This window comes from Pseudophryne corroboree, chromosome 7 (genome assembly GCF_028390025.1).
Source record: "Pseudophryne corroboree isolate aPseCor3 chromosome 7, aPseCor3.hap2, whole genome shotgun sequence".
Classification (NCBI taxonomy): Eukaryota; Metazoa; Chordata; class Amphibia; order Anura; family Myobatrachidae; genus Pseudophryne; species Pseudophryne corroboree.
The window spans coordinates 221,306,043-221,378,131 of record NC_086450.1 but is presented as its reverse complement, the minus strand read 5'-3'; positions in this window follow the sequence as shown (position 1 = coordinate 221,378,131).

The window sequence follows — 72,089 nt, the reverse complement described above, 5'->3', positions numbered from 1 at the left end:
AGTGAAGGGAAATGGGGAGAGCTCCAAACGCGTCTCCAGAGAGGAGCTGTGTAGTGACGTCAGGGCGGCAGCTGTGACCCATTGCTTAGCAATGCCTGGTCACCATTACAGCACTAGAATAGGACATCTAGACGGGAAACATAAAGATCATGTACTCACTGGTGACTGCAGAACACCAGACACACCAGCCCCATAATAATACACTAAAGAAATGCACATAAATATATATGTAAAAAAAGTGTTTAAACGGCATGCATTAATGGCAGGGAGAGGAAGCGAAGTGAAACAGAGCAGAGTCCACAGACCCAGAGAAAGAAGGCAGAGCTAAAAGATAAAGATAGCATATTGCAACAAGCGGTGCATCCCATAGATGCAAGTTCCAAAAAGGTTATGCAATTGAAAACATATAATAATATTTAATGGATCCAGCTCTGAAAATATGGCTCTGATGTTGGGATAAGAATAAACTAAGCAAAGCAGTATGGTACTGTAACTTAGAATGAATTAGTGTTGTTGGGTCAATGTATCCGATGGAATTAAATTCCAATGTCCACACAGTTGTCGATGAACGTGTAGAAAAGGGTATATTGCAGGACCTTTAGAGGTGATTATGAGTCATCCAAAGATACTCTATGAGATCCTCTAATTGAGGCCTGCTGGGTGGATGTGTTCAGATGGTAGATCCATTGAGCCTTCTGAAGTGACAGCTGTCCAACCCTATCCCCTCCCCCAGTGATTTGGGGATATGGTCTATAATGATATGCCTGAGGCTAGATAGGGGATGTTTGGCTTCATTCAAGTGTCTGGCTACAGGTTGATCAGAGGGAATGCCAACAAGGATGGATATAATCGCAGAGCAGTGTAATGCCATCCTCTCACTTAGGGTCCTGTTGGTCTTTCCAATGTGGCTTAGTCCACAGGGGCACACAATCACGTAGATTATAAAAGTTGACGTACAAGTCAAAATGTGTTGTATTCCCAGAGGACGAAGATTTAAAATGTGAACCTGTGATCATGTGCCTACACTTAGAGGGTCATTCTGAGTTGATCGCTTGCTAGCAACTTTTTGCAGCACTGTGATCAGGTTAAATCTCAGCAAAACTGTGCATGCGTATGCACCGCAATATGCAGGTACGTCGAACGCGTATAAAGAGGATCGGTGCTGGGCGATGGATTTAACGAAGAATCCATTTGCACAGCCAATCGCAAGGTGATTGACAGAAAGAGGGCATTAGTGGGTGTCAACTGACCATTTTCTGGGAGTGTAGGGAAAAATGCAGTCATGTCTAAGAGTTTTTTCCCACGCACTCTGCTGGCTGTTAGTAAGAAGAACTATATACTATGTAATAATAGAAAATGTAGAGCTCTTCGTTACATATGTTTTGCAAAAGATATGATAAGCCTCCAGGCCACTTCACGGCTGCTCTATTACTGGAGGTCCCTAACTAAGCATAAGTCCAGATCTTGGACCCCACAAAGTCGGCTCAGGCCCGACCACCCTAGGGCAGGACACCATTGAAATACTAAAGTGTTAATGTGTTAAGAAAGAAGCAGAAGCTATGGGTTAGAAAGTGCTACAGAAATAAGGGTGTTAATAAAATACTCAAAAGAGTAATATTAGTGAAAAAATAGGAGTGTTACATAAGTGCTAAATAAATAATATGGCGTGCTACCCCAAGGTAGCCCAGTCACACCAGACCCGGGGGGTACCACTCCCCGAACCCATACACAGCATAATAATAATAATAATAATAATAATAATAATAATCACTATGGGTCATACAATTGCTTAATGTATGGCCACATGATAATGGCACATACAAAACATATCCAGATTGAGAGCTAGCTTACCTGGAGGCACCCCTGTATCCTCCAAATGGCACCACAGGACCCAGCATGCCCTCCTAATGCTGGCTCCATCTATGCCTCCTGAACTGCAATAAATGGTGGCAAACTGCTCTAATCAAGCTGGTAACAATCCTCAGGTGCTGCGGGAGCACCTGAGGATTGTTACCAGCTTGATTAGAGCAGTTTGGGGAGTGGTACCCCTCAGGTCTGGTGTGACTGGGCTACCTTGGGGTAGCATGCCATATTATTTATTTAGCACTTATGTAACACTCCTATTTTTTCACTAATATTACTCTTTTGAGTATTTTATTAACACCCTTATTTCTGTAGCACTTTCTAACCCATAGCTTCTGCTTCTTTCTTAACACATATTAACACTTTAGTATTTCAATGGTGTGCTGCCCTAGGGTGGTCGGGCCTGAGCCGACTTTGTGGGGTCCAAGCCCTGGACTTATGCTTAGTTAGGGTCCTCCAGTAATAGAGCAGCCGTGAAGTGGCCTGGAGGCTTATCATATCTTTTGCAAAACATATGTAACGAAGAGCTCTACATTTTCTATTATTACATAGTATATAGTTCTTCTTACTAACAGCCAGCAGAGTGCGTGGGAAAAATCCCTAGAGTAACCCCCTCCCGCAGCACCTGAGGATTGTTACCAGCTTGATTAGAGCAGTTTGCTACCATTTATTGCATGTCCAAGAGTTTGCAGGGTGGGTGTCTGACGTCAATTCCAGGACCGGACAGGCTGAAGTGATCACAGCGGCTAAGTAAGTCCAGAGCTACTCAGAAACTGCAAAAAACTTTTTTGTGCCGTCGGCTGCAAAAGCGTTCGCACACTTGCAAAGCGAGAATAAACTCCCCCATAGGTGGCGACTATCTGATCGCAGCACAGCAAAAAGTTGCTAGCAAGCGATCAACTCGGAATAACCACCTTAGTGTCGGCAAGGCACTTATAACACCCTGGTTTCTTGGACAGGAATGAACTGATGTTTAACTTTGATTTAGCAGCAAAATTTGTAAAATTGGTAATTTCTGTGTGGACCACTAGGTCCTTGATGTTATGACTAGAGATGTGCACTTCAAATTTTTCGGGTTTTGTGTTTTGGTTTTGGGTTCGGTTCCGCGGCCGTGTTTTGGGTTCGACCGCGTTTTGGCAAAACCTCACCGAATTTTTTTTGTCGGATTCGGGTGTGTTTTGGATTCGGGTGTTTTTTTCAAAAAACACTAAAAAACAGCTTAAATCATAGAATTTGGGGGTCATTTTGATCCCAAAGTATTATTAACCTCAAAAACCATAATTTCCACTCATTTTCAGTCTATTCTGAATACCTCACACCTCACAATATTATTTTTAGTCCTAAAATTTGCACCGAGGTCGCTGAATGACTAAGCTAAGCGACCCTAGTGGCCGACACAAACACCTGGCCCATCTAGGAGTGGCACTGCAGTGTCACGCAGGATGGCCCTTCCAAAAAACACTCCCCAAACAGCACATGACGCAAAGAAGAAAAAAAGAGGCGCAATGAGGTAGCTGTGTGAGTAAGATAAGCGACCCTAGTGGCCGACACAAACACCTGGCCCATCTAGGAGTGGCACTGCAGTGTCATGCAGGATGGCCCTTCCAAAAAACACTCCCCAAACAGCACATGACGCAAAGAAGAAAAAAAGAGGCGCAATGAGGTAGCTGTTTGAGTAAGCTAAGCGACCCTAGTGGCCGACACAAACACCTGGCCCATCTAGGAGTGGCACTGCAGTGTCACGCAGGATGGCCCTTCCAAAAAACACTCCCCAAACAGCACATGACGCAAAGAAGAAAAAAAGAGGCGCAATGAGGTAGCTGTGTGAGTAAGATAAGCGACCCTAGTGGCCGACACAAACACCTGGCCCATCTAGGAGTGGCACTGCAGTGTCACGCAGGATGGCCCTTCCAAAAAACACTCCCCAAACAGCACATGACGCAAAGAAGAAAAAAAGAGGCGCAATGAGGTAGCTGTGTGAGTAAGATCAGCGACCCTAGTGGCCGACACAAACACCTGGCCCATCTAGGAGTGGCACTGCAGTGTCACGCAGGATGGCCCTTCCAAAAACCACTCCCCAAACAGCACATGACGCAAATAAAAATGAAAGAAAAAAGAGGTGCAAGATGGAATTGTCCTTGGGCCCTCCCACCCACCCTTATGTTGTATAAACAGGACATGCACACTTTAACCAACCCATCATTTCAGTGACAGGGTCTGCCACACGACTGTGACTGAAATGACGGGTTGGTTTGGACCCCCACCGAAAAAGAAGCAATTAATCTCTCCTTGCACAAACTGGCTCTACAGAGGCAAGATGTCCACCTCATCATCATCCTCCGATATATCACCGTGTACATCCCGCTCCTCACAGATTATCAATTCGTCCCCACTGGAATCCACCATCTCAGCTCCCTGTGTACTTTGTGGAGGCAATTGCTGCTGGTCAATGTCTCCACGGAGGAATTGATTATAATTCATTTTAATGAACATCATCTTCTCCACATTTTCTGGAAGTAACCTCGTACGCCGATTGCTGACAAGGTGAGCGGCGGCACTAAACACTCTTTCGGAGTACACACTTGTGGGAGGGCAACTTAGGTAGAATAAAGCCAGTTTGTGCAAGGGCCTCCAAATTGCCTCTTTTTCCTGCCAGTATAAGTACGGACTGTCTGACGTGCCTACTTGGATGCGGTCACTCATATAATCCTCCACCATTCTTTCAATGGTGACAGAATCATATGCAGTGACAGTAGACGACATGTCCGTAATCGTTGTCAGGTCCTTCAGTCCGGACCAGATGTCCGCATCAGCAGTCGCTCCAGACTGCCCTGCATCACCGCCAGCGGGTGGGCTCGGAATTCTGAGCCTTTTCCTCGCACCCCCAGTTGCGGGAGAATGTGAAGGAGGAGATGTTGACAGGTCGCGTTTCGCTTGACTTGACAATTTTGTCACCAGCAGGTCTTTGAACCCCAGCAGACTTGTGTCTGCCGGAAAGAGAGATCCAAGGTAGGTTTTAAATCTAGGATCGAGCACGGTGGCCAAAATGTAGTGCTCTGATTTCAACAGATTGACCACCCGTGAATCCTTGTTAAGCGAATTAAGGGCTCCATCCACAAGTCCCACATGCCTAGCGGAATCGCTCCCTTTTAGCTCCTCCTTCAATGCCTCCAGCTTCTTCTGCAAAAGCCTGATGAGGGGAATGACCTGACTCAGGCTGGCAGTGTCTGAACTGACTTTACGTGTGGCAAGTTCAAAAGGTTGCAGAACCTTGCACAACGTTGAAATCATTCTCCACTGCGCTTGAGACAGGTACATTCCACCTCCTATATCGTGCTCAATTGTATAGGCTTGAATGGCCTTTTGCTGCTCCTCCAACCTCTGAAGCATATATAGGGTTGAATTCCACCTCCTTACCACTTCTTGCTTCAGATGATGGCAGGGCAGGTTCAGGCGTTTTTGGTGGTGCTCCAGTCTTCTGTACGTGGTGCCTGTACGCCGAAAGTGTCCCGCAATTCTTCTGGCCACCGACAGCATCTCTTGCACGCCCCTGTCGTTTTTTTAAAAATTCTGCACCACCAAATTCAAGGTATGTGCAAAACATGGGACGTGCTGGAATTTGCCCATATTTAATGCACACACAATATTGCTGGCATTGTCCGATGCCACAAATCCACAGGAGAGTCCAATTGGGGTAAGCCATTCCGCGATGATCTTCCTCAGTTGCCGTAAGAGGTTTTCAGCTGTGTGCGTATTCTGGAAACCGGTGATACAAAGCGTAGCCTGCCTAGGAAAGAGTTGGCGTTTGCGAGATGCTGCTACTGGTGCCGCCGCTGCTGTTCTTGCGGCGGGAGTCCATACATCTACCCAGTGGGCTGTCACAGTCATATAGTCCTGACCCTGCCCTGCTCCACTTGTCCACATGTCCGTGGTTAAGTGGACATTGGGTACAACTGCATTTTTTAGGACACTGGTGAGTCTTTTTTTGACGTCCGTGTACATTCTCGGTATCGCCTGCCTAGAGAAGTGGAACCTAGATGGTATTTGGTAACGGGGGCACACTACCTCAAGAAATTGTCTAGTTCCCTGTGAACTAACGGCGGATACCGGACGCACGTCTAACACCAACATAGTTGTCAAGGCCTCAGTTATCCGCTTTGCAACAGGATGACTGCTGTGATATTTCATCTTCCTCACAAAGGACTGTTGGACAGTCAATTGCTTGGTGGAAGTAGTAAAAGTGGGCTTACGACTTCCCCTCTGGGATGACCATCGACTCCCAGCAGCAACAACAGCAGCGCCAGCAGCAGTAGGCGTTACACGCAAGGATGCATCGGAGGAATCCCAGGCAGGAGAGGACTCGTCAGAATTGCCAGTGACATGGCCTGCAGGACTATTGGCATTCCTGGGGAAGGAGGAAATTGACACTGAGGGAGTTGGTGGGGTGGTTTGCGTGAGCTTGGTTACAAGAGGAAGGGATTTACTGGTCAGTGGACTGCTTCCGCTGTCGCCCAAAGTTTTTGAACTTGTCACTGACTTATTATGAATGCGCTGCAGGTGACGTATAAGGGAGGATGTTCCGAGGTGGTTAACGTCCTTACCCCTACTTATTACAGCTTGACAAAGGCAACACACGGCTTGACAAATGTTGTCCGCATTTCTGTTGAAATACTTCCACACCGAAGAGCTGATTTTTTTGGTATTTTCACCAGGCATGTCAACGGCCCTATTCCTCCCACGGACAACAGGTGTCTCCCCGGGTGCCTGACTTAAACAAACCACCTCACCATCAGAATCCTCCTTGTCAATTTCCTCCCCAGCGCCAGCAACACCCATATCCTCCTCATTCTGGTGTACTTCAACACTGACATCTTCAATCTGACTATCAGGAACTGGACTGCGGGTGCTCCTTCCAGCACTTGCAGGGGGCGTGCAAAAGGTGGAAGGCGCATGCTCTTCACGTCCAGTGTTGGGAAGGTCAGGCATCGCAACCGACACAATTGGACTCTCCTTGTGGATTTGGGATTTGGAAGAACGCACCGTTCTTTGCGGTGCTTTTGCCAGCTTGAGTCTTTTCATTTTTCTAGCGAGAGGCTGAGTGCTTCCATCCTCATGTGAAGCTGAACCACTAGCCATGAACATAGGCCAGGGCCTCAGCCGTTCCTTGCCACTCCGTGTGGTAAATGGCATATTGGCAAGTTTACGCTTCTCCACCGACAATTTTATTTTAGATTTTGGAGTCCTTTTTTTACTGATATTTGGTGTTTTGGATTTTACATGCTCTGTACTATGACATTGGGCATCGGCCTTGGCAGACGACGTTGCTGGCATTTCATCGTCTCGGCCATGACTAGTGGCAGCAGCTTCAGCACGAGGTGGAAGTGGATCTTGATCTTTCCCTAATTTTGGAACCTCAACATTTTTGTTCTCCATATTTTAATAGGCACAACTAAAAGGCACCTCAGGTAAACAATGGAGATGGATGGATACTAGTATACTTATGGATGGACCAGCGACTGCCGACACAGAGGTAGCTACAGCCGTGGACTACCGTACTGTGTCTGCTGCTAATATAGACTGGATGATAATGAGATGAAATTAATATATATATATATATATATATATATATATATATATATAATATCACTAGTACTGCAGCCGGACAGGTATATATATTTATTATGTAATGACTGATGACGGACCTGCTGGACACTGTCAGCTCAGCAGCACCGCAGACTGCTACAGTAAGCTACTATAGTAGTATGTATCAAGAAGAAAGAAAAAAAAAACACGGGTAGGTGGTATACATATACAATTATATATATATTATATACAATTATATATATATATATATATATATATTAAACTGGTGGTGATTAATTAAACTGGTGGTCAGGTCACTGGTCACACTATCAGCAACTTGCAAGTAGTACTCCTAAGCAGACAATCACAATATATACTGGTGGTCAGTGTGGTCACAATGGCAGTGTGGCACTCTGGCAGCAGAGTGCCAGCAAAAGTGTGCACTGTACGTTAAAATATGTACTCCTGCTCTCAGACTCTAACTGCTCCCCACTGTCTCCCCCACAAGTCAGATATACAGTCACACTATCACTTCAGCAAGTAGTAGTACTCCTCCTAATGCTCCCCAAAATTACTAAAGTAAATAATACTGTGTCTCTCTCTACTCTAGTAGTCTCACTCTCTATAAACGGAGAGGACGACAGCCACGTCCTCTCCCTATCAATCTCAATGCACGTGTGAAAATGGCGGCGACGCGCGGCTCCTTATATAGAATCCGAGTCTCGCGATAGAATCCGAGCCTCGCGAGAATCCGACAGCGGGATGATGACGTTCGGGCGCGCTCGGGTTAACCGAGCAAGGCGGGAAGATCCGAGTCGCTCGGACCCGTGTAAAAAAAACTGAAGTTCGGGCGGGTTCGGTTTCCGAGGAACCGAACCCGCTCATCTCTAGTTATGACCTCTCCTGTAGCAAGTCATGGGGGTCTTGTTCTTGAAACACTGAAGGCTGGAGTCTGTGGAAACTATAGGACACAAATCCTTGGGCCCAAGAGCATGTGCAAATTACCCTGGCCCTGGTCTCTGTAGGGCCCTGGGAATTCAGGCTAGAGATGACCATCAGTAGACCAATGGTTGGAAATCATCAATGTTCCCTATCTGAAGGTTAGGGTTTTTCTAAAAGATTCCATGCCAATGATTGCTTATTTCCTCCCAATGACAGATTCCCGATGTATTATGATGTCACTTTGTACACTGGGTCTGTAGCAGATCTACTTTGAACATGGACCACTATTTATGTCCTTTGAGCATGCACATGAGCATAACATGGTATGGTGAACAATTAGTGGCTATATGCTATCGCATGGCATGTAATAATGGTGGAATTATGCATCAAAATGATACCATTTTTCTAATGGCCATCCCTAGTGAAGGAGAAGCAAAACCATTTCCATGCTGTGTTGCAACCATGAGCCCCATTAACCACTCAAAATACCATATATGTGACCCCACTCTTGGCCATTCCTTGCAGTACCTGGGCCCACCCGATATCTCTGCAACCATGACTTTTGCTTTCAGGTGGCCATGCACATGGGAGTTAAAAATGCAACAATCTACAATATTGTTCTGATCACTGACAGAAAAGTCAAAGCCAGCATCATGAGGTTGAGCTCTATTTAGCCTACAGTAGAGACAAGAAAGTCTTCTGATCATACAATCATTTATGGATCTCGGTCAAACAATATGTTAGTGATGAAGAGCAATCTTGTTCAAATTCAATGAAGGCAGAGCTAAAAGATAAAGATAGTATATTGCAACATGCAGTGCATCCCATAGATGCAAGTTCCAAAAAGGTTATGCAAATGAAAACATATATTCAATGGATCCAGCTCTGAAAATATGAGGAATTTAATAGCAGTTACTAGCAGTGAGACGATGGCAGCTGTTGTTCTTTGACTATTTACAATGTCACATGGGAGAGTGGGACAGTGTGATACTGGTGAGAAAATGATAATATTAGTTAAAAGTGTGGCTTTACAAAAAAACAAGTTTCTCAAAGGTCCCTGCAGGGTGTAGTATGGGTGACCGGCGGTCTGCTGACCGCCGGTCACCTTACCGACGCCGGGATCCCGGCAGCATACCGACGCCGGGATCCCGGCGGGGAAGGGCGAGTGCAGCAAGCCCCTTGCGGGCTCGCTGCGCTCACCACGCTGCGGGCTCGGTGGCGACCTGCGGTCGCCACGGGTTCTATTCACACTCTATGGGTGTCGTGGACACCCACGAGTGGAAATAGTCCCTGTTGGTCGGCATGCCGACCATCGGGATAGTGAGCCGTCGGGCTCACGGAGGAGGTCATGTGACTGTCGGTCAGCCGACCGGCGGTCACATGACTACCACCCCTATTTTATATAAATCAAACTTGATCATCAAATAATCAATAGGGGGCGATCCAGTTCCTGGCATTCGGGATCCGAGCAGTTGGAATACAGACACAGAAATATTGATACTGCTGTAAACATTGACACCGGGTTCCCAATATAGATCTAAGTACTGTCAAAGGGATTCCAACCAATGGGATCCTGGATGAACGTCTGATGGGGGTAGGTTTAGGCTCTGGGAGGAGGGTTACTGTTAGGCTGTGAGGGGGGGGAGAGGGTTCCTATTTGTCTGCGTGGAGGAAGGGTTAGGCACCACCGGGGAGGGTTAGGGTTAGACTGCGGAGGCAGGAGGATTCGGTTTAGGCTGCAGGAAGGGGGCAAGGGTTAGGGTTAGGCTGGGGAGTTAGTGATTAGGAATGCCATACTTACCTAGTAGGTGTCGGGAACCTGATAGGTGCTCTCAAATATTTAAATCAGTTGGAAATTCTATGAAATGTTGTATGCCAATTTTTGACACAATCGTAATTTTTAGTTCTGTTGTTGCAGTTTAGAGTTTGAGTAAGCAGATAGGAATTAAAACAGAAGCTGTTAAAGTTTATAAAATATTGCTTGTTCAAGCTTAAATGGTTTTTACTACTACATGCTACATTTTATAGTATTTTAATGTTTTTCTTAATTCAATTGTGCTATTCTCATGGAAATCCATAAAAGATATAATAATTTTCTATGATAGGAAGTTAAAAATAAAACATGTATTTCAACCATAAAATAACAGAAAACTAAATACTGGTGATTTTCCAAATATTAACAATAAGGTGATTTACATTTTATAGAAGCAATAATTTGACAGCACTCCCTCATGATAGAGGTACAGTATGAACATTTAAAAAACTTTATGTACTGTACTGTAAGTGCTGTTCTTTGATACCTTACCCTCCTTACCCACAGCCTGACCCTAACCATCCTCCCCAGCCTAACCCTAACCCTAGCCCTCCTCCCCTCAGCCTAAACCTAACCCTTCCACCTCTGCAGCCTAACCCTAACACTTAATATTTAATTTATTCCATTACTCTGAGTAATGTTGATAAACAATTTAATGAGATTGATGAATATTTACATACTGTACAACTTTATATATTTTAGGCATGGTACACCAAATTATGGAAATTACCCTTTTCTTGAGAACAGTTAATACTAAGAATTTGGATAATACACCCCGTCACTGTATAATCATATGCTTTAGAGTTTCTAAGCACAAATGTACAAATAAAACCTCCTGAAAATAGACTAATGAGTGTGAAAGACATTGATGAATTCCTGATATAGTAATTGAATTTGAAGATTGAGTTGAAGAGAAGCTTTCTAGGTTCACACCTTGGGGAATTTATTTTCTCCAAGCATAAATACACATACAGAGAGGGGATCAGATCTTTTCATGTGAACTTAAACAACAACTTCAAAATGAATCAATATCACCATATTGCTCATTTCATTGTTATTTATTATGTGTTACACAGTTACATATATTTTATATTCTGCATCATGGATTTTTCTTTTTTTCTTCTTCTACAAAAATAAAACTTTTAATTATTTGCTTATTTTTAAAGCAACATACTGTATGAAAAATATTAATGCAACAATCAGGACCTGCGACAGGGGGCATAGAAAGGGAACTCCCGTATGAGGCTCTGATGTTTAGGGGAATTCCAATGATCAGGGGCACAAAAAAGGGATTGCAGCACCTGAAAATGCTTTTTAACTTATGCTTTCTACAAATTTAAAACAACACAATTCACAGACTGCACCAACTTTTCACCCCCAAGGTTTATCCCCTCACTTGGTCCAGTCCTGGTGGTCCTCACTGCGTTGCCGTCATTACACACTGCACAACCCCTGCCTGGTCTCTCCATGCCACCGATGCAGAACCGGGCAGACTAGCAGGAATTGCTGCTTGCTGTGGCAAAGCTGTGATTGCGGCACAGTGTGTCAGCAGCAAATCCATTGTTCTGCTATTATTAGCAGACAAATAGTGATTACAGGAACAGGTGGCGGACACATAGTTCCCTGTTGCCAATTCCTATTGAGTGCCGCCACCTCCCCTTGCTTCAGCAGGCGGCGGGAGCATCACTCCCACGCTGCATGCGGCTGCAATACATCCTTTCCCTTACTGAGCAGCAGGAGCATGTGTACGCATACTCCTGCTATGGTACACTATGCAAGGAACAGCAGCCTGCGATGCGAACAGATTGCAGGCAAAGATATGTGAGGACACATCTGTGTGTGTGTATGTATATATATATATATATATATATATGTGTGTATATATATGTGTGTGTATACTGTACAGTATGTATGTATATGTGTACAGTATATATATATATATATATATATATATATATATATATATATATATATAAAATCAAGACAAACATTAGAATTCACAATGATGAGGTATGTAGATAAACCACTTAACTGGCATGGTCAGATTTCATGCAACTGCACCGTCCCACCCTATCCCCCCGTTTTTGACGAGGAGATCCGTTCTGCAGATGTGCATAATATAATGTTTAAATATAAAAAAAAAAAAACTTTTTCAACTTGATTAAATAAAATACATTTGAAAAACAATGTTGTTAACGCTTTTGAAGGGAAAAATCATCAGTTAAGTGGTTTTAAAGGTTATAAAAATGTTAGACTTACGAAAATACTATTTAACAAATGTAAATGAGCATGACAGACATATTTTTATAGAACAATTACATATTAAATATTTCATTGAGCACCAACTTTTTTTTCCGTGAAAATTATCGACAAAATCTAGAATATTAAATATAAAATATAATACACAGCACGTTGGTATCACAATGTACTTGCAAAATGTGACATAAACCCTTATGCTGCTTGAATGCCCCCCGCCACCACCCCTCTCACCCTCCCCATTCCTATTAGAGTTTTTCAAAGTGTTGATTGTTTAAAAGCACTTGGGGAGTTTAACTAAGAAATGTTCATGGACATGTGATGTTTTATCATTTTCACTACTTTCTAACATAATATTTGAATATGAGAGAAATGATTGCAAAGTAAAATGCTAGGTTACAGTATATACAGTTAAAGTTTCTTTTCCAGACACATTCAATGCTACATTCATTAATTTACAATTCAACTTACCCTAATTATCTGGCCAGTCTATTAATTGTATAATATAATAAAATATTTGAATGATTATTAAATTGTGTGACTTTAAACCATACAAATCAATAGGACTTTTCTGTGTGACAAATACTGACAGGGGACATTTTCATTCCTACTGTAAATAGGAAACTTTACAGAGCATTCACACATTAAAATAAGTGTAAATAAGTTGTTTGTCAAAGTTTTATCTTGAATTATTCATGATGGGAAAATGTTTAGCTTTGCTGTTTCCCAGTACTGAAGACGTGTGCACTGCAACCAGCAACCAATCTGTGTTGAGTTTGCTTGTTCTCTTTGTAGTTGCATGGGTTTCCTTAGTGTACTTTGTTTTCTTGACACAATCCAAGAAAACAAAAAAACATAATGAAAGATTTTTTGGTTTTGGACATAAATTAATCCTGGTACATTAGCTATCTGTGTGTAGATAATATATTCTGTAATATGAACCCTATTCAGTAAGGATTGCAAATTCTGCTATTTTAGCAGAATTTGTAATTCTTTGTCTCACATTCTGGGGGCAGCTCATTGCAGTGCAATGCCACCCAGCATGCTAACCGCCGCCCCCCAGCCCCCCACCCCCAGTGACCATGCACTAATTGCGACCGAGCTGCAATTAGTGTGTGGTCGCAGAAAGTAGGGAAGTCAACTGGCTGCGATGGCAGGATTCCCTGCCACTGCCCCTGCAATGCTCCATCCCTAAATTGGACATGGAGCATTGCCGCCCTGCGAATGCCTCTACCTGATTTACAGGCAGAGGCATTCGCATTAACTGCAGGTCACCCGCAGTAAATGCAGGTGCATGTGCAGGATGGGCTCTGCGTATGCACCTGCTGGGCAAACACAAAAGTTCAGGTTGGACGATCCAACCTAGATTAGGTCCTATATGTACTGCTGTGAATTACTAAATATTTTATTTTAGTTGGTGCATAATATGCACTATATTAAAAACTAAAGGCAATTAAAATAAATGTATCACCATTCAAAGTGTGCCTTGTAGTGCAGTAAAAATATATTTAGCATTTACCATTGAGCTGTCCAAAATTGTAACTCACATACCTGTGCATTTTCCCCATTGTGATTTCTTCTATATTTGCATACTTATCACACAAAAGAAACTAAACATAAGATAAAGTCAACCTGAGTAAACACAAATCATTTTATTTGTTTAAGGAAAAAAACAACAAAAAAATGGAGGCTGTGCTATATTACAATATTAAAATGAACAATGTCAAAGAGCAAATAGAAATTCAGTAATTGAGCATTTTAATGAAAAATAATATAAAAAAGACATACATGTCATATATATATATATATATATATATATATATATGTATATATACAAAACCACTTTACCCGGCACTCCTATGTGTTCCCTCCGTCAGATATAGCTGCTCCCGTGCCCTCTTAGACGAGAGTACATCCTCCCGTACATAAATCCTCCATCAAAGCGGCACTGGGAGACTTGGTTAAAGTGAAGAAAAACTGTGCTTTTATTGTAGCATAATCGATCTACGTATCGGGGTCGCAGCCCCTTCGTCAGGATAAATGCTTACATCAAATAAAGTGCTTAAATACCTGGTGTGTAACAGAGTCCTCCCTGCTGCTCCCTGTCACGCTGCCCGGTTACATTGGTAACATTGAACACTAGATGTTTCACCAGAGTTGTTTATGGTTGCTATGGTTACTCTCCACAGCCCCAGCACGTTAGCCGGACGGACCTGAGCTGTGTCACTTCCGGGGGTGTAGTGAATACAGGACCGGAAACCGGGCCGCGTGACAGGGAGCAGCAGGGAGGACTCTGTTACACACCAGGTATTTAAGCACTTTATTTGATGTAAGCATTTATCCTGACGAAGGGGCTGCGACCCCGATACGTAGATCGATTATGCTACAATAAAAGCACCGTTTTTCTTCACTTTAACCTAGTCTCCCAGTGCCGCTTTCATGGAGGATATATGTGTATATATATATATATATATATATATATATATATATAATTAAAAAAGTATGAATTCATACACTGGGTTATGATAAGATTACCCTTCATATATGTCTGGAACTGGGAGATGTTTGTACTGGCGTAGTCTGTTCCTTTTATAACCCCTGTGTTAATTGCATCGATACAAAAAGCAATGTCCCATATGCAAATGAGAGTCCAGTAGGAGATGTTTGGCAGTTCACAGTTAGAGGAAAGTTAGCTCCAATAGTCACTCTGGGGTAGGCTCCTCGTGCATCACGGTGTAAATGTTGCTCCATTTTAAGCTTATGCTGGGGTCCTCTCAGAATGGGGTGAAGTGTTGTTGCTACAGGGGATGGTCCAGTTTTTTGGCTCCAGTGTTCCTGACTTGGTAATCAAGGTAACTGACACGTTTCACTGCATTGAGTTTGTAAAAAAGTAATCCAACATCAACTGGCCCTGTATGAAATAATTGGCTCCTTAGTATTTCATTAAACCAATGAACACAACTGAATTGATAATTGGTTTCAATTAGACTAAACACTATCAGGCTTGATTGCTGCCAGCCCTATTGCATTTAAATATTAAATAAATTGAACCTTTCCAGAAGAGATGTATGCAGAACCCCGTGCTTTGGTTTTGCCAAAACCACCCTCTGTATTTTGGTTTTGATTTCTGATTTTAGCTTTGGATCTAGATTTTTGTTCCTACCATAATATTAACATCAATAACATTAATTTCCAGTCATTTCAAGTCAGTTTTCACCACCTAACAGCTCACAATTTTGTTTACCAATATTGGGCAAAAGCTGGTTGACAAAATGAAGTGACAGAGTAGTGGCACAAACACACGGCAGTTTAAAAGATTATAGTCCTATAAAATATTGATGCACAGCAGTGGCAGACATGATAGTAGTTTAATAAACGATATGCCCTGTAGAAAAATGTTTTGAAAAGAAGAGGCCCTAGGGCAGTACAGGGATATAGTGGTAAAGTATATAGTGGAAGGCAGGTAAAGCATTGACTGATTGATTGATTGATGGATGGATTAATTAGTTGATTTGAATTGATTAGTTTAGAAAATGTATTTTTTTTAAAAAGAGAAAAGATGATACAAGAATACAATATAAGTAGTAAAGGGTTGAAAAAATGAAGCCAAGAAAATTAATAGTGGCACTGCAGAGCTGCAAACTCTAAGTCAGCCTATCTTATAATATAATTGTGGACGCATCGGGGGGTGGCCTTACACATGCTGGACAGCTTTGCCCTGTACTGGGCGGCCCCCAGCATGTGCAGAGATAAATGCAGATCTGGCTGCACAGGCAGTGTTCTGCATTCATCTCTTAATAACCCACAATGAGTGTATTTCCAAATATAAGGATATATTTAAGAAATTATATGAACAGATTTTTTTTTTAGAAAATATTTGTAATACATGGAATCAACACTACTGTAGGTTTTAAGCCTCTTTATATATTGGTGGATCTCTACAGCGCAGATATTACCAGCAGTTTTTTACATGGAAGAGCTACAAAGCATATCAAAAAACTATAGTAGAATTTACAAAGTGGAAAAGATTTTTTAAAATAAGTTTGTCAGAGTTGGGAAATATGCGTTAGTCAAGTGGCGTGGGTACCCCACATAATTTAACAGTTGGATTGCTGCATCAAAGATAAAATATATATTAAACGTGACTCTCTCTAAACAAGGTGAAGGATCGATGTCAACTCATTCTACATAACCTTGCTAAGTAATGCTTCAGAAGACACATTTACACAAAATAAGATTTCTAACTACACGACAAAACTGTCAAAAGCAATAGACTTAACCAGTGAGTGGGAAGTCGCTTTAACAGAGATACAATACCTGTACATGAGGAATACTTTGGATGTACACATTTGTAGGTTGCAAATAACATAGTGTACATTGATGGCTAAAACGGTGGTGAGAGTCACAAATGTGAGCATTAATCCCATTTTTTATGAAACAATCAATGTGCTACTGACCATAGTCAACGCAGAAATTAGGCGATATAAACTGGAGGGTGGATGAAGACAAATGTATGATCCATTTAAACGCATTGTATCATATGACAGTAAGCAACTGCCGCCACTAAACTGACATGGTGTCTGAGTTCACAGCCTAAAACTAAGATTTTTAAACCATGCATCACTGGCATATTCTATAGATCATCTATACTGTAATCCAACTTCCGCAGAGTGGGATATTTGCAGATTGCATTTGGAAACCCCCCACTGGAAATCCTGCGTTTGACACTGTCAATGTACGTTGTATGCATACACAGACATTATCGAACACCAGAGGTTCAGGGATAGTTATGTACCTCTGCTTTTCACTGCTGAAATTAAGGATTGTAACATTGAGATGGTCACAATTTGATACAAGAAGCCTGATTATGCACCTTTGAATAAAGCTCATTTTGACACGATAGCCATAGAGATAAAGAATGACCAGAACAAGAACATTGCATTTAAGTTTGGGAAAGCGATCATGAAACTTCAATGCAAAACCAATTTTTATTAAATAGAACGGTCGTCATTAAAAACTATGGTAATTCGGCTTTTCACATGCAATATTATAAAGCGCAAGCTAGTAATGGTTTACTGGTGTTTCATGGCAGTGCAAATATGAACGGTTGTCGCTTAGGCAGCATTTTTTAAGGCCTGTTCTAAAGAGGCTTTTAATAAACCAGCCACAGCAACCACTATGAATAAATTACAAGCAGCAAATCAAGCAAAACAAGATGGCTCTGGTTTAATATATACATGGAAAGGAGCAGCTAAAAGAAAACTGAAGTTGTCGACAGCATTTCTGCCTTGGTGTGTGCCCATTTTAAACAAAAAATGGAGATGTCGCAACTTAAATAAGAAAAGAAAATCTGTGCGAAGGGCTGGTGATATTTTATTACCTTGTCTTTTGAATGCGCAAAATTAGAGCTGGATCTTTTTGATGTGCCACCAATGCAAACTGGCATGGGGGAAAGTCTATATGTTGAAGTTTATGGTTTAGAAACGTTATCCGAGACTGCACCACTTGAATTTTATATAGCAGCCAGAGACAAACACTACTATCATCTGAATAACACGCTACTGTACGTAACGTGTAACGTGATCATACGACCTGATAACAATCCGATACCCCAAGGGGCTTGGGTCACCTTTATTAATTACAGCATAGCGACTTTATTCAGTCAGGTGGACATTTCTTTGGGCGACAGGCTCATATCGCAATCAAACAATCTTTACGCCTATCAAGCCTGCATTGAGACCATATTGAATTTAAGCTCTGACACTTTGTCCACAAAGCAATTCACAGCATTATTTTACAAAGATTTTGCTTGGAAACATAACATCCAGACTCTGGGTGGTGCTTTACAAAACATGCAAGAGTTTTTTTAAAGCACCACCCAGATAAAGATAAAACTCACTCGCCTCTGCTTAATGTCAGCAGAGGTGAAAGCCTGTATAATACAGATCATTGCAGCATCGCTACTTGTGTAAAGAGTCCAGGTCTCACCGGCCATCCAGATCAGACAGCTTTGGTAACTGGCAATGTAAAATACGCAATTGACTGTGGGGGGATGAAAATCTACAGCATGCCTGCAGGCAGTATGGTGTTTCATTTAGAATATCGTAAGGCTAATTACCAAAAACAGTCATAGCTGCGATTGTAGACAACAAATCATTTTCAGAAGCCTATGATCGGAACCTGTTACGGTTTGAAGATAAAAACATGAACTTTGCATACCTCTACTTGGAAGGTACACCACACCCTGCCAAGCTATTCCAACTGGACTTTGAACATGGTAATGCGGTGGATGAGTACATGTCACTCATAGAGATCACAAATAAGCAGAAATCAGATTCTGGCATGCTGTACTAATTGACAGCGAAGAGCATTTAGATGGTTACATGCTATTCACATTATATATGTCTCCTGAACAGGAGTGTGTGGAGTACCTATCACTAATAAGAACAGGTAATCTTTGTGGCGAATTCTGCCTTGCAGAAGTGGTGGACTCTACAGTCATGTGATAATATACACTCTATTTGATATTATCATCAAGATTAATCAAAGTTATTATGTGTTGTATGAATATTTATAAATGATATCATTTATTTTAACATTTTTTGCATATTTAACAATCATCATTACACTGATGAAAAATGAACACATTACAGTTAAATTGCATTCTGTACGTTGCGCCAAGCATGCCCTATGTTTTTAAAGGAACCTATCCGTGTCATATGTTGCCTGCTGGTAAACTGACACAATACACTTGTGCATTTGTACTCAATACACATACTAGCGAACAGCCTGGTGAACACTGGCTGGCCACTTATTTTAATGAGTATGGCATTTTTTTTTTTAAATTCTTACAGCTTCTCACCTGACAGTACAATTTTCCCAAAGAATATACTGTAATATATTTTTTACATTTTAATTCAAAAATTATTCATCACTAAAAACACCATTTGCAAGACTTTCAAGCGACCTGGATTAGTAATGATACAAAATGAAAAGATTGTTTCATTTCAAACTTTGTAAGACGCATGCCAAGAAGTCATTGTTTAAATCATTATATGAATAAATATTTACAGACCTGTGTAACTAGTTGTAATAACCACTGTGTTTGATGCATTTTATGTACAATGTGTCATAACTATGATAATTTTTTTGAAATAAAGAACAACATTTTAAACTTTATGCTATGTGATCATTTCTTTCAAATTCCCTGATTCGAATCAAAGAACAAAACAACTCTTTCTAAATCATAAACATATTTGATTGAACCATAAAAAGTTTATTTTCAGATACAGAGCTGTTGCATTATTATAACACAGAATTTCTTTATATTTTTGTGGAAAATAATTACAAATATGAGGTATTCTTGACACAATTTAGTAATAATACAAAACTCATATTGTGGTACAAAACAATCATACAAATTCTAATGTACAAAAACTCAATATAAAATAGTTATACATTATAGAGTCAACCTCTGTGATTCCTGAAACAGATCTATGGCTATTTTCTTAGGTAGTATGTAGCCTTGTGCCGATGTTAGGCTGGGGGAACTTTAAACATTTATACATCATTTTAAGGCATTGTAGTGGTGCAGGTTCTGATCCAGATCCAGCACATCCACTGTGCATCTCTGCTTTTGGTGTAGTCTATTTGCAGCATTAACAATGGCCGTGGGTGGTATATTTAATTCAGACATAGCATGCATAAGTTCAGGCCTACCATTCAGTATCTTATGACTCCACACACTATGGTTTTGTGTAATGCTTCTAATTAAATTCAGAATGTTGGATACTGGTACTGTGCTGCAGAAACTCGCTTTTAGCATTCCAGCTTGTGATGTGTTTAGAGCGCACAATTTTACTTAATAGTATTTCACAGGTTTTTTTTATACCTCACATTAACACAGCTCAAAATTACATGATAAACACCATTGGTAGCACCCGCTTTTGCAGAGTTAATAACTTAATTAACAACATTTGCACCAGGTGATAACAGAGTTAAAGTTGACATTTCTGTATCAGACTGTTTACTCAACACCAGATACCTCTGTAACATGGGTGTGTATCATTTTGGCAGCTAAAATACATGAGAAGGCGAGTTGCAACCAGGGATCCATATTAATACCTGAACGGAACTGTTGTGAAGTTATCTGTACGTTTCCATTTAGTGTAAATACACTTTTGCATTTTCTGTCAGTACTTTTTAAACCGGACTATACCGGATTGGTGGATCACAATTTTTTTCTTATCGTCACCTTCAGGGTTTAGAAGATAATCTTAGACCAGGTCTTTCAGACTGTCAAAATTAATATATTGTTCATCATCAACATTGAGCGTTATACCTTTAACTTTTAAACTGGTTTCTTCCATTGTTTAGACAATAGCCATATGATTTGGGGCTTGATGAGAATAATTTTGTTATATGGGTCCAAGCATCAGTTTGCTAGTCCGCTCACCTCGCTAATCACCCAATGGCAGAATCAAATCACAGAGCCTGCTGACAAAAAAATCACAGAGTCTGTATCATGGTAAAGACAATGGGGCATATGTATTTTTCTGGAGAAGGTATAAGGAAGTGATAAACCAGGGATAAGTGCAAGGTGATAAACACACCAGCCAAGCAACTCCAATATGCAAATTGGCAGTTGGGAGCTGACTGGCTAGTGATTTTATCATCTTGCACTTATCACTGGTTTATCACTGCCTTATGCCTTCTCCAGGTTAATACATCTGCCCCAAAAATCTTGTAATCTTGCCAAAAGGTTAGACACTTCAATATGTGATTATGCCGTGGATATTGCTGCAATGAAGATATTGTTATTTGATAAGGAGGAGTAATGTTCTTTTGCGTATTTCTAATTAATCATGTCCATATCGCCATCTATGAAATCTAAAGCAGACACTGTATAGTGCTGTAAAAACGCATATTCATAAATCTTGTCGGGGTCAGACACTAGGCACATGTTGGGCATGTTACTACGATAACCAAACTTTCCCCATAAGGAGTTTAACAACAATTTTTAAATTTGTCTTTTTGCGGGGCTGATTTCTATGTGATCAGGTTGAAAAGACACACCTTTTTTTCTGAAAGGCGTTTTAATTTAACCTGAAAACAAATCATCAGATCGTTCATCAAAATGCCACACCTCGTAGATTTTACACATTTTCTACCCCTTATCTACAACCAGTTTTAAATTGGGTGTATTCCATGTTCCAGTAATTGCCCTACTTTCTGAATTATGAACGCAAGGCCCAGTTGGTCCAAACTCGGTGCATATGCAAAATCAGATTATCATGCCTTAGGTAGAACAAAAAAAAAAAGACCCCTGAGTTGGTACACTTTTACTTTGGCAATAATTAAATACTTTTTAACATTCCTAAAATCATTACATTCTATTTTCAGATGCTTTAATGGATAAGATTTGGTTTTGTTGACAAATGGGTACAGAATGGTAAAATCATAGTAGTGTATCTGCTCTTCCTGGTTTTTTTTTATACAATTTTATGGTGTTTGTACCATTCAGAAAACCCTGTAGGCTGTCATCAGACTCTAACATTTTTTTCCATTCACATACCCAAATGACACGAATGTAAAAACCTCATTGTTTAAGAAAGATAATTCTCACCTGCGTCTTGTGTTGCAGTTGACCAAAGGTTATTTTAGTTAGTTACTCATGGCATAACCACACAGGCGATAGTTACCAACTTTCATTTCACCACCATGTAAAGCATGCCTTATTTCTATACCTTCTTTGTGTTCTATGTACATCAACCAATGTATGGCCTGTGTTGTGTAACTGTTCTGAGTTTTTCTGTAAAAACTTGCACCTGTACATAGCCATGCAAACAGAAGCTAATGTCATCATTTGAAAGGGGTCAATGTGTCACATTTTTTCTTAGTTAATACAAATTATTTTTCTGTCATAGCTATAAAAGCATCTCTGAAAGAGCTACAACCTTTTTGTAATATTTGACATCTGCTTACTGTAGCGAATAATTTCATCCTGAAAGTTTAAATAGGGTGTGGTTTTTTTCATAACAATCTGTAAACTCTGTTTTATCTTCAGCCATTATATATTGTACCCCAAAATATTCTTTTGAGGGCATCATCCCTATGTAATTTTGATTAGTGGCTGTGTTAAAGAAATGTGGTAAATGGCCTTTGAGGCCTTCAAAACCATAGATTTTGGTAATTGACTGACGCACATAGGCAAGCATTTAAAGAGTCTATACATCTTATCGTTAAATCAGCTGCCATTATGCACAAGATTACCACCCTGCACCAGTAGGTCGATCTTAATCTTCTCCTTAATCAGCTCCTGCATTACAAAGTGCACATCATAATGCCTGGCATAATGGGCTATGAATGTGTAATCTGAAAGTTTGGCCAAATTAATGTTTTTAAAAAATCTTCGATACAAGAAATGCCCTTAAACTCCCAGAATTCCTCATCTGTTAACCGTAATTTGGTATGTGTATACCTATTTCTTGCATGCACTCAAAATGCTTAAAAAATATATTTCTTTGTAGTTTTCTCAGGTTTCATGCATAGTATATAACACAAATGATCACAAAACTATCAACATGTACCTTGCATATAGGACATTTCATACCCTGACAGTTATGGGTCAGCATGGTGTATTTTGAGCACCAATCACAAAAATGGCATTCAAGACAGGGTATTTTGTGAGATGCTAGAGACTTGTGTGTCTCTAATCAATCAGTTGACAGACATAATACCCTACACACCGAAAACCTTATTGTAGACATAACAGAATCAACACAGTCCAGAATATCGGATACCAGAATCAAGACATGCCTTACAAAAGAATAGACACTCATGGTTATTTTTTATGTGGCAAGCTGTGTGGCAAAAGTGCAAAAGAAACATCCACCTGACTGAATAAAGTTGCAACAGGGTAATTAATAATGGTGACCTCAGCCCCTTGGGGTATCAGATTGTTATCGGGTCGTAAGATCTTACATGTTACATTCAGCAGCAAGTTGTTTAGATTGTTGTAGTGTTCGCCACTGGCTGCTATCACTGACCAGATTGGAAAGTGTTGTGGACTCTGGGCTTGTTCCGGTGACCGGGAAGAGGAACCACTACTGGGTCGCAGGAGGCACGGAGGAATGCTTGAAGGTCTCCTGAAAGACAAGACTTGTAAAGATGCTGAATGCTGAGGCACTGAGATGCTGGAGGCACAGGTATTGAGGCACAGCGATGCTGAGTGCTGAGGCACAGAGGTCCTGGAGGCACTGAGGTGCTTGGGGCACAGGTATTGAGGCACGGAGGTGACGGAGGAACAGGTATTGAGGCACGGAAGTGCCGGAGGCACAGCAATGCTGAGGCACAGAGGTGCTGGGGGCACAGGTATTGAGGCACGGAGGTGCGTGGAGGCACTTGGGCACTTGGAAGCATGGAGGTGCTTGGAGGCACGGAAGTGCTTGGAGGCACGGAGGTGCTTGGAGGCATGGAAGTGCTTGGAGTCACGGAAGTGCTTGGAGTCACGGAAGTGCTTGGAGGCACGGAAGTGCTTGGAGGCACAGAAGTGCTAGGAGGCACGGAGATGCTTGGAGGCACGGAAGTGCTTGGAGGCACGGAAGTGCTTGGAGGCACGGAGACCGCAGGAACGTGGGAGCTCAGGAGATCATAGCTTCTGACAGCAGAATTGATGATACTCAGGCACCGGAGCTCTGCCCGGCATCTAAATTTAAACTTCCCGCCTCTCTCTGATTGGCGGAGAGCGCCGATGACGTCACCCGTCCATCTGACCCCCGGGGACGCCAGGCGCACCCGCGACGCCCGTCCCCCGGACATCCGCCGGGACCAGCGCCGACAGAGCAACAGGAGCCGGGGACCACCAGCGGGGACGGCCGCCAGGAAGCCCAGCGCACCCGGAGGGGTAAGCGCAGCGGCGGCATGACAGTACCCCCTCCTCTAGGAGTGGCCTCAGGACACTTTCCTGGTTTAGTTGGGTGTCTGGAATGAAAGATCCGAATTAGTCGCGGTGACCTCAGAAGCCTTTATCCAACTTCTTTCTTCAGGTCCATAACCCTTCCATTTCACCAAATATTGTAAACCCTTGTGATAGTAACGAGAGTCTAGAATAGTTTTGATCTCGAAGTCTGTCCCTGTTCCAGTCTCCATTGAGGTGGGGCTAGAGGCCTTTGAATGAAAACAATTAAGGACGAGAGGACGAAGAAGAGAAACATGGAAGGCATTAGGTATACGTAGGTGAGAAGGCAAACCCAGCTTACAGACCACAGGATTCAGGACTTGTAGCACAGGGTAAGGACCGATGAATCTTGGAGCAAACTTCATGGTGGGCACCTTTAACCGGAGATTACGTGTGGACAGCCAAACCCTGTCACCAACCTTGTATTGAGGAGCGGCTCGCCGTTTCTTATCTGCGAAGAACTTGTACCGGACTGAAACCTTCTTAAGATTAGCATGAATCTTACTCCAAATTTGTCCGAAGTGTCGAAGAGTGGACGTTACAGCTGGAACCTCTTCTGTCAGAAGGCTTGGTAATTCTGGAACACGTGGATGGAACCCGTAGTTGACGAAGAATGGAGATTCCCCAGTGGAAGAATGAAACGAATGGTTATGGGCAAACTCCGCCCAAGGCAACAACTCCACCCTGTTGTCCTGTGAAGGGGAGAGATAAAGACGAAGGAAAGTCTCTAGATCTTGATTGACTCGTTCCGTTTGACCATTCGTTTGGGGATGATAAGCGGATGAAAACTTAAGTTTAATCTGTAGGTTCGAACAGAGGGCTTTCCAAAACCTTGCGGTGAACTGTACCCCACGGTCAGAGACTATTTCTTGTGGCAACCCATGCAACCGAAAATGTTCTTGGATGAACAGTAGAGCTAGTTTTGGAGCTGTCGGTAGACCAGTCAAAGGCACGAAGTGTGCCATCTTCGAAAAACGGTCAACGATTACCCAGACGGTGTTGCAACCCTTGGAACAGGGCAAGTCAGTGATGAAGTCCATGGAAATGTGAGTCCAGGGTCTCACAGGGATAGGCAAAGGATGAAGTAACCCAGCAGGAGGCAGGCGAGGAGATTTATGTTGTGTACACTGTGGACAAGAATTAACGTAATCCAGTACATCCTTCCTCATGGTGTTCCACCAGTAAGACCTTTGCAGAAACTTGTACATCTTCTGGGCACCGGGATGACCGGAAAACTTGGAGTTATGGACCCACTGTATTATTCTTGGCCGGAATCTAGCTGGTACGGACATTCTTCAAGGAGGAGGAGCTGGAGTAGTTAAAGCAGCGGAGACAGAAACTGGATTTAGAATTAAACTCCGCTCAAAATATTCGTCCTCGTCTGTGGAAACTTGTGAACGGGACAGCGCAAACATTGAGAGTCCCGGCCCGGTACTTGATAAAAAAAGAAAATCGAGTAAAGAAAATTGCCCATCTCGCTTGGCGAGGATTCAAGCATTGTGCGGATTTGATGTACAGCAAATTTTTGTGATCCGTGTAAATGGTAAACACATGTTTAGCCCCTTCCAAGAGATATCTCCACTCTTCCAAGGCGGATTTAATTGCCAAAAGTTCCTGGTCTCCAATAGTGTAATTTCGTTCGGCCGGAGAGAATTTTACGAGAGTGGAAGCCACACGGATGTAACTTCTTATCAGAGGAGTACTGAGAGAGAACGGCCTTAACCCCGACTGAAGATGCTTCAACCTCTAGGAAGAAAGGTTCATCGAAATTTGGTTGTTGGAGAACTGGAGCGGCCATGAAAGCTAACTTCAAGTGGGAAAATGCCTCAATGGCCTCGGGAGGCCACAAACTCGGATTAGAGCCCTTTCTTGTCAGGGCAGTAATGGGCGCGACAATGGTGGAGAAACCTCTAACGAATTTCCTGTAGTAATTCGCAAAGCCCAGGAACCTTTGTATTGCTTTCAAAGAGAGAGTCCAGTCACGAATGGCAGAAAGCTTTTCCGGATCCATGCGAAGCTCCGTCCCCGAGATGATATAACCGAGGAACAGAATTGATGTTACTTCAAAGGTACATTTGGAAAGCTTAGCATAGAGATGATTCTCTCGTAAACGGTGGAGCACTTCTTTGACTTGAGTCCTGTGTTCAACAAGATTCTTGTAAAAAATCAGTATGTCGTCCAAATATATCACAACACTCTGATATAACATGTCTCGGAAGATTTCGTTGACGAATCCCAGGAAAACAGCAGGAGCATTACTAAGACCGAACGGCATCACCAAGTATTCGTAATGCCCATCTCGGGTATTGAAGGCACTCTTCCATTCATCCCCTTCTCGGATGCGTATAAGATTATAAGCTCCCCTCAAGTCGAGTTTGGAGAAAACGCGGGCACCACGAACCCTATCAAATAACTCTGTGATTAATGGCAAGGGATATTTATTCCTGATAGTGATATCGTTTAAGCCACGGTAGTCGATACATGGTCTCAACCCCCCGTCCTTCTTCTTCACGAAAAAGAAGCCCGCTCCAGCAGGGGAGGAAGAGGGGCGAATAAATCCCTTGAGCAGATTGGACTTAATATATTCCGACATAGCTTGAGTCTCGGGAAGTGATAGGGGATATGTGCGACCACGAGGTGGCGTCTTCCCTGGGACAAGGTCAATAGGGCAGTCCCAAGGCCTATGAGGTGGTAACAGATCAGCTGCTTGTTCCGAAAACACATCCTTGTACCCTTGATACGCCTCCGGAATATGCTCTTCATCCATCTTGGAAGAGACACGGAGCGGACAAACAGGAGTGAGACAATTAGCGTGACAAAAGGAACTCCAGGACAGAATTTGTGAAGACTTCCAGTCAATGTGAGGATTATACATTTTTAACCAAGGCATTCCAAGGACCAGATCATGGTGCATTTCTGGGATCACCAAGAGTTCCAGACTTTCTTGATGTAGAGCCCCGACCTGCAGCTTAACTGGCTCCGTGCGCCACATTATGAGACCCTTGGAAATTCTGGTCCCGTTGATAGCCGTCTACGAAATAGGCCGCTCGATAGGCCGTAACTTTAAACCCATGCTTTGGACACAGGAGGAATCCAACAGGGCTTCACAAGACTTGGAAGCTGATTCGGTGACTAGAGTTACAGGAAGCAAACAGTCCAAAATTGGAGAAGATTTTGTCGTAACCCCCAGCTTGACTCCTCCGGAACAAGCTATGCCTGCCCGTTTCCCGGACGGGATTTACAAAACTTGAGAAAGTGATCTGCGGCTCCACAGTAAAGGCAAAGTTTACCCTCACGACGACGCTGTAGTTCTTTCTGAGACAGTCGGGATCGGTTAATTTGCATGGGCTCGTCCGAGCTAGGCATAGCCACCGGTCTAGGAGTAGGATTCCAGAACCTGGAACGATCTGAACGGCTACGTTCTCTTCCACGCTCCTGCATCCGAAGATCCACCTTGACGCAAAGGGAAATCAACTCTTCTAATGGATCCGGCAGATCCCTTGTAACCAGCTCATCTTTCAGCCTATCGGAGAGACCTTTCCAGAAGGCAGCTCTCAGGGCATCTTTATTCCAGCGTAATTCAGAGGCAATGGTCTGGAAATGAACCACGTACTGACCCACGGAACGGGAGCCCTGACGAACACGGAGCAAATCGGAAGAAGCAGTGGTCATCCTGCCGGGTTCGTCGAAGATTCTTCGAAAGGACGTGATGAAGTTGGTGTAGTTGGAAACCACGGGATCAGATCGTTCCCACAATGGAGACACCCAATCCAACGCTGATCCCTCAAGCAGGGAAATGATATACGCTACCTTAGAGCGATCCGTAGGGAAGTTCTGAGCGAGCAGCTCGAAGTGCACCTCGCACTGATTAAAAAAACCACGGCAATTCATTGGGTTCCCATTGTAGCGGGAAGGAGTAGGAAGCTGAAGACGTGACCTGGTACCGGCCGGAGGTTGGACGTTACTGGAAACAGCAACTGGAGCAGTTACGGAAGCTGGAGCCGGAATTGCGGAGGCTAAGGATGCTTGGATTTGATCCAATCGGCCGGACAGTTCCAGGAGATATTGCATCACCTGACCCTGTGTCGCCTCTTGAGACTGAACTCGGGAAGCCAAACTTTGGATGGCGCTCGACTCTGTGTTCCGATTCCCTGGGTCCATGTGGCCTGAGTATACTATCACTGACCTGATTGGAAAGTGTTGTGGACTCTGGGCTTCTTCCGGTGACCGGGAAGAGGAACCGCTACTGGGTCGCAGTAGAGATGGCCGGATGTAGGTCTTCCTCATACAGGATTAAGACGGCAAGCAGGAGGCACGGAGGAATGCTTGAAGGTCTCCTGAAAGACAAGACTTGTAAAGATGCTGAATGCTGAGGCACTGAGATGCTGGAGGCACAGGTATTGAGGCACAGCGATGCTGAGGCACAGAGGTGCTGGAGGCACTGAGGTGCTGTGGGCACAGGTATTGAGGCACGGAGGTGCCGGAGGCACATGTATTGAGGCACGGAGGTGACGGAGGCACAGGTATTGAGGCACATCGATGCTGAGTGCTGAGGCACAGAGGTGCTGGGGGCACAGGTATTGAGGCACGGAGTTGCGTGGAGGCGCTTGGGTGCTTGGAAGCACAGAGGTGCTTGGAGGCACGGAAGTGTTTGGAGGCACGGAGGTGCTTGGAGGCACGGAAGTGCTTGGAGGCACGGAGGTGCTTGGAGGCACGGAGGTGCTTGGAGGCACGGAGATGCTTGGAGGCACGGAAGTGCTTGGAGACACGGAAGTGCTTGGAGGCACGGAGACCGCAGGAACGTGGGAGCTCTGGAGATCACAGCTTCTGACAGCAGAATTGATGATACTCAGGCACCGGAGCTCTGCCCGGCATCTGAATTTAAACTTCCCGCCTCTCTCTGATTGGCGGAGAGCGCCGATGACGTCACCCGTCCATCTGACCCCCGGGGAAGCCAGGCGCACCCGCGACGCCCGTCCCCCGGACATCCGCCGGGACCAGCGCCGACAGAGCAACAGGGGCCGGGAACCACCAGCGGGGACGGCCGCCAGGAAGCCCAGCACACCCGGAGGGGTAAACGCAGCGGCCGCGGCGGCATGAAAGCTGCTATATAATATTCAAGCAGCGCTGTCTTGAAAAACACCACTAAAGGTTGAACTTCAATGTATAGCCCTTTCTCCATGCTAGTTTTAAATTAGTGGTACTTCAAAAAGTTTCAGTTCTGATTATGCACATCCAAAGAACTTGTTGTGTATGAAAGACGTTGTTAAAAAATATCACAAACCCTTCACGTCGATTTTCTTTTCTTGTTTAAGTTTGAGACGTCTCAAATTTTTGTTTAAAAGGGGCACACAGCAAGGCAGAAGTGATGTCGACAGCTTTAGTTTTCTTTTAGCTGCCCCTTTCCTTGTATAATATATACCAGTGCCATCTTGTTTTGCTTGATTCGGCTTATGTAATTGATAAAGCTGTGGCTTGTCCAATGGTGTATTTTGCGATATTATGCTCTGTACTTTTAATGTGCAATTTAGCTAATTCTAATCCTAAAAGAGGCACCACTTTTTTGAACAGGCTTCGACAAATGCTGCCTAAACCACAACCGTACATGTATGCACTGCCATGAAACTCCTGGTAAACCATTACCAGCTTGCACTTTATACTGTAATATTGTATGTACCATGCTGAATCACCATCATTTTTAATGACAACCATTCTGTCTATTTAAAAAAAAAGACAGTTATGCGTTGTCTAAAATATAGTTTTACAATTGCTTTTCCAGACTTAAATGCAATGCTCTTGTTCTGGTCATTCTTTATCTCAATGCATTAACTTTAACAGTGAAAAGCAGAGGAACATAACTATTCCCAACCTTCTGTTGTTCGATTAATGTCTTTGTACACGTACAACATATATTGACTTCCACTGATATTGGCACATGGTTTAAAAATATTAGCTTTAGGCTGCAAAACCAGTATTCTTGTTAGTTTGGTGCCGGCTGTGAGTTGATACAGCTGCTTACTGTCATATGATACAATGCATTCAAATGACTTATAGATTCATTTTAATCCACCCTGCAGTTCATATTGCTTAATTTCTGCATTGATCATGGTCAGTAGCGCATGGATTGTTTAATAAAAAATGGGTTTAATGCACATGTGTGTGACTCTCACCCCTGTTTGAGCCATCATGCCATGTTATTTGTAACCTACAAATGTGTATATCCAAAGTATTCCACATGTGCAGGTATTGAATCACTGGTTAAGTTTATCACCTCTGACAGTTTTGTCATGTAGTTAGAAATCTTATTTTGTTTGAAATGTATCTGCTGAAACATTACTTAGCAAGGTTATGTAGAATAATTTGACATCCATCATCTGCCTTTTTTAGAGAGTATCAGGGCCCTCATTCCGAGTTGTTCGCTCGCAAGTGAATTTTAGCAGATTTGCTCATGCTAAGCCGCCGCCTACTGGGAGTGAATCTTAGCATCTTAAAATTGCGAACGATGTAATCGCAATATTGCGATTACACACCTCGTAGCAGTTTCTGAGTAGCTTCAGACTTACTCGGCATCTGCGATCAGTTCAGTGCTTGTCGTTCCTGGTTTGACGTCACAAACACACCCAGCGTTCGCCCAGACACTCCCCCGTTTCTCCGGCCACTCCTGCGTTTTTTCCGGAAACGGTAGCGTTTTTTCCCACACGCCCATAAAACGGCCTGTTTCCGCCCAGTAACACCCATTTCCTGTCAATCACATTACGATCGCCAGAACGATGAAAAAGCCGTGAGTAAAAATCCTAACTACATAGCAAATTTACTTGGCACAGTCGCAGTGCGGACATTGCGCATGCGCATTAAGCGGAAAATCACTGCGATGCGAAGATTTTTACCGAGCGAACAACTCGGAATGAGGGCCCAGGTTTCATATATCTTTTATCTTTGATGCAACAGCCCCACTGTTAAATTTTGCGGGATACCTGTGCCACTTGACTAACGTATATTTCCAAACTCTAACCATCTTATTGTTTTTTTACATTTTTTCCACTTTGTAAATTCTTTTATAGTTTTTTGATATGCTTTGAAGATCTTCAGTGTAAAAACTGCCAGTAATATTTTCACTGTAGAGATCCACCAATGTAAAATTGGCTTAAGACTTTTAGTGTTGATTCCATATATTACAAATATTTCCTCACATTGTTATTGGTAATGAAATGTTGTATAACCTATTTTTTAACACTTTTAGAAGATTGTTTAGAAACTTATTACCATGATTGGTTTGTCATTTCTTTGGCATCCAATCCTGTTGGAATATTTTAAGAAAAGCAATAGCAACTTTTGTAGCATTCTTTAATGTTAGATCGACATCCCACGCTCTTTTACTGAATATATTGATACGGTTAATATGTATTTAAAACCATTGTTGTACTTTGCAAGGTCTATGAGCAAGACCAGATTGCATTGCCATTGCTGATTTGTAGACGATATGCAAATCATGTTCCTTTTATAGGTTTTTTGCTCTGGCATATGTTGTATAGACATCTTGAACTTGAAGCCACTTTTTAATTTCCGATCTTTTAAATTCACTTTTATTAGCCTTACAATATTTATCAATGGCTCAATAATTGCTGGGGTTTAAGATGGTGTAATACCTTTTTTAATTTATTTTTGTCAAATAATTTTGTTGTGTATCATGCTGAGACTTTTTAAACCTTTGTGCCATCTAAAGGCTAATTTTGATATTAAAAAAACCAAAGGCTTGGTGCTGTAAGTCTTATCTGCCCACAACATATGTCTTGTAAGAAGCTTTTCTTAGAACAGATATGACTAATTGAAAAAAAAAAAATATATATATATATATATAAAATTGATATACAATTTGTACTAAATGTATATCAAAAATATCTCTTAGGTATATTAAATTTATATCAAATTTATATAAAAAATGGACATAAAACAGGGAGCGTCAGGGAAGTTATTGGCGTGTTGGAATTGAGGTGTGGGAGGACTGTGGGCGGAGTGCGGGCTTGTCCACCTGTTACTTTTTTTACAGAAATGTGTGCTCTCTCAAACCTTTTGGGTGTGAATACAGCTGTTTCCCTACAGTTGTTATTTTTTAGCAATATAATATTATTTATTTGTTACAAGATACTGTAGATACATCTTTATGTATACCATCCATCATTCCTAATAAGTTGTGAACTCTATTAACAGATCTACTGTTCCTTAAGACAAATGAAAGAAAACACAGGATGCTGTTAGGACTGACAGCTAAACATGTAATGTACAGTACATATTGTTCCTTTGGAATAATTGTAGCTAATGATTTCAAAATAAGTTTAATTGCTCTGTTGGTTTTATGTGCTATGTCCAGTTATTACTTTCATCATGTTTCTACTCAGTGAAAGATTCAAGTAGTAAATTCTAAACTACTCTCAAACATGTCTCTCTACAGAGGTTTTCATCACCTGGTTGGGGATTATGAAGGCTAATGGTGCAGACATTGTGTTTATTTGTGATTTGTCCTGAATAAAGAACTTTGTAAAAACATTGCAACTTTTTGTAGCCTTTTAGTTTAAACACACATTAATAATTATTCTAATTTAGTGCAGTGTTACTTATTGCAAGTATAAGGAGGTGATCTCCATTGCAGGTAAGGCTAGTGGTTCTTCTGCTGTGGTCAAGTAGTCTGGTTTTATTTACAGTGGGGCAAAAAGGTATTTGGACAGCCACTGATTGTGCAAGTTGACCCACTTAAAAAGATGAGAGAGGTCTGTAATTTTTTTCATAGCTACACTTCAAATGTGAGAGACAGAATCTGAAAAAAAACTAGGAAATCACATTGTATGATATTTAAACAATTTACTTGTATATTCTTGTGGAAAATAAATATTTGGACACCTACCAAGCAGCAAGATTTCTGACTCTCACAGACCTGTTAATTCTTCTTTAAGAATCTCTTCTATCCACCACTCATTACCTGTATTAATGGCACCTGTTTGAACTGGCTATCTGTATAAAAGACACCGGTCCACACCCTCAAAGTCAGACTGCTACCTCTCCATCATGGCCAAGACCAGAGAGCTGTCTAAGGACACCAGGGACAAAATTGTAGAGCTGCACAAGGCTGGGATGAGCTACTCGACAATAGGAAAGTAGCTTGCCCGAGAAGAGATCAACTGTTGGCGCAATTATTGAAAAATTGAAGAAATTCAAGATCACTGACAATCTCCCTCAACCTGGGGCTCCATGCAAGATCTCACCTCGTGGGGTATCAATGATCTTGAGAATGGTGAGGAATCAGCCCAGAACTACACAAGGGGACCTGGTCAATGACCTCAACAGAGATGGGACCACAGTCACAAAGGTTACCATTAGTAACACACTACGTCATCATGGATTGAAATCCTGCAGCACCCAAAAGTCCCCCCTGCTTAAGCCAGCACATGTCAAGGCCCATATACAGTTTGCCAGTGACAATCTGGATGATCCAGAGGAGGATTGCGAGAATGTAATGTGGTCAGGTGAGAGAATAATTGAACTTTTTGGTATAAACTCCACTCGCCGTGTTTGGATGGATAATGATGAATGGCATCCCAAGAACACCATACCCACTGTGAAGCATGGAGGTGAAAACATCATGCTTTGGGGCTGCTTTTCTTCAAAGGGGATAGGACGACTGATCCGTATTAAGGAGAGGATGAATGGGGCCATGTATCGTGAGATTTTGGGCAAAAACCTCCTTCCCTCAGTAAGAGCACTGAAGATGGAACGTGGCTGGGTCTTCCAGCATGACAATGACCCCAAACACACCACCCGGGCAACTAAGGAGTTGCTCTGTAAGAAGCATTTCAAGATCCTGGAGTGGCATAGCCAGTCTCCAGACCTCAACCCAATAGAAAATCTGTGCAGGGAGTTGAAAGTCCGTGTTGGCCAGCGACAGCCCCAAAACATGACAGATCTAGAGAATATCTGCATGGAAAAGTGGGCCAAAATACCTACTACAGTGTGTGCAAACCTGGTCAAGAACTACAGGAAACATTTGACTTCTGTAATTGCCAACCGAGGTTATATTACATAGTTATGAGTTAAACTTATTGATTGTCCAAATATTTATTTTCTACAAAAATATACAAATAAATTGTTTAAAAATCATACAATATGATTTTCTAGGTTTTTTTTTTCAGATTCTGTCTTTTACAGTTGAAGTGTACCTATGATGGAAATTACAGACCTCTCTCATCTTTTTAAGTGGGTCAACTTGCACAATCGGTGGCTGTCCAAATACTTTTTTCCCGACTGTATATAGTTCAAGATCCTAATAGTGAATTGCAAAGAGTGGCTGAGTTTTGTTTGTCCAGGCCAACACTATGACTTCTATCAATAGCCAACAAAGTGCCTTTCATGTCCATTGAGAATTGTTGTTATAGGTTGAAAAACCCAAGCAACCATGTACTGGGATACAATGTGTTAAATATGAAGACTTTCACATAACATTTCAAAAAGAATAAGTATTTATTTATCTATGTTACAACAATGAAAACATTCTCGTAAAAACAAATTATATACAGTACTAAGCTGTTTCTCAAATGTTTAAGGACGGTCCCTGAAAAATGGTCATCAGTTATAAGTAGTTTCAAAGATATAAGATTCAGTCATCCTCAGGGTCCCAGCTTATAACTCTGTCTGAGTTAACAAGCTGAAGTGGGTTTGGAGGAAAACTCATTTCGCTACAGACAGAACAAGCTCCAATCAGAACTGATGTGCTATTTATAAATCGCTAGGCTTTATAGCATGCCTTCAGGAACACTAACAAATATTACTTTCAGTGTCTGTGAAGCTGAGTGCAGTAGTCATTCACATAAGATAATTTATCTTAAACCTGACAGATTTCCATTTCACACACATAGGAACATAATACCACAAACAGCTTATTAGACAGTTTCCATCTGAGATACTGATAATAGGAACATATATTTATTATAATCAGCCAGCCTAAAAGCTGTCTATACTCCCAACTTATTATATCTCTGCACACTTGGTCAAAGTTGAAAGACAGCTTGTTACTTAAATTGAGGCTATATTTCTAGCTGGGGCCTATGTGTCTGCAAAGCACTGATTATAATAAAAAGTACTAATATATATAGATTAATAGGTTATACTGAGGGAGGATGCTGGAGCAGGGGATAGAGGATACAGCACAAAATGAGGATAGCACCAATATCAAAATTGTCACCAGTAGCTAGAAAAGACTCTAGCAAACCACCAATTTTTAAGCAAAATATACCTCTCTGCTGGTAAGACCTTACAAAATGGCAGTAATATACGTTTAAAACAGGAGCAGGGTTCATCCAGCTGTTATGATATTAAGGTATATAAAGAGCAGGGAGGTCTTAAATTGCAGATAAAACATTAAGGTGCTGGGGCTAAATGTTGGGCTAGTAGCCCAGCATATATTTTACCAAAGAAAAGTCCAAGTGGCTTGGAGCATCTACAGTGGCATGCTGAGGCAGTGTAGTGGGCATCTAAAGAGAGGTGCCTAAAAGAACACGGTTCACTAGGAACCTGCAAAAATGCTGGTATTCAAGGGCCAAAATGGTGGCTAAATTATGCAGCAGTCATCGGGCAGAAGAGAGAGGGTAAAGGGATTTCAAGCTGTTCCTCCAACACATGAGGCATATGGATCCAATATCACTAGCTCATAACCAATCAGGCCCCAGAGACATCAGGGAGTGGATCCAATATGACAGCAGAAGGTCACACTCATTTCAATCAGCAAGCCCACTCCGAGCTAGAGAGGAGAGAGCCCTGTCCAATAAGTGATCTCCATTTGGGCCAGCCCAAAGGTGAGTCAACACCAAATAAAATGTTTAGTCCTCACTGCAGTGAAGGTCTGAATGATGCAGAAAATGGCTGGCAACTGCAAGGTCGATGATTGCTGCTTAAGTATACAAAGCTGGTAGCCTCAAGATAAACTTGAAGTTAGTGGGGTCAATGAAATTGGCAGAGTAGAAGAATAGATCCAGTAATACAATATAAACAGCAGAAACATTCACATTCAGTCAGAGAGTTACAAAAACACAAAGGTCAAAATAAGAGGAACAACAAGGACATATAATATTATGTGATAAGAAACATCCTAACTCCACTGTCATGTGTCAAGAACTGGCAGATAAGTTGAACAACATTTATTGCAGATTCGAGAGGGAAGCCCCCAATACTAGTCCTATCACTGACCTGGGTAAAGATGTCCCTTTCCGAGGCAGTGAAGGTGGGCTTGGGAGAGTTAGAAGACATGTTTAAAATGGTCAAACATGGGAAAGAATTTGACCTGGATGGTGTGTCACTATCTGCCCTGAAGATCTGTGCTGTTCAGCTTGCCCCTATTTTTACCATGATCTACAATTCCTCACTGGAGATGTGTAAGGTTCCCTCCTGCTTTAAATGCTCAGTAATTGTTCTGGTTCCAAGAACTCAACTGTAAAAGATCTGAACGATTATAGGCCAATTGCTTTAACATCGTTAACCATGAAAGTGTTTAAGCAGTTGGTGCTGAATCATCTTAAAGAGGTGACTAACTCTCACCTGGATCCATTTCAGTTCACATACTGTGCAAATAGGAGTGTCAAGGATGCAGTTAACTTGGGGTTTTATTATATCTTACAGCACTTGGACCGACCAGGCACCTATGCAAGAGTTTTGTTTGTTGACTTTAGCTCAGCATTTAATACAATCATCCCCTGTGTCCTGCAGTCCAAACTTCTCTCCTTAGGGTTTCCTGTATCAACATGCTCCTGGATTGTCAATTTCTTGACAACGAGAACACAGGTGGTGAAAGCAGGGAAGATTTCATCCAGTGTGCGTTCGACCAGTACATGGGCCCCTCAAGGATGTATTCACTCCTCCCTGCTCTTTTCCCTATACACCAATGACTGTACTTTGGCTGACCAATTGGTAAAAATTATAAAATTTGCAGAGGACACCACCATCATTGGTTTGATCAAAGACAGGGATGAGGCTGCTTATAGATGTGAGGTGAACTGGATAAGACAGTGGTGCTGCAGGAACAACCTCAACCTAAATCCATTTAAAACAGATGAGATGCTGGTAGATTTTAGAAAGAAACCTGCTGCCATGCACCCACTTGTGATAGCAGAAAGCGTGGTGTCGTGGGTTGACTGCTTCAAATTCTTGGGGTCCACAATTTGCCATGACATTAAATGGGGGCCAAACATAGGCTTTATTGTCAAGAAGGCGCAACGGCGGTTGTTGTTTCTGAGGCAACTCAGGAAATTCAATATTTAACAGAAACTGTTGATTATCTTCTATACAGCCATTGTGGAGTCTGTTTTATGCTCTTCAATCACAGTCTGGTATGGAGCTGCCAATGAGTGTGACAGATGGAGGCTACAGAGGGTTGTGAGGACCACAGAAAACATTGTTGGTGCCATTCTCCCCTCTGTTCAGGACCTCTAGCTGTCCAGAATAAAGATTTATATTTGGTTGCGGTTATCATTCAGGGTGCTGGGTTGAAACAAAATGCCTTTTTTTTCTTGCTCAGAAATACCCCTCCCTTTCGAGCACCTGAATGATATCACTTAGCTAATTGAGCATCTACCATTATATATGTCTGTTGTGAGATGCAGAGAGGTTCCTGCATTAGGAGGAGGTGCAGGCCCTGACATGCCACATGGAGCATTATGGGGTTGCTCCAAGGTAGGTAGCTCTTAGCTTAGACATATTGTAGTAAGGAGCCATTATCATGTGGCTCCTTGCTGGTTAATCTTAGACCCAGATTGGGGTAATGGAGGTATGAGGTGTGGTGCCTCTGGACTGGCTGTCAAGTGGCACAGGTCAAGTTTGATAAATATTGTAAGGCTAATAAAGGTGAATTTAAAAGATCAGAAATTAAAAAGTGGCTTCATGTTCAAGATGTCTATACAACATATGCTGGAGCAAAAAACCTATAAAAGGAACATGATTTGGATATCGTCTACAAATCAGCAATACCAATGCAATCTGGTCTTGCTCATAGACCTTGCAAAGTACAACAATGGTTTTAAATACATATTAACCGTATCAGGGCCGGATCTTGCCCTTGTGGCGCCCCGGGCAAAAATGGGGGCGTGGCTTCATATGGGGGCGTGGTCAGTTACGCCCCCATTTGTGCCCCCTGTAGCGCAGTTGAAAAAAATAAAAATAAATAAAAGTATACTTACAATCCCCGCTCCTGATTCCAGACCTCCTCCTCCGCCGGCGCCGCTCTTCTCCTGGTCTCGGATGGTTGTGTCTGTCCTCGGATCTATGGGAGAGACGTCATTACGTCTCTCCCATAGCACAGCATAGACTCTAGAGGTCAATTATGACCCCTAGTGTCTCTGCCACTATGCTGTGCGGTGCGCGATGACGTCATCGCGCACCGCACAGCAAAGGTCCTCTCCATGAAGGGAAACTAGACGCTTCGTCTAGTTTCCCTTCATGGAGAGGACCTTTGCTGTGCGGTGCGCGATGACGTCATCGCGCACCGCACAGCACAGTCCTCTCCATGAAGGGAAACTAGACGCTTAGCGTCTGGTTCCCTTCAAAGCGGGGGACCAGCGGCGGGCACAGCGGGGGGCACTGCAGAGGGCACAGTGGCGGATCTTGCCATGGTGCGGCACCCTCCGGAGGGTGCCGGCGCCCTCCGGAAGGCGGCGCCCTGGGCAAAAGTACTGCTTGCCCGTGGCAAGATCCGGTACTGAACCATATCACTATATTCAGTAAAAGAGCGTGGAATGTCGATCTAACATCCAAGAATGCTACAAAAGTCGCTATTGCTTTTCTTAAAATATTCCAACAGGATTGGATGCCAAAGAAATGACAAACCAATAATGGTAATAAGTTTCTAAACAAGCTTCTAAAAGTGTTAGAAAAATAGGTTATACAACATTTCATTACCAATAACAATGTGAGGAAATATTTGTAATATATGGAATCAACACTAAAAGTCTTAAGCCAATTTTTACATTGGTGGATCTCTACAGTGAAAATATTACTGGCAGTTTTTACACTGAAGATCTTCAAAGCATATCAAAAAACTATAAAAGAATTTACAAAGTGGAAAAAATGTAAAAAAAACAATAAGATGGTTAGAGTTTGGAAATATACGTTAGTCAAGTGGCACAGGTACCCCGCAAAATTTAACAGTGGGGCTGTTGCATCAAAGATAAAAGATATATGAAACCTGATACTCTCTAAAAAAGGCAAATGATGGATGTCAAATTATTCTACATAACCTTGCTAAGTAATGTTTGGCTGAGCTGGATGGCTTTAGTGTGGCATACCTTTACATTCTATTAACACTTTTCACTTATACATTTTTTAACACTATTTCTCTATTTTAATTACAATTCATTTTTGTTTCACCTTCTCTATAGCTTTGGCTTCCTAAATACTAATTTATTAACACTATAGTTTTTTCAATGGTATGCTATGCTGGGCTTTCTGGCTTATGCTGGCGTTTTGGTGTGCCACACCCTGCACCTAGATAAAGCGCTAAGGACCCCAAATATACAGAGATGCCTTGATGCGGCTTTGGGGCTTAACCACACATTTGCGCAAATATGTGTAACGAAGATCTCTGAATTCTATTATTATGTGGGATTTATATCTAGTTACTGTTATCATTCAGGGTGCAGGGGGAAACAAAATGCCTTTTTTTCTTGCTCAGAAATACCCCTCCCTTTCGAGCACCTGAATGATATCACTAAGCTAATTGAGCATCTACCATTATATACAGTATGTCTGTTGTGAGAGGCAGAGAGGTTCCTGCATTAGGAGGAGAAACAGGCCCTGACATGCCACATGGAGCATTATGGGGTTGCTCCAAGGTAGGCAGCTCTTAGATTAGACATATTATAGTATGGATCCATTATCATGTGGCTCCTTGCTGGTTAATCTTAGACCCAGATTGGGGTAATGGAGGTGTGAGGTGTGGTGCCTCTGGACTGGCTGAGCTGGATGGCTTTAGTGTGGCACACCTTTACATTCTATTAACACTTTTCACTTATTAATTTTTTAACACTATTTCTCTATTTTAATTACATTTTCATTTTTGTATCACCTTCTCTATAGCTTCGGCTTCCTAAATACTAATTTATTAACACTATAGTTTTTTCACTGGTATGCTATGCTGGGCTTTCTGGCTTATGCTGGTGTTTTGGGGTGCCACACCCTGCACCTAGATATAGTGCTAATGACCCCAAATATACAGAGACGCCTTGATGTGGCTTTGGGGATTAACCACACATTTGCGCAAATATGTGTAACGAAGATCTCTGAATTCTATTATTATGTGGGATTTATATCTGGTTACTGTTATCATTCACGGTGCTGGGGAAACAAAATGCCCTTTTTTTCTTGCTCAGAAATACCCCTCCCTTTCGAGCACCTGAATGATATCACTAAGCTAATTGAGCATCTACCATTATATATGTCAGAGTCAAGAAGTGGGCAGGAAAAATCGTAGCAGACAAGCTGCACCCTGGTCATGTCCTGTTTGAAATACTTCCATCAGGCAGGCATTATAGGTCCATTCTCGCCAAGACTGACCAGAACCAAAAAAAGACTCTTTCCATTAGCTGTCCACTTACTAAATTAGGCCTAACAAGTCTGTCACAACGAACTGCTATGTAATTGTAAACAGTGTTTTATAAACAATGTATGTTATGTGTGTGTGTATGTATGTATGTATGTATGTATGTTATGCTATGTACTATAGTATGTAATGTTTATTCTTTTTATGTTGTTATTTGGCGAAGCATTGTAAACCGCAAATAATTCCTCGTATACGTGAGTATACATGGCCAATAAAGTCGATTCTGTTTCTGATTCTGATACTTTAGACACAAGAACATTATGGCATAGTGAATTGAGAAGAACATTTTTTGGTATGGAAGGTGAAAGCAAGATTGAAAAAGTGAGGCAAAGAATGGACACAAGTGGCATGGGGGACTGCTAGGAAGATAGAAGAAATCGAAAAGGGGGTTATGCCAGGAGAGCTGCACATGTTTGTACTAAACAGTTAGCCAGCATTTCTCAACTAAACTAGATTGTGATTAAGGACTTAATGATACCAGCTTCATCTATCAACCAGGATGTTGTATGCTTTTGTGGGTAGCAGTGGCAGTTAGCTCCACATAATATTCTATCCTTTAGCTTCAGTGTGCAACTCACAGAGGCTGATACTTTTGACCCACTCACCACCAGTAGACTGTTGGATGGATAAAATCAGAGTGATAAGCTACTGCTTGATTCCCATTCTACTGCAGTCTGGTGGAGCCCTAAGTTCTGAACCAATACATAAATGCAGGGGCATTTTAAGAGAGGAGGATGCCCGTGTGCAGTCTTCTGCATCAGGGGCCAACTCCTCTCTGACCGTGGCACAAGGTTTTGACACTTAACTCTCTAGAGTCCCCCAGTGGTGCCATCTTTCTCGGTAATACAGACTGAGCACAGACTCTATTATGCATGTGCAGACCTCACGAAAAAAACGTTGCTGTGGCAATTTTTCCCAAAGATTTTCCTAATGCGCATGAGCAAAACTACAGAAAAATGGCTACCATGTCAAGTTACCGAAGTTTTCAGGAGACACAATATAGTTTGTTCCCACTAATGTTCAAACTCTATTGCTCTGCCAAGAAGAGATGGCTCCGATGGGGAAATCCAGAGAGGTAATGTGAATTTCCATTATTTTAATACGCAAGGTGCATCTTATTACCATATGCGATAATAGTGCGCTGAACATCGCAGCATTATATTGCTTAAGAGAAGCAAGTACACACACACATGGGAAACTGAGGTCCAACGCTCAGAGATATATATGTATTTGATATTAAAACTAATGCATACAAAATAACATATGTACAGTATATCATTCAGTATACCATTTATAAACCTAGGTACGTGGTACAGAGTTATAGTTACATATGAAGCAGATACAGCCAACATACGTCACCCTGTCCCATAGAACTTTCCTCCATCTCAGCAACAGCAACTAACTTAACTATCCCTTAGAAACTGTCTTTATCAAACAGTGGGAGTTAACAGTCTGTTGGTTTCGATCTCCTTCCCTTGGTCCTGGAGAGGGAGGTCTATCATTCCTTGTGTGTTATTGGTCAGTTCATATGCAAGCAATGTCCAGTTTCAAGATGCAGTTATAGGGGTTAACCACTGGTTCTCTGCACACATGCTTCCTTTGTTCTCGTAGAATGCGACTCTATATTCATACATTTGTTCATAACCAATCGTTGCAATGTGCTACAATTTACCCATAGCTATGAAATTAATCCACACATTCTCCTGATCATTTTGACACTAAGCATGATATAATTAACTTGTTTTATCCCAATTATACATATATATCTGGTTTTATACTCTACAGCAGTGATTTTCAACCTTTTTTTACTCGCGGTACACCGAACAATATTTTAAAATTGCCAAGGTACACCATCAGTTCCCCACAGAACAAAACAAAAAACACACATTGGCCCTCATAGTAAAAAAAAAATCCACACATACATTGGCCTACACAGAAAAAACAATCACTTTGCTCTCCACATAAATCCTATTGCTCCCTACATAAATCCTATTGCTCCCCACATGAATTATTCACATTGTTTCCCCCATAAATCCTTAATCTCCCCACATAAATCCTATTGTTCCCCACAGGAGAAAAATAAAACAAATATTAGCCCTCCTCCAGGTCCCTCAGTGGCGAGGGGTTGTTCATAGTGGAGTTCTGCAAATTCTGAGAAGTGGGCGGTCCAGCAGGTGTGGATGTGGGTGCGCATGGAAAGCTGTGTATTCAGGCAGGAACTGGAAAGATGTGTGTGCAGGTGGGGGGCTGGCTGGGTGGTGAGTAGAGGCAGCCGTGACCTATGATATCACACCGCCGCGTCTTCAAGGCATACGTCACAGCCGGAGCATGACTGATCCTCTACGAAGAGCCCGGGCCAACAGTTTACTCTTAAGGTGCAGGAAGCTGCCCAGGCTCCGCGGCACACCTTGCAACTGGTCGCGACACACTGGTGTGCCACGGCACACTGGTTGAAAAAGCCTGCTCTACAGTATTATATAACTACAATTATAATGTCTGGTGCTGGACATGTTTTGTCTATGTGTAATCTATGTGTTGTATGAATATGTGTTGAATATGTCTTCGTGGCTTCTCTGTGCGAATGCGTATGCTACCGTATATACTATCCCCGTGCGCTAATACGCAAGGGATGCACACCTGTGCAAGCTGCATGTATGCGCATGCACACCGGTAACGCGCACGAACAGAGGCCACTCTGTTTGGAGTTTGTATGCTGTGCGTATGTAATATTTTTGACTTTGACAGTCCACCCTTTTACAGTAAACAATATCTGTCATAACTGTCACACTAAACATAATTAAAAAATATTTCAAACAATAATTGGTGACCTATACACATGTATGTATTCACTTTGCAAATCAGACATTGACTATAGTTGGGGAAGACAGGGAAGAGGATGGGACATCCTCTATATGCGCTCGGCGGTCTCGGGACCACTGGTTGGATGTGGGATGATATTTAACCTATAGAGTATGCTGGGACAGTGCTATAGCCTATGATGTCTGATCTGAACAATCATTGCATACATACATGTACCTACGTCTTTGTACATTGATGTTCAGATTCGATAGAGGTTTTGCTGGGTAGAGGGAGAAAAAACAAACAAGTCGTGATAGAGACATATAAAATGTTCATGGTTTATATTCCTATCACTCCCTGAACATTGTTTCAATTTCTAGATCGTATACCAAATCTGTTTTATCATTGAACAAGGGTTACTATTTCAGGTAGTGTCCTTCCTAAATAACATAAACCTTCGAAGTTCAGGGAAAGCCACTCATATACTTTTCTTCCACATATAACAATCTTTTGTACAGTCCTGGTATTAATCAGCTCTTTATCTGCTCTGTGTGAATAGGCCATTGTCTGATTGTTCCTGATTAACTCCCAATTTCCTGATTTCCTGAAATTGGTGAGATTTAAACATACCAGGGATTTATCTATGGTACTGGTGGATCTTAAGACTAGGGGGTCTAGTTATATTATATTCCTTGTCCGCCGGTTACCCCCTCTGTGTAATTCAAGTTCCTCAGCTAACTCCAAAGAATATGGCACTAATCCTGCATTATTGTGTCTTAGAGGTACCTGTGGGCACATCCAACATTCCGTTTAATTTAAAACCTTACCCACTAATGAATGATAATCACTCATAGGATGTCTGTTAAATTCAACCTTACCACTTGACTGACATCTCTGGATGCACTCATCTTCAATTATAGGGTTGCAGTAACTACAAAATACAGTATTCCTCAGACAATAGTTTAACACATTGCCTCCGAACTCCGTAACTACTAGTCCTTTGATTTTCTCTGGCATTAAACAAAGTGATAGGCTGATCCTGGGATCCTATAAAGACATCACTCCTTTCTCCAGAACCAGTTCCAGTCCCATGCCCGACTCCTAAGGAAACCTCACAAAAATAGAATGTCCTGGAAAAAAATTTTGCCAAAAAAAAGAAAGATAGAACTAAACAAATCTTGCTTCTAGCAAATCCATTACAATGACTGGTCTTTTTGTAATTCTTTAGTATGCTCAGGTAGTGTTCAACAGTGCCACCTCTCAGTCTTCACGGAACAGATTCTCGAGTGATATTTCTGTGATTTCACTCCCTTTATGAGTTCCTTCTGGACTAACGACTTTATTGCGATGGGAATCGTGGACCCAAGTCTCTCTCTCGGCTACTTTTACTGAAATTGTGCTGTCAACAAAACTTGATACGGTCCTTCCTATTAGGCAACCTGAATGTAAGAATAATCACACAGTCTCTTGGTTTCCAATCAAGACAGTAGTTGGCATACCAGGAATCAACAGTTTCAAGTTATTTTGCTAAGTTCTCAAATGCTGGTTCATCTTGATAAGGTACTGTACTGTCACCTCATTGGGGTATTTCAGATCATGGTGCAGATTGATCATGACATGAGGTTGTCTTCCAAAAAAAAAAAAAATTCAAATAGGGGGATTCGTTAAGTGGGGATCTGGGAGTGGTTCCGATGCTACATAACACTAGTGGCAGTGTCTATGACCACAATAGTCCAGTTTCAGCTGTCACTTTGTTTCTACTTCTAGGGATACCATATCTACACACAAATTTCTGCACAATTAACTTTGTGATAAACAGCAGTATTTGTATCAGCGGGTGATGCCTCTACCTAGTTTGAGAATACATCAGTGCACACCAATATATAGTTAAAATTCTTACAGGGTGTAAACTGTACAAAGTCGATTTGCATTACCTGAAAAGGTCTGTCTGCAGGAGGAATATGGGAAGGCTCTGTTGGTATTACCTTACCAAATGTTCTTCCTCATGCAAGAAAGACAGGTCATTGCTTTCCTGTTTGCCTGAGAAGAGAACCCTAGTGCATGCCTGTAAGCTCTTACCACTTTGCACATACCTTCCTTACCCTAGTTGAGCCAGACTATGTGCTGCCTCAGCTCAGCTTGGGAGATATGCCCTGGGGGCTACTGGCTTACCTTGTCCATCTCTCCAGAGTCCTGAGGACTCCTGACCATACCCCTTCCAGACCTCCTTTTCCTGTAGGGAACACAAATTTGCATCTCTATTTAATTGTTGTGTGTTTGCAATGTAAAGCACCATGAGCATCACTCCAAAAACATCTCTAGAGTCAGTACATATATTGGCTGACGTATCTTCTGCCAACTCGCATGCCCTGGTCAGTGAGATAAGCTCAGCGACCAGTGCTGCATCCGGTCTGCCCAAAGGCTTTCAGCTTCTATAATACCTTGGTCATCTACAACAGCATATCTTGTGCATAAGTCTGTCTGTCTGTGGTAACTACCGTCAGTCTAGAAGAAAAAAATCAGGTCTGTGTCCACTATCGGGCTTTCACTTATGTCTGGTCTCGTAGTAAAAGTCTGATTCAGATATTCCATACCATCATGCATATTAGTGTCTATACAAAATTTTCTTTCACCAGTATTCTCATCCTCCACCCTTTACATTACAAGGCACATGCAGTAATATACTGGTGTCATCAGCGACAGTTCCCTTTTGTGCTGATGAGACATACCGGGTTCATGCAGAACTTTGAAGGACCAATACGGCATGTGGTGCATGAACTGTCAAATCATGTACCAGTACTACGTCCTAAGTATTTGACCCTTGTCCTACACAACTGCAGTTTATCCTTTGAGACCTTGTGTCCTGTCTGGAAGAAATTAAACCAAAGTTTTTAGTATCTGCCAGTGAAGACACAAATGTATCAGAGCACAGTAATAAATGAATATCAATACTGATCTCTTATTGGGCTGAAAGGATAGTAAGCAACTATGCAAGGCCTGGGAGAAACTACTCATGCTGTCAATAAAACTTTGGGAGAGTCGGGTCCATATATTGTACCCCCTTTTTGAATGCAAAGATGAAGAGAAAACAGTGAAGAAAACACAATAGAGGTTGGTGACAGTAAAGTTTGTAGAGGTGGAGAGGATTGTATTAAAATGACAGCTGGATTGGGCACTACGGGGAATTAATTAACTACTTGGTTTCACCCTCCTTAAATCTTGTGCTTGCTGTGTCACTACTGGGACTACCTCAGCCATCAATCCAGTGTCCTGTCCATCCTAAGTTCATAGGGAACCCGGTATCTGCGAGATAATTTCCTCTACCTGTGATGGACATGAATCTAGAACAGTGGAATGCAACATTAGTCTTTGAGGAGTATCTAACATACCTTGTACTTCCTGAGAGGGAGTACAATATATGTATTTCACATTTAAATTTACACAACAAAATCTCTGTCGAGTAAGTTAGTCAGGAGCCACTGCTGCCAGGAGAAAAAGAAAAGAGTTTAGCATCATAGAGGCTAAATCATAACTTCAGCAGGTTTTGTCAAAGGGTAATGTTGCACTTCTCTCATTACTCCCATTTGCCGAAGTAGTATTTACCAGTGATCTTTTCCTAACAGAGAATTTTCTAGTACTACAAAAAAAATATTCTAGGTCATGCAAAGTATTCATTTAATCCTTCTCATCCTATATTAAGGGTCTGTACATGGTCCAACAAACATTTACTGAGCTTATCTAGGCAAGGGCATTCCTAGCTGCCCTCATCTCAATGACCTATTTCCTAGAAATTAATACTTCTTATGTGGTAGTTAAAAAGAAGTACCCTGGCGGTTACCACTTCTCTGTCCGCTTTCATACTGGAAAATACTAATGCGCGGACAGGATGTTCTCCATTTATGTTATTACTTTCCTGATTTTTATTTTATTTTTGGGTCTTACTATATATGTACTGTACTTGAATGGCACCATACTTACCAGTCCCACTGGTCTCAGCCACTTCCCCTGCAGGCTACAGCTCCTCTTTTACCTGTTGGATATTACTCCTCTGAGTGCCTGAGAAATGGCAGAAACCAGAGTTTGGTCACAATCTCCTCCTGAATAAAACTTTTGACATTCATTAGTACATAATATAGGTTACATTCATATTTTTCATATTTTTATTTTTTATTTTCTATAGTTTGTATACTGGCTGTAACTGCTTCCAAATATGGCAATGGTGGTGTACATGCTTTCTCTTTTTTACTTCCTCATTGTTGCTATGAATTCAAACAGCTATTATGTTCTCGTTCTTATCGTATATGACTTTGGTCAAACATATTTGTTTTCATACTAGTTGCAATACCTCAGGATCAAAACCACCAATTACTGGAAAATGACATTCACTCATTCATCATCATTTTTACCCAATCATTAAAAAAAAAAGCCTCCGTGTAAGGAACATACTTCCTGTCAATGTTACTTGGGTTTTTTTCCACTAGAATTCCGGGTGAGAAACAACTTATCGATCACCCCATCTAGCAGACTTCCACCAGAACTTACTTAACCAGTAGATCCTTTCGGCCCCTATCCTTCCTACACATAATACCTTAATATAACCAGCGGACCCTTTCAGCCCCTGTCCTTAATATAACCAGCGGATCCTTTCAGCCCCTGAACTTCAGCCTGAACCCTAGCTCCCGAATGCCTTTCGCGTGCACACTTAGCTCCCATTGTGGACTTTTTAAACACAAGCACTAAGTGGCCAACGCAAGATGATGGTGAAAAGTCCTCTGAGTGCTTTTCACCCGCTCCTTCTCCTCTGGACAGTACCACGGTCCACTCCAGTAGTGGTCGCCCCGCGTACCCAGTGAGGACCCTACCACACCCCTCAGCACTGGAAGTATGGAGTATTAATAGCAATAAATTAATATCCCACCTTTTTCAGTGGAGGTTAAAAAGCCTGATCTTTTTGGTTTCTTTCCACAGTAATTCCGCTTGGGAAACGTCACCAAGCCTTCCTATGGAGTTCCACCAGGAATATTTCCTGAGAGAGTCAGCGAAAATTCCTTCTCTTTACACAAATCACCCCTGCATATGCTAACACAGCGTGTATGATGCCGCAATTGCACGAAATTACAGAAATGGTATCATGTTGTGCCGCATATCACAAACGCACACGTGCAGTCCAAACGCACGGCTTATAGATACTTGTTATATATATGCCCTATGATCACGGGAGTCGAATTCCCTAGCTGCGCTCCACAGCCAGAGCGTAACACCAAAAATCACACTCCACCGCATGTTTTACCTTGAACATCACACACACACTACGTGCCTCATTACCAATACCGACGGGATCCCGCTTTCCGGGGTTCAATCCACTCACACTTACTTTCAACCAACACAAATTCACAATATTTTCTGTACAGAAAAGGAATCATTTTATCAGTGATTGATAACATCCCCAAGAGGTATTACACTTCAATTCATTTTTGCTATTGACTATAATTTAAATGCTATGATTCAGATATACATAATTTATATATATATATATATATTATGTGAACACATTCATTTATTACACTCTATGAAAACCCTCACACAGCATATATATTATATACATATATTTTTATTCAAATATACTGATTGTAGTTTCCATAGCAGCCTAGTTTGCATCTCAACAGATGTCCACTTTCTTTACCCGTTCCAGAGTCATTGAACAAGTTCATTAACATTTGAATTGTTTAGAGCTTGTAACGAGCAGAGGGTTTCATTTTACACACTCAGTATCTTCCAATTCTAAAACAAATCATGGAAAAACTCTCATCTGTGTGTCATTTTTCTTACATCAAGCTAAGTATTAATCTCACTATTAATCTCACTAGGCCTAATTGAAAGACTATTTCTAATTGACTATTGCATGGGTTAGTTAAATTCATTGGTAGCTTTTAAATGGTGATGGACTTGTATATATATATTGTTTACTTGTGACAAAGGAAACAGATTGTTTAACAATGGCTTTCAGGAACAGCTGAAAGTCAGCTGTTAGCCAGGTGGGTAGGGAGTGACTTTAAGACCAATGCAGACTGTGCAGCTGTTACTACATTAAACCTAAAATGGCCACTGCTCCTCCCCCTTCCAAGCCATGTGCTTTAACACAAAATGGAAGACAAGCCATGCGGCCAGAACACACAAACACTCTCCTTTGTCACAAACAAATTCCAAATTATACAAGCACCGGAAGTTGCCCTGATGGACAATTCCCACTGCATGGTAACAAAGTTTCCACATGCTTTTTCAGTGCAAACAAAACTTTGTTACTTCAGGCCTGTGTTAGCACTATGTGAATAGGACACAGTGTGCTAAGCACGCCATATACGTACTATGCGAATTAGACACATGCAACAACTTTTAAATGCTCTTTAAATTTACTTAACAGATAAACAATCCAATCTGAATCAAACAAAATATGGCTTATTGAACCTCGTTAGCAACAATAAAGAGTACGCTGTAACATTTCTAATATTTTGCGTTTTTGTCACGCTCACAGGCAACAAAGAAATCTATTGTCCCTTGATTCGTATCAGTGCCTTACTGATAGTGCCAAAAGCAGATGTGGTTTACCAGCATTAGATGCGTCCATCCTTAGCTGGTAGACCACAGTGCATCTGTACTGCGCATCATTAAGTACGTGATATCCCTGATGTAGCCTCCAACTGTGAATTTCCATTATTTTAAATAAACATTTCAATGCCAGCATTAATATATACTGCGGACACAAGGTGCATCTTATTACCATATACAATAATAGTGTGCTGAATGTTGCAGCACTATGTCCCTTAAGAGAAAGCAAATACACACACATGGTATACTGAGGTCCAACGCTCAGAGATATATATGTATTTGATATTAAAACTTATGCATACAAAATAACATATGTACAGTATATCATTCAGTATAATATGTGTAAGCCTAGGTAAGTGGTACAGAGTTATAGTTACATAAGAAGCAGATACAGCCAACATACGTCACCCTGTCCCATAGAAGTTTCCTCCATCTCAGCAACAGCAACTAACTTAACTATCCCTTAGAACTGTCTTTATCAAACAGTGGGAGTTAACGGTCTGTTGGTTTCGGTCTCCTTCCATTGGTCCAGGAGAGGGAGGTCTCTCATTCCTTGTGTGTTATTGGTCAGTTCATATGCAAGCAATGTCCATTTTCAAGATACAGTTATAGAGGTTAACCACTGGTTCTCTGCACACATGCTTACTTTGTTCTCGTAGAATGCAACTCTATGGGGGTAATTCAGAGTTGATCGCAGCAGGTAATGTGTTAGCAGTTGGGCAAAGCCATGTGCACTGCAGGGGGGACAGATATAACGTTTGCATGGAGAGTTAGATTTGGATGGGTTATTTTGTTTCTGTGCAGGGTAAATACTGGCTGCTTTATTTTTACACTGCAATTTAAATTTCAGTTTGAACACACCCCACCCAAATCTAACTCTCTCTGCACATGTTATATCTGCCCCCCCGGCAGTGCACATGGTTTCGGCCAACTGCTAACAAATTTGCTGCTGCGATCAACTCTGAATTGGGCCCTATATTCACACATTGGTTCATAACCAATAGTTGCAATGTGCTACAATTTACCTTTAGCTATCAAATTAATTCACACATTCTCCTGATCCTTTTAACACTAAGCATGATATAATTAACTTGTTCCATCCCAATAATAGATATATATATATATATATATATATATATATATATATCTGGTTTTACACTCTATTATATAAATACAATTATAATGTCTGGTGCTGGAAATGTTTTGTCTATGTGTAATCTATGTGTTGAATGAATATGTGTTGAATATGTCTTTGTGGCTTCTCTGTGCGATTGCGTATGCTACCGTATATACTGTCGCCATGCGTTAATACACAAGGCGTGCAAACCTGTGCATGCTGCATGTATGCGCACGCACGCCGGTTATGCACACGAATAGAGGCCACTCTGTTTGGAGTTTATATGTTGTGTGTATGTAATATTTTTGACTTTGACAGTAAGTATTAAACAAATGGGTGCAGTGTGTGTGGGGTGGGCCCCCCGGGGCCAATGTGCCTCGCACACACTGCACCCATTATAGATATGCCAATGCATAAATGACAACTATTCATACTACTTCTTTACATCTGATGGTTGTCTAAGTGGACACCATAGCTCTGAAAACAGGTTTAGATGGCCTATTACAATGGTGGAACTTCTAGAGGCAATGAAAGCTTGGGCTTTGGGGGTTAGAGGATGCACAGCTGTACCAGGCCACACCTACAGTACAGATGTATCCTCTTAGATCTAGCCTCAATACACCATAAACCATGCTTAGATGCCTGGCATGAGTGAGCCGGCAATTCCTGTGCTACTCTGCTAAGGTTGTGCGTCTATGCATCTTATGTGCATTGCTATGTGAATAAGACACACAAGCAGAATCTGATGATTAAGATGATATGCTTAGAATATTGGGCTCTAGAGAATTACCTGACAATGTAATTTTATCTTTGGTTTATGCTTAACAGACAAACACCCTGCTTAACACCTTATTTTCTGTTGTTGTGAAGGGTGTAAAGGCAAGGTAAGAAATGTATTTCATCTCCTTCATTGGTTTGATGTTAATATTATATTTCACATGGACTTATCATATGAAGAAATATGGCGAGACATGTTTTGCACGAACAGTGACTTTAAACTATGGAAGACCTCTCCGTATGCAGAAGGGATATTCCTCTTTCTTAAAGCATTGAGTGGATGTTTAATAAGAGTTACTGATAATGTTGCACCTTGTATACTTGATGTGTGTTAAAAAGTAATTTGACCCATGCTAGAGACTTAACTGAGTGCCAGACTGCTTTTATTGTGTTTTCTACTACAGCAAGAAGATCTACTAATTTGACAGACACTAAGAAACCCATACATCTGCGACCACGATTCCCCGACCTGCTGTCACTGCTGCTCCACTGACCAGATCTACTGATCGACGGCCAGTTATGACAGGCAAGAGGATCTGGAAAATTAACACGTTAAAAATGTCCGATTCCCTGATCGAAAATGGGATTTCTGATTTATGGGGGCATTTACATAATTATATCAGTCAATTTAACCCATTCTCAGTAAATTAAAATAATTAAAATACTGAAACATTTTTCTTTTCTTTTGATGTTACAGTTTTATTTTTTGTTTTTAAAATTTTCTGTTACTATTAAAATTACTAGATTTAAAATATTCTGATTGACCATTTTCTTTCCTTGTACATATGTATTTTTTTTTTTTTCAAATTGTATTTATGGCAACATTTTCTAGCAAACATATTGTAAAAATTAAAAATAAATAAGCTGGTAACATATCTAACCAATCATTTTCCAACTGCTCCCGTGTACCTTGATGCGACTTAACCCCTTATGCTATATTATAAATCTTATATTAAGTAAAATGTGAAACAAGAAACATGAATCATTAAAAAGTGTTTGTTTATTTCCTATTGTGTGCGGCAAATTGGTGCCTCTCTTTCATTCTGTGTATTCAGTCACCAAGGTCTTATCTAAGTTTTCTTGACACTGACACAATCCAATTTAAAACAGTCTTACTATGTCATTTGATATTCCATTTTTTTCTGTTATTTAATGTCTTTCCAATCCAATGTGCTTGGTGTTTAAATGACATTGTCAGTGTTGTTATTACAGCAGCGTAGAATTTATTCCGTAAACTGTCGAGGTTAGAGAAGCCCGTACATTTCTTAGTGCAAGAAATAAAATGGTATTTTCTTATAAATGATTACATGACGGATGTTTTCTATAGAAATGGAGATGGTGTCAAGTCTTGTTATAGATGAGCAAATGTTCGTTATTGAACTGTGAAGGTATTTTCCACTGGAAAGGACTGAATTAAAGCTAAGTGACATTGCATCTGTCAATGGACAGTGATGTATTTATGCACTTCTATATCACTTCTTTTGTATAGTCCCATTACAAGTATCTGATCATGGAGGATATAAATAAAAGTACTTTAACAAAAGGCAACTTACTATACCTATCTACTTGCTCATTATTTTATCTCTACAGTATTTTATAGTCAGTTTGTTGTACACTAATCACCAATTATTCAGATTTTCCATTTGGAATTTTGTACACCCATATCAAAAAAAGGTGGGTACCAGGCACCAATAATAAAGACAGGGCCTAATATCTATAGGGAATATTGTGTGAAACTGTATTGCTGTACAGTAGTGTCATATCGGCTTCAGTATCATTGTAGCCTAACACTAGGACAAAGATGGGACGAGGCTTCTATGGTCCCAGAAGATAGAAGGGACATTTTTACCAACATGATAATTTGCTGGTGTAATTGAGCTCTCCCCTCTTACATATACAGTCTTTTACCAGGGATTTAGGAGATCTGACTTGTGGGCAATGATTATTGTATTTAGTTCTGGTGGGAAATTACAATTATTTTTGTACTAGCACATTGGGACAAAAAGTAACTTAAGCAGCACCAGGTGAATGCATAAATGATGCCTGTTTGTAGGCTGTGCTTGCAATGTGTACCCACCGAAATGCGATTCACAGCAGAAGTTAAAAGTGTCTACTGTACAGTCTTAGATGTCCCTGGTAGAATGTACATTATACAAATTCTTGTAAGCAATAATCTTATCTATAGGTGTGGTTTAAATAGGATGATCATAGCAGTCATTAGTGGGAAGAGTCATGTGAACTCAGCCCTGTATCTGATTGGACTAGAGAATCACCTGATAGAAATCCAATATGGCTGTTCCAACTCTAGTCTGCTCTCATTCATTTTGTCTCTCAACATTATTTATTAACATTTGTTAATTCTACTACTTGTACAACTCTTGCATAAATCTATGTTTAGGAAAATTCCCATCCCAAAGTATAAACATTTCTTGTTATGACTTTATTTATCATGGAAACAAAATAATAGAGATTAACCTGAGTTAAGTTTCTGAGAAGAACAGCTGTCATACATCAGAGTCTTAGCCCTGCCTCTCCTGTCCAATGATGTCATTGTGTCCTGTGCTTTTGTTGGACATCTTTTACAAATCCTGAATTTCTGCCCAACTGTGTTCAGAGACTGTTCGTCAGCATGGGCATAGCCATGTTGGATTTCTATCAGGTGACCCTCTAGTCCAGGAACCGGCAACTGGCGGACCGCGGTCCATCTCCGGACCGCAAAGGACAGAACAGCGGACCGGTTTACTAATCTAAGATAAACTCTAATTATAAATACTGGCAGGATACTGGCAGGGGAAGGAAGATGGCAGTCACACTGTAATGATGCAGAGGCAAGAGCGTCCATCTTCCTTCCCCTGCAGAGCGTGCTGATGCGGCGTCCCACGTGAGCGAGCTGACGCGGCGTCCCATGTGAGTGTGCTGACGCGCCGTCCCTTGTGAGCGGGCTGACGCGGCGTCACAAGACTGATGGAGGCTGAGGCGCTGAGTGGATCCCGCGCATCGTACCACAGCGTGGAGGAGCCCCGGCTGGACCCAGCCCCCGCACCCAGGGGACTCACCCTCTCAAGAGGAAACCAAGCTACCAGGCGGCGGAACCGGGAGGCACTTTTTAGTGCGTCTGCGCGTTGCGGCCTGCCCGTCCCCACGTACGCGGGCTTTGCACATAAGGGTGAGCAGTCATATTTTGAAACATATTTTGTGTCTGTATTGCACAAGAAAAGATACTGCGCTCCACTGTAGGGGTTTGGGATGCAAATAATTCTTACACCCTGGGAGTAAAGAAGTCATGGTATACATAAGATTACAATTAGGTATTACAAATGTATACAAATGAAAAAGTGAAGAATCACTGGCGCAAGATGTGTAATCACCCATTAGTGGGGAAATATCAAAGCCCAAACATCCCTGGGACATTCACAAGAACAAATACACAAACAAGAACAAATACACAAACTTCTCAGTGCAGTGTGTATTTGTTTTATTATAATAAATTGATTTTTATTACTGATTTTCATCCCATTGTGTTGTGTGTGAAGTAAAACCCTGGGCTGTGATATTCCCCACTAATGGGCGATTACACATCTTTAAGGACTGTCCTAGCGCCAGTGATACTTCACTTTTTTCATTTGTATACTATTCTAAGGAAATTGGTGTTTTCTCCCCCCTGTGGAGTAGTGTATCAAGGCAGCTGAGTCCTTTCTATTTGCTTATTGTAGATCAGGTGAATCCTGCATCCGGACCGAGTCTTGAACAGCACAAAGGGCACCCGGTGACGCTGCAGTATACGTGGAGCATCCATGAGTATGAATTACTAAGTTACTCAAACATCGTGTTGTGGATAAACATGTTTTATAAAAAGCGTAAAGTTGACAATGAAAATAGGAAGTTTCTGTCGGAATGGACCGAACTATACTGTTTTACGCTGCCTGAAAGAACTGGAGCTGTTACACTTTGCCTCATATGCAACAAGACGGTCGCTATTATTAAAAGTGGAAATTTAAAGCGACACTACGAAACAAATCATCAGGATTTTCATAAAAAGTTTCCCCCTGGTAGTGCAGCGCGTAAAGACAAACTGCAGTCTTGTCTGTCTTCTTACAAAAATAGTACGGCTATACTAGTTCGGTGCATGAGCGAACAACAAAAATCTGCAGAAGCAGCGTTACGCATATCCTGGATGCTTAGTAAGCACCAGAAGCCATTTTCTGACTCTGAGATCGTAAAAGAATGTATTTTGGAAACAGTCACAGCACTTTTTGAAGAGAAGAAGGACATTCTTGCGGCTATTCAATGCATTCCTTTGTCATCAAGAAGCAATACAAGAAGAACAGAAATTTTAGCTGCTGACAACAAAAGCAGCTTGCTCGAACTTCTACACCTTGTTATGCCATTGTTCTTGACGAATCTTGCGACAATGTTGACAATGAACAAATGTCCATTTTTGTGCGATTTTATGACGTTGAAAGTAAACTATTTAGAGATGAGTTGCTAGCAACATTGCCATTTAAAGGCAAGACTCGCGGAGAAGATTTGTTCAAGACTTTTGATGAATTCATTACAAAATCAAACATTACCTATGATAAAATTGTGTCCATTTCCACTGATGGCGCCCCGGCCATGATAGGCAAAGAAAAGGGTTTGGTAAAGAGAATCAGGGATAAGAATGCTGGGATATTATCTTATCAGTGCATAATTCATCAGACATCCCTTTGTGGCAAACTCAGTGCTACATTGAAAGACGTAATGGACACCTTGATTAAGTTGATCAATTTTATGAGGTCTCGCTCTGCTCTTCAGCACAGACAGTTCAAAGAGTTCTTGTCTGAATGTGATTCGGCCTATTCTGATTTATTACAACACAACAATGTTTGCTGGCTGAGTAAAGGCCAAGTTATTGAATGATTTTGGCACATAAAAGACGAAGTGACAGCATTCCTGGAAAATTTGAATACCGGAGAAGCAAGGAAGTACATGGAGTTCCTAGCCAACAAGTGCAATATGCTAGCTTTGTCTTTTCTGAAAGACATTCTCAAATGTTTAAATGAGCTTAATACCGAGTTGCAAGGGAACGGAAAGTTAATATGTGATCTGATACAAAGTGTCTCTGCTTTCCGTCGCAAGCTTGATATATTTGAAAAAGACATTGAAAAGCAAGAATTTATTCATTTTCCAACTACTCTTCAATTAAGAAGAAATAATTCTGAAATGGACACTGCAGTATTTTCAAGTTTTGTCTCAGATCTTAGGAGGGAATTTGCAGCAAGATTCCAAGACTTTGCAGAGATAGGGAAACTGTCACATTTTATAAAAACTCCTTATGAAGTTTCTCCAGCGGGAGAATGGACTGATGTAGCTGAGAAGTTGTTCGGAATTTCAAAACCTACCCTTCAAATGGAGATAATCGACATGCAAGAAGATGCTTCCTTGAAAATGTACAAAACTGCATCCACTGAAGATTTTTGGGCTAAGCATGTTTTAGACAAGTACGCAAATAGTAAAAAACTGGCTATCAACATAGCCACCATGTTTGGCTCCACATACATATGCGAGACCTCTTTTGCCAAGATGAATTTTCTGAAAAACAGACATCGATCAAGGTTAACAGATGCCCACCTTGAAGACACTCTGCGGATTAGTTGTTCTCCAAGAGTTCCAAACTTTAAAAAACTGTCTCAGGATCGGAAGTGCAATTTCTCGAATTAAGGGAGTGATTCAGGTTGTTTTGCAAAAGCAAAGTTCTTCTTTAATGTACAAAAACATGTGCACTGCAGGTGGGACTGATGTAAAATGTGCAGAGAACTACATTTGGGTGGGGTGTGTTCAAACTGAAACCTAAATTGCAGTGTAAAAATAAAGCAGCCAGTATTTACCCTGCACAGAAACAAAATAACCCATCTAAATCTAACTCTCTCTGCAAATGTTGTATCTGCCACACTTGCAGTGCACATTGGGGGTAATTCTGAGTTGATCGCAGCAGGATCTTTGTTAGCAGTTGGGCAAAACCATGTGCACTGCAGGGGAGGCAGATATAACATGTGCAGAGAGAGTTAGATTTGGGTGTGGTGTGTTCAATATGCAATCTAAATTGCAGTGTAAAAATAAAGCAGCCAGTATTTACCCTGCACAGAAACAAAATAACCCACCCAAATCTAACTCTCTCTGCACATGTTATATCTGCCCCCCCCCCCTGCAGTGCACATGGTTTTACCCATCTGCTAACAAATTTGATGCTGCAGTCAACTCAGAATTACCCCCATGGTTTTGCACAACTGCTAACAATTTTGCTGCTACGATCAACTCTGAATTACCCCCATGGTTTGTTCCATTAAACAAGGAGTTTGCTTTTGCAAACCAACCTGAATCACTGCCTAAGAGTAACATAAAGACTCGTAGAGTCTAGTAAAGTTTTATTTAAGGCTTAAAATTCCTTTTAAGGAATGTAGTATATTGCTTGTTTCAGCAACAAAATAAAAGCTTGTTATTATTTACATTCCAGATATTTGATTTTGTGTTTTTTTTGGACCTCGGTCAAAATAATTGGATAACATCCGGACTCCATTAAAAATTACTTGCCTACCCCTGCTCTAGTCCATTCGATTACGGGACTGGGTTCACATGACTCTTCGCATAACTGACTGCCATTGATGGGAAGTCGATGCTCATTCATGAGTATCCTATTTAAACCATTCCCTGTGACTTACTCATTGCCAGAGGAACAAGTCTATCCCAGGTGTCTGGACCTGTGAAGTGTCTTAAAATACTTCACTTCTGTTTCATGGACCATATAACTGCTTGTCTGCCTTGTGTTGAATTCCAATATTTCATTGATATTGTTATTGTGAGTTACCTGCTCTATCTTAGTGTTCAAGGTATCCTGCACTTCACTGTTTTATGGACTATGGGGGTCATTCCGAGTTGTTCGCTCGCAAGCTGCTTTTAGCAGCTTTGCACACGCTAAGCCGCCGCCTACTGGGAGTGAATCTTAGCTTATCAAAATTGCGAACGAAAGATTCGCAATATTGCGAAAAGACTTCTCTGTGCAATTTCTGAGTAGCTCGAGACTTACTCTGCCACTGCGATCAGTTCAGTGCTTGTCGTTCCTGGTTTGACGTCACAAACACACCCAGCGTTCGCCCAGACACTCCTCCGTTTCTCCAGCCACTCCCACGTTTTTCCCAGAAACGGTAGCGTTTTTTCACACACTCCCATAAAACGGCCAGTTTCCGCCCAGAAACACCCACTTCCTGTCAATCACATTACGATCACCAGAACGAAGAAAAAACCTCGTAATGCCGTGAGTAAAATACCGAACTGCATAGCAAATTTACTTGGCGCAGTCGCACTGCGGACATTGCGCATGCGCATTAGCGACTAATCGCTCCGTTGCGAGAAAAAAATAACGAGCGAACAACTCGGAATGACCCCCTATATGCTATCTGCTATACTCCAGATACTCATTTTGTATAATCCTGCATATTCCTTGTGGTAGTTTCTTCTGCAATTTTCCTGCATACTATATCAACTGCAATAATTCAGCAAATATCCAAGTGCCTGTATAAACTGATTCCAACCTTATTCAGCCTGCACTACCCTCTGTGTGTTTAATAAAGCTTTAAGTTCACTTACTTCTGTGGTGCTTGCATTCTTCTAGCATTTGGCACACACATGGGAGTTTCCCCGTAAACTGTTACACCAATGACATTTGGTTTAAATCTCCTTTGGTTTGATCTTGAGAACTGGATAAACCTAAATATGTGATTAACTGGTAAATTATTGTTTATATGTAGCCCTTATGAGTGCTGCAGTTGGACATAAGTCACCCAGAGGCTATTAATACCTTTAATACCTGCAAGGGAGACCTTTTTTCACATTCTGAAAGGGAGTATTATATAATATATTCTGGAAAAGCTTGATTGTGTCATTGATTCCATTCAGCAGGAATTATAATTCCTAGCCTGTACTTTCTCACACACCTGTCCCATCCTTGGAACTACACTCTTATAAAGTTCACAGTTCCCAAGCTAGTAAAATATTGACTCTCCTTGGGGAATTGTTACACAATGATAAACACAGAGAACAATGCACTTATAGAACCTCAATCAGTTTAACTCACTACTGAAAAACTGTTGGCTGATGCAGAGTTAAATGCTAGTAGGATGTAATTGTTCCTGCAAGCCTGTGTTCTCTCGTATGAAGAGTCATATACATCTCTGTGATCACCCTGCCCCTATCCAAACACTTGCTTTTATAGCTGTCATTCCTATCACTGCGCTCTTATACCAATCCCATCCTTGGTGCAAAAGATACTTCTAATAAAAGTATATTCAACTCTGCATAACTAATTTCATCAACATTCTCACTGATCTTAGTATACAAGCAAGTGCTTCATTACCTTTCCAGGGGTGTGATAGGCAATTCCGGCAACCGGGAGGCTGGTGGTCACATGATTGCCTGCGGCATACCGATTTTGAATGCCGATAGGGAACGGGGTAATTAATTAAATTAAATGTTTCCTGTAAACATGATAAATGCCCTATGGAAAGAAAATCCACCTGTTAGAAATGAATGGCTGAATCTGTAATAATAATTGCAATAATCTTTCCCAACAACTAAAAACAGCTTTTATTGCATCCATGCCAAAGAGTTATGTGTTTATCTAGCTTTGATTTTCAATAGCGTAAAAAAGTCTATTGCTCAGAATTGAATTATTTAATTACCCCATTTGCCAGATGTTAAATAGCAGATTATCCTGCTCTAGTTCTCCAGAGGAATCCATTTAAATGCTGGTTGCATTTACGAAGCTCCTTAGGAGCCTTATCCCATCACCATGTGTGCTTCATTGGTAATAGATTGCAGGTGAAGAATTGTGACTGAAAATGTAACCAGAAAAAAGGCAATTTTCAATATAAGAAGGAGATCCTAAGGGTGTATCTAGGAAATAAGTTGAATACATATTTGAAATAGACTGTTTAATTAAGGTAATATTTAAGATAGACTAAAAATAAAACCATTACAGCTAGAAGTGGATACATATCTTTATGGGCAATGTTTGTTGGCAGGGTTAATGTGGCAGGTCCTCAGTGTTGGTGTATAAAAAGCATTGACTTTCTTTAAATACATTAAAGAACTTTGAAGTACAATAGTACAAACAAATAATTTTCAACAGGTAACTTTTTAAAGCAAGTGTCAAATAAGAGTTTAGCTTTCATTAGTACATATCAATGTTAATGTAGCCAACAACTGATGATAATATGTGTGATACAAAAGTAAGCAGTATTATTATTAAGTCACTGAAATTGAAACATATCACTTTGAAAGAAAGTACTAGACAAATGTATTAACAGTGTACCTATAAATTCTAAAATGCAGCTCCTGCTTTGCCTAGTTATTGGGAAGCCATTTAGTTAAGTTGTTGTATTAAAAAAAAAAATACAATAGAGATTCCAGCAAGCCCCATAGCGCTGCAGCTTTCCAGTGACAGCAGTCATCAGTGACTTTACAAAAAATACTTACTTGATGTTAAACTTCATACAGGTTCATCCTTCACACTGCAAGGCAGCTGATAGCGGGGGCGGGACATGCCAATATGTTTCATGTTTGCCACCTGGAGCGGTAAGTGCGTAATGGTTTAATAAGTTGTGATAAAATTTTGTTGACATTTTAGCCTATGGCTTGACCAATGCAACAAGGGACATCAGCCTCTAAGGTATCTTATCAGTTACATATAATGGTTATATTTGTATAATAATCCATGCAGCAAATTACAAGAACATTAATCATGTTTATTTTTTAACATGTAGGAGTAAAGTGTTGTTTTTTCTGTAAATTACAAACAGATAGGCATCAACAGCAGATCTCAGTCTAAAAAAACAACAGTATTTACTCTGCATTGCTTTTATCTGTCATTTTTAATCCACCATAGATAGATACCCATCACAAATGAGAATCAGTCATTCAACTGTAGAATCAGTCTGAATGGTCAGTAGGCCTAATTCAGACCCTGTCACAAGTGTGCAAAATTGCTATGAAGCTATGTGCATGTGCAAGGTCCTTAACTGAATTATCTTCAGAACACAGTTTAAGACCTGGAGTGTGGCGGGATCGGGGCATTGACGCCATGTTTTGTGGGCGTCGACGCTCCATTTAAGGGGAGCAATCTGGACAACACAGGTGTGTCTGAACCATTGCTGGGGAAGGTTGCGCTGGCTGCATGATGTCACAGCAGTCGCTGTGACCCAAAACATGGCGGGTAGCTGTCTGCCTTTGCAGCTAGGTTGCGTAGGTAGAGGGCTACTCGAACCATACGAAAGCATCGACACGGTGCATGTCTGCAGGGGGGACTGGATCAGGCAAGTGGGGTGGACTTGCCCTGTGCTGTGCATCCCCCGACATGTCAGAGAAAATGATCGAAGATGTTCAGCCAAGCATTTTTGGGGCAGCGTTGGAGAAACAGGGGCGGTGTTTTTGGAGCAGCCGTTCTGATCGAGAAAATGGTGGCGGGACTCCTGCCTCGCAGCCAGGCTGCACTGGCAGGGGGCATCAAAATTTCTGTTACCACGCTGTAATTGAGGTATGACCGCAATTACAGCATGATTGCAGTGGGTGGGCAGCGGGTTACATTCTAAAAAGTAGAATCTGCAGTCATAGTAATTGACATAGTAACATAGTAATTGAGGTTGAATAGAGGCAAATTGCCCATCATGTTCAACCTGTATTAAGTTGTGATGATTCTAAATACCCACTGAATAATGTTTTATGACTAGTTAACTACTATAACTCATGTTACCCCCGACGTAACCACGTTGATATTTTAAATATTATAACCTTGGATAATCATTTTCATTCAGAAATCTATCCATTCCTTTTTTAAATCCAATTACAGAGTCCGCCATTACCACCTTCCCTGGCAGGGAATTCCACATCCTAATTGCCCTAACAGTGAAGAACCCTTTCGTCCGTTGCATTCGGAACTTTCTCTCCTCCAGCCGCAGTGAGTGCCCACGTGTCCTAAACTGCGTTCTTTTAATAATGAATTCCTCTGATAACTCTTTGTGATGTCCCTTTACATATTTGAAGATATTAATAATATCTCCTCTTAGGCGCCTCTTTTCTAGTGTATACATATTCAACCTAGTAAGCCTTTCCTTATAATCCAGTCCCTCTAGGCCTTTAATCAATTTAGTACCTCGCCTCTGAACCCTTTCGAGTTCAATGATGTCTTTTTTATACAATGGTGCCCAAAACGGAATACAATATTCCAGGTGCGGACCAGGGACGTGCAGTCTGGGGAGGCAGTGTCTCCCCTGTCATTAATGATTAAAATAATATAAAGAAGACACTTATGACACATATTCTGTGTCATACGTAACTTCTTTACATTGTCCTAACCATTTTAATGCTGAATAGTTGTTTGGGAGGCACTGATAGCAGTGCCTCCCGTTAACAATAGGTACAGATTAAAGCAGGGAGAGGGGGGGGGACAAGCACTGGGCTGTGAAAGCCCATTAAAACCAGTGGGGGAAAGCGGCACTTATACAAGTGCCTCGTTGACAGGGGAAACCCGCCCCTGTCAACGAGGCAGATGTGATTGGACAGCAGATCCAGTGCTGGATCCGCTGGTCCAATCACCCTTATGCGGCAGGCGGAAGCAATGGCGGAATCCGGCGCTACTGTAGCGCGGCCGGCGGGGTGAAGAGGCAGCAGGACCCGGTGGCCGGCGCTGCTGTGGAGCCGGCGAGGAAGAAGAGGCAAGCAGGGTGAAGAGGCAGCGGGACCCGGAGGCCGGCGCTGCTGTGGAGCCGGTGGGGTGAAGAGGCAGCGGGACCCGGCGGCCGGCGCTACTGTGGAGCTATCACCACAGTTACAGTACCGCGGCTGGCGGGGGGAAGAGGCAGCGGGACCCGGCGTTGAGGAGGGCACTGCGGTGGACCATCAGTATCTACATCGCCGCAGCCGCCCGCTGTGCCTGGATGCCGCTGGGTGTCCTCCTGATCCCAGCCCTCCCGTGATGCTAGGGAACTGGGGGAGGCAGTGGTGGATTGCCCTCCCCCCTGCCTCTCAAATAAATATATATATATATATATATATATAGGCAGACAATGGAAGCATGCAGCGGCACTCAGAGACTGATTCCAGAAATTAAAGGTGCAAAAGTAGGTGGTTTAATCAATAACAAATAAATAAAACACAAAGGTGACCAACGTTTCGGGGCGCTAACGCCCCTTTGTCGAGGTGATACTCTATTTTTGGACTCTATATATATATATATATATATATATATGAGAATCAAAAAATAGTCAATGCGCTGCTTCCCCTTTATCCACAGACAGGTAAATATTAAATGAGTATTTTCTGTAGTCTGTTTGTTTTCGCACTCGGTTTCCACAGGAGAACCTATGGATGGCAGCTCCGTCCTTCAAAAGGCCACTAGGTGATAGTGGAAAAAATCTAGAAAAGAAAAGTGAAGAACAAGCGCCTAATGGTGCAGTAATTTTGGACTTTGATCTCTGTCACGACAACATTTATATATAGGTATTAAGCGTACCAGATGAATAAATATGGCAAGCACATCAAAAGCTGTTGTCTTCCGTCTATTTTTCACAGCCAGGGGGTCGGAACACTTGAAAGGTGACGACACGTCACGGGGGGTATTTAATCCTCCAAAGCTCAGATAGAATGAGCTCACAGCACAGGGATACAGAAGGTGGAAGTATAACAGCACGTCACGGATGGTCTTTATCCACCAGTACTCAGCATGCGATTGGGTCCCAGTCCAACTCACTGCCCTGGACACAGGAAACCACCCAGCAGCTGCCATATATATACAGTGTTCGAAGTGAGGCGGTATGGTATACCACCACTTCTTCCACTGACCCTGAAATTAAAGTGCAGCAGGAGGCGAGGGAAGTGGCCATCCTGCTACACATCGTGCTCTCGTCCCTGCTCGGCGGCCGGCGGCTGTGTAGAGCGCTGTACTAGCTCACAGCATCCCGCCGCTTACCACCACCGCCCCGCCGCTCATCGCCCGCTGCTCACCACCGCCAGCCACCAGCCGCCACCCACAACAAATGTCGGTCAGAGGGACCTCACCACCGCTGCCCATTGGTGCCTCCGCCAACCACAGTCAGGTAATGTTCTCCTGCTGTCACCCTCTCTCCCTGTCATTACTGTCCCTGTCCCTATTGTCACTCTCTCTCTCCCTGCTGTCACTGTCGTCACTCTCTCTCTCTCCCTGTCATCACTATCTCTCCCTGCTGTTACTCTCGTCACTCTCTCTCCCTGTCGTCACTCTCTCTCCCTGTCGTCACTCTCTCTCCCTCCCTGTCCCTGCTGTCACTCTGGCTGTCCCTGCTGTCACAATTTCAGCTGATTCAGTGTGCTACAATGTGAATTTCGGCTCATTCAGTGTGCTACAATGTGAATTTCGGCTCATTCAGTGTGCTACAATGTGAATTTTGGCTCATACAGTGTGCTACAATGTGAGTTTCGGCTCATTCAGTGTGCTACAATGTGAGTTTCGGCTCATTCAGTGTGCTACAATGTGAATGTCTGCTACAATGTGAATTTCGGCTCATTCAGTGGGCTACAATGTGAATTTCGGCTCATTCAGTGTGCTACAATGTGAATTTCGGCTCAATCAGTGTGCTACAATGTGAATTTTGGCTCATTCAGTGTGCTACAATATGAGTTTTGGCTCATTCAGCGTGCTACAATGTGAATTTCGGCTCATTCAGTGTGCTACAATGTGAGTTTCAGCTCATTCAGTGTGCTACAATGTGAATTTCGGCTCATTCAGTGTGCTACAATGTGAATTTCGGCTCATTCAGTGTGCTACAATGTGAGTTTCAGCTCATTCAGTGTGCTACAATGTGAATTTTGGCTCATTCAGTGTGCTACAATGTGAGTTTTGGCTCATTCAGTGTGCTACAATGTGAATTTCGGCTCATACAGTGTGCTACAATGTGAATTTCGGCACATTCAGTGTGCTACAATGTGAATTTCGGCTCATTTAGTGTGCTACAATGTAAATTTTGGCTCATTCAGTGTGCTACAATGTGAATTTCGGCTCGTACCGTGTGCTATAATGTGAATTTCGGCTCGTACCGTGTGCTATAAGGTGAAAGGGACACGCCCCTTTTGGGTGACCACGCCCCCTTTTGGGTGACCATGCCCCCTTCTCTGGGGCACACGCGTAATTGCGTCCTTAACTTTTCCATACCTCCGCTTCAAAATTTCCACTTCGACCACTGTGTGTGTGTACGTGTGTGTATGTATATATATATATATATATTTTTTTTTTTTCTCAGTGCCTCCCCAGCCAGTGACCTCACCGCATGCCACTGGTGCGGACGTACCAATGCTTTATACAGCGTCAGGATTACATTCGAGTCACTTGTCTCAATTCCCCTTTTTATGCGCACTAGCACCTTACTTGCCTTCTTTACTGCGTTTTGACATTGTGTATGGTTATTAAGCCTATTATCAATGAATACCCCCACATCTTTTTCCAACTCTGTTTCCCCTAGGAGTTCTCCATTTGATATGTAGGTTGAAAGTTTGTTTTTAGTCCCAAAATGCATAACCTTGCATTTGTCTGTATTGAACCTCATTTTCCATTTAGATGCCCAGAGTTCAAGTTTGGATAGATCATTCTACAATCCTTACTGAATAAGGTATAATTGCAGTTACAGCATGGTCGCAGAAATTGTGGATGCCCCCTGCCGACACAGCCTGGCTATGATGGCAGGAGTCCCGCCACCATTTTCTCGATCAGAGCGGCTGCATGTGACGACACGCAGCGCCCCTAAAATGACGCCGATATGCTCCCATTTCCCCGTTGACGCCCCAAAATCAGGCAGAGGTGTTCGCAGTTAATGTGATCCACTCGCATATAGTATATTTTCATAGTCTCAACTCCTTTATCATAAGGATTATATATGTAGAAGCCTTGTACATCACATGTGAAAACAAATAAAAATCCATTTCAAACATTCCTCTACATGAACAAATTATGTAGTATTTCAGATGTTGCATCTCAGAGAGGCAGCGTGTGATTGAAGATAATAATCAACATAAAAAGATAAATTAGACCCTAATTCCAGAAATAATGGGCCTCCCAGGTGAATTGTCTTGTGCATTTTAGGGAGGTGATAATATACACAAGACACTACACAATTTATTAATTTAGTGGAAGGTTAGAAATGGAAGAACATCATGTATCCATTTTTTGCAACTTTGCAACATCATGGAGTCTGATATAACATTTAGGTATGTGTTTGACTTAGTGCTCTGATTAAAGACTGCCAGACTGCATCAGCTAGGGATCAGTAACACATCTGCTATATATTCTGCTCTTGCTGCACGCACTACTTTTTCCGCCTCCTGAAAAAAATTACTATGTGCTTAGAACCGTATTGACATGGAGGATACAGAGCCCAACTGGCAAAGCTAAAAGTCCTCTTCAAACACATCATAACACTTGCCTGCTTTATTGGAAAATGAGCTGCCTTTGTTACGCAGAAGGTGCCGATATGATTGCCAGTCCAATTATTAGTATAACACAGCTCTGTATTTGAGCAAGTTTAATACAGGCTGAGTTTCCCATATCCGAAATCCTTGAGACCAGAAGAAATTCAGATATGGGATTTTTTCTTCCATATTTTGGAATATTACATACCCAAAATCATGTAGTGCCAGAGGGACTGTCCTTTGAGGGGGTCCTGGAGTCAGTAAGGGTTTCAGATTGAGGTGCCAGGGACTTTCTGCGGGGTGTCCTGGAGGTAGCCAGGGTAGCAACTGGAGGCGTCTGGGACTTTCTTTGAGAGGTTCCTAGAAGCATCTGTGCATGTGGGAACTGGCACCAGGAACACCTTGCAAGGGTCCAGGGGGCAGCTGGACATGCCAGAGCAGAGGGCGGGAAAACCCTGTGAGGGTCCTGGGGGCAGCCAGCTTCTAGGAGCAGGTTCAGGGACTTAGGGAAGCTGGCCATGTGTTGGCAGACACCAGGGACACCCTGCAAGGGTCCTGGAGGCACCTTTGCATGCTGGTGCTGGTGATATTCTGCAGGTGTTCAGGTTCCAGGTTTGATGACATCACTGCTACTTTTAAATATTCTAGTTTTAATAATATTTAATAGAGTGGAAGAATGGATATGGGAGACTCAACATTTATAAGTAAATATGTGTTTTCACGTACATATTTAATTAGACAATATTTATTATATGTTGTCACACTCCTGGGAGTTATTGCTTTAGACACAATACATTACTGGATATTAATTTTCACAGTAAATGTTTATTATGAACTGATTATTATATATAGGTGAGTACCTACAAGGCACAGGTTCTTGATACGCTCTTTTTTCATCTTTCGGTGGCCTCGTCTTCTTTTTCTTGCACCACCCCAGTTGCAACACCCCATGATAGAGAGGCAAACCAGAATTTATTTTCTTCCCCCCAGACACAATAACCACACTTGAGTGAGGGTGAAACACTATTTTATTTTGCAAATGCAATGTTAGATGAAGGGGTGTGCAGAATACAATACAGTAACCATTTAATAATGCAATGCAATTTTCACTTGAAAGGGGAGTATCCTAATTGGTATCCGGACTCCAGGTCGACAGCACAAAGGTCGACACACCTTAGGTCGACGCCAATTGGTCGACACATCTTAGGTCGACATGGACAAAAGGTCGACATGGACAAGGTCGACATGGAAAAAGGTCGACATGAGTTTTTCACGATTTTTTTCTTTTTTGAACCTTTTCATACTTAACGATCCACGTGGGCTACGATTGGAACGGTAAAGTGTGCCGAGCGAAGCGGTAGCGGAGCGAAGGCACCATGCCCGAAGCATGGCGAGCGAAGCGAGCCATGCGAGTGGACGCGGTGCACTAATTGGGGTACCCGGTCACTCTACGAAGAAAACGACACAAAAAAACCCATAAAAAACTCATGTCGACCTTTTTCCATGTCGACCTTGTTCCTGTCGACCTTTTGTCCACGTCGACCTAAGGTGTGTCTACCAATTGGCGTCGACCTAAGGTGTGTCGACCTTTGTGCTGTCGACCCTCAGTCCCAGACCCATCCTAATTATACCATGCACTTAAGTTTTGTTTGATATCTACACCTTTAAAAACAAAGACACAATATTAGCATTAGGGATGTGCACCAGGCCATTTTTGCTGGATTTGAATTCAGTTCTTATTCATTGGCTGGCTTTAGATTTGGATTTGCCAAACCGCCGTGACTGGCTTTGACAAAAAAGCTCAAATCACTTAATTTGGGCCTTTTTGGTTCCTAGAGTATTAATAAACCCAATAACATTCATTTCCAGTAATTTTCACTCAATTTTAACCACCAGACATTTTAGCGCTGTGTGCAAGAAACAGCATTGGCGCCCCCCCTCCCACATCATATTTAAAATAGGGCCAGTGCGCGCCGTAGGCGTGTGCCAAAAATATAGGGGTGTGGCTTCATGGGGAAGAAGCGTGGCCACAAAATAATGCCAATTCATAATATGCCACACAGTAGTGCCACTTCCACATATTACGGCAGGCAGAGTCCCCCTTCTACACATTCCAGCAGGCAGAGTCCCCCTTTTACACATTCCGGCAGGCAGAGCCCCCTTTTACACATTATGGCAGGCAGAGTCCCCCTTTTAACATTACGGCAGGCTAGGTCCCTCTTTTACACACTGTGGCAGGCAGAGTCCTCCTTTAACACATTACGGCAGGCTAGGTCCCCCTTTTACACATTGTGGCAGGCAGAGTCCTCCTTTTACACATTACGGCAGGCTAGGTCCCCCTTTTACACATTGTGGCAGGCAGAGTCCTCCTTTTACACATTACAGCAGGCAGATTCCCCCTTTTACACATTACGGCAGGATGGGTCCCCCTTTTACACATTATGGCAGGCAGAATCCCCCTTATATGCAGTACAGCAGACAGAGTCCCCATTTTACACATTACGGCAGGCAGATTCCCCCTTACATCCCCCCCTCTGCCCTTAGAGTGTAGTAGAATGTAGTGTAGTATAGTGTAGTCTACTGTAGTGAAGTGTACTGTAGTGACAGTGTAATATAGTGTAGAGTGTAGTGTCTGTGTAGGCACTTACGTGAGGTTTACGTTCTTCCTGCGCTGTTGACGGCTCCTGTACAGAACTGGCTCCTCTGCAGAGTCTGTACACTTCACAGACAGAGAGGGGTTGGGCCGCGGGAGTGCAGCAGCACAAGGGGGATATCCTGTCCAGCGCTGCTGCTGTCTTTACACAGCGATCATCTGCTCCAGCTGGTCGGAGCTTGGGGCTGCTGCGGGTGCCGGGCACAGGGGAGCGGGAGGGCGGCCGCCAGCGGGAGGGATATGCGGCCACTCAGTGTGTATGTAGAAGGTGCGCCTACAGAGCAAATGCACTGTGGGCAATGCACCTTCTGCACACACATAGTTACGGCACTGTGTTGCTGGTTGGATATAATGTGAGATACAGTTTGGCTTGGAAACAGTGCTGAATACATTGCTGGTTGGAAGCAGTATGTATTGGATACAGGGGTAAATGTATGAAGCACTGATAAGAGTGGAGAAGTGAGCAAGTGGGGAAGTTGCCCATGGCAACAAATCAGCTGCTCTGTATAATTTTATAGTATGCAAATTATAAATGTTACTTCAATTCTGATCGGTTGCCATGGGCAACTTCTCCACTGGCTCACTTCTCCACTCTTATCGCTGCTTCAAACATTTACCCCACAGATGGGATGGATATTGTGTGGTATACAGTGTGGGTCAGATATAATGCAAGATACAGTGCAAGGCAGATACACCAATAGTGCACTTGCAGTGACAGGGGATGCTGGTGGTGTCCTCAAAGTGAGTGTCGGCAGTCTAGGGTGCTGGAAGTGTCCTCAGTGTTGGGTTGCCGGCAGTGTCGGAACTGCTGGGGTGAGGGCAATGTCGGCAGTGACAGTGGTGTCCTCAGTGCGGAGTGGCTGGTAGTGTCGGTACTGCTGGCAGTGCAGGGGTGTCCACAGTGCAGGGGTGCTGGCAGTGACCTCAGTGTAGGGTTGCCATTCGTGTCTGTACTGCTGGGGAGTTGGCGGTGTCGGCATTGATGGTGGTGTCCTCAGTGCGGGGGTGCCGGCAATATCCTTGGTACGGATTTGCTGGTGGAGCAGGTACTTCTGTCTGTGTCGGCAGTGTGAAGGTGCCAGGGGTGACCTCACTGCAATGGTACCAGCAGTATCCTCAGAGCAGGGTTGCTGGTGGTGTCAGTACTGCTGGGGTGATGGAGGTGTTGACAGTTCAGGAGTGTTGGCAGTGTACTCACTGCAGGGGTGCCAACAACATAGGAGTGTTGGCAGTGTGGTGGTGCCGGTTGAGTCAGCAGGGCAGAGGGGGCTTGTTGTGTCGACAGTGCAGGCATGCCGGCAGTGTCCATAGTGCGGGGGTGCCAGCAGTGTTGACAGTGATGGAGTGCAGGCGGTATCCTCAGTGTGGGGGCTGTCAGCAGTACAACAGTGTCGGCAGTGTGGCCAGCTGTGTAATTAGTGCATTTTGGGCAACCATTAAAGTCTGAAAGATGACTCTCTCAGCCAATCAGTGATCAGCCCATTGACTTAATGTCTCAATTATCAGCATGAAGCATACTTACCTACTCTCTCGGAAAGGCCAGGTGGCTCCCAAAAATCAATAGAACTCCCCTGGGATAGTGGGCAATTCTTCCACATTCCTCTACCCCCGCCACACCCTGTTCAC